The 72,089-nt window shown below is 36.2% G+C and overlaps 1 protein-coding gene, 1 long non-coding RNA gene and 1 other non-coding gene across 9 annotated transcripts; all 3 read left to right on the top strand.

The window, feature by feature from the left end:
* The first annotated feature begins 33,966 nt into the window (after positions 1-33,966).
* On the top strand, positions 33,967-47,816 carry LOC103496017 (protein NUCLEAR FUSION DEFECTIVE 6, mitochondrial-like). 7 transcript variants are annotated; one of them, XR_539038.3, is made up of 4 exons: positions 33,983-34,345; positions 34,540-34,661; positions 45,807-45,859; positions 47,459-47,816. XR_539038.3 is itself a non-coding variant. In XM_017046391.2 (3 exons), the coding sequence occupies exons 1-3, from the start codon at positions 34,197-34,199 to the stop codon at positions 46,938-46,940; spliced, it is 291 nt and encodes a 96-aa protein (XP_016901880.1). In that variant the 5' UTR covers positions 33,967-34,196; the 3' UTR covers positions 46,941-47,294. The 7 variants fall into 7 exon arrangements, 4 of the variants coding, with proteins under 4 accessions (XP_016901880.1, XP_016901881.1, XP_016901879.1 ...); XR_539037.3 differs by lacking the exon at positions 47,459-47,816 and adding an exon at positions 46,921-47,294 and having other exon boundaries at positions 34,006-34,345; XR_539036.3 differs by lacking the exon at positions 47,459-47,816 and adding an exon at positions 46,207-46,495 and having other exon boundaries at positions 34,006-34,345.
* Positions 42,435-42,536, top strand: LOC127144105 (U6 spliceosomal RNA). Its single transcript, XR_007815726.1, has one exon. It is a non-coding gene; the product is annotated as a U6 spliceosomal RNA (small nuclear RNA).
* Positions 47,817-62,750: 14,934 nt separating the features above from the next.
* LOC127144049 (uncharacterized) lies at positions 62,751-66,545 on the top strand. The gene is made up of 3 exons (XR_007815658.1): positions 62,751-62,818; positions 62,902-62,965; positions 66,462-66,545. It is a non-coding gene; the product is annotated as an uncharacterized LOC127144049 (long non-coding RNA).
* The last annotated feature ends 5,544 nt before the right edge of the window (positions 66,546-72,089 follow it).

Here is a 72,089-nt window from a genome sequence, read left to right as displayed (position 1 = left end):
CATAAAAAGGCCATAACAACTTATATTTCTACAAGTTACAACTTATCAGTTATCTTTTTAAATAATCACTTACCCCATACAACTAGGGGAAGAAAAGCTTAAAAAGTAAGTTTAGGACTTAGTGAGTGATGTTTTTGAAAACCTTTTGGGAATACAGTTTAATAAATCATTTTCTTTTCATAAACGAAAGCTCAACGCCTCATTTCAATAAACATAAATCATAAAAACACACATTAGTTTCATATATTCCTTTCTACCAAGTACATGAACCATTCCCTACGCCAAGACTCATCACTCACATTTAGACTATTGTGATGTTCTTTTAATCAACAGCATCCTGGAATAACCCTCGTTCACTTATCATTACTCAGACCGCTAAGCTCAACACACTCCTTTTATTTATTGGTCAGCTTCAATCCACCATGTAGTCCTTTTCTAAATGATTGCCTTTACTCATTATGTGAACATAATAGCTAGCTTATTGATAGGAATATGACTAATGGTTTACTCTCAATCAAAGTATACATCACAATCAATAAAACATGAATTTTAGCTTTGAAAAATAGCACTAAAACTTTCTTCATAAATCATGGTTTTCACAAACATAAACATACATAATAATACATTACACATGACACATTAGGTTAAGGAAAGAAAAGCTTTAGAAATCTGAAATTTCTTAATAAGAAAATCACTCACCGTTCTAGGGTTCCCTTTTCTTAAAAAGCCTTGTCTATCCCTTTCTTCTTTATCGAAAAGCTTCTCAACAGCACTCTTTACCAATTTCTCTTTCTTTTGTCGGAATTTAATTTCCAAATAATACCCCTTTCCTTTTTGTCTTCTTTCCTTATTTATATTAATCCTAAATTGGATTAATCATTCCTTGACTCCTATAATTTTGCAAGCTTCTACTTAATTAAGTTCTGAATCTTCACATGTCCTAACACCTCGAAATCGCCCCACTGATTTAGTAATTAACCATTAAGACTTCTTCAAATTTCTATATTATTATTTAGATTCCTACACAATCGTTTAACTATTTACATGATCGTTTAACCTTTTACACGATCATTTAACCCTTTACAGATCGTCTATCTTCTCATACCATTGTTCAACCACTTATACAATTGTTCTATCTCTTTTACATGATCTTTTATCCCCGTTTCTATTTTCCTATATGATCGTCTAGCTTGTCTTACACGATCGTTTATGTTCTTATACGATTGTTGAAACAAATCACTTTTTAATGAGGAACAGGTCTCATAGAAAATCCTTCAACAAAATGCCTATAGTAACCCACCAAACAAAGGAAACTTCATAAACTGTCTTAAGATGTCCTCAGCTTTCAATCACCTCAACCTTTTGCGAGTTAACTTTCCACCCTTCTGAAGATATAATGTGGCAGAATACAACTTGATTCAACCAAAATTCGTACTTACTAAACTTTGCAAACAACTTTTCTTTTGGTAGAGTTCGTAACACAGTCCTTAAGTGCTCCACCTGTCTTACAGGGTCTAGAAAGTAAATCAAAATGTTATCAATGAATACAATGACAAATTGGTCCAAATAGCGATGAAATACTCTATTCATCAAATCCATGAAGCAATTGGGGCATTGGTCAAATCAAACGGCGTTACTAAGAACTCATAATGCTCATAACATGTTTTAAAGGTTGTCTTTGGTATATCTGATTCTTTGATCCTTAAATGATGGTAGTCTAAATTCAAGTCTATCTTTAAGAAAACTCAGCTCCTTTCAGTTTATCAAAGAGATCATCTATTCGCAACAAAGGATACTTGTTCTTGATTGTCACTTTGTTCAATTGTCTGTAGTTAATACAAAGTCTCATTGATCCATATTTCTTCACAAACAAGACAGGTGCTTCCCTAGGTTAGGTACTAGGTCGAATATAACCTTTTTTCTAACAACTCTTCTATCTAGCTCTTTAGTTCTTTCAACTCACTTGGTGCCATACAATAAGGGATTTGAGAAATTAGGGTTTTTCTTGATACAACTTCAATTGTGAACTCAATTTTTCTTCTTGAGGGTAATTCATTCATTTCTTTTGAAAACATATCCAAGTATTCTCAAACTATTGGCACACTTCTAGGTCTTTTTCTTTCTGCCTAGGTATTGACTACGTGAGCAAGGTAGGCAGTATGCCCCTTCTTTAGCAATTTCCTTACTTTAAATACTGAAATTATCTTTGCTATCTTTGCCTTATTGTCACCTACAAATTTAACTTAACCTTCCAGCATCTTTCAATACTACCGCCTTATTAGAGCAATCCAATATTGCATGATATTCAGTGAGAAAATCAATCCCCCAGATTACATATAAGTCATCATGTTCAAATAGAATCAAATCTTCTCTCATCGTGACATTCTCAATTCTTATCTCATAATCCCTACATTTTGATACCACTATAAACACCTTGTCTGAAGGTGTGTCAATCAATATTCTACCTATTAAAGATTTTATCTTAAGATTTAGAAACTAAGCATATGATACAAAAGTAAAAGAATGTGTGGCTGCAGAATTAATTAACATAAAGGTAGGAGAGTTACAAATCAGTATCAAACCTATAATTACATGAGGATTGTTTCTGGCTTCACTCTGAGTCATGGCTTAAACCTTCCCCTAAGACTTTGGTCTCCCAGGTCCTTTGACTGTGCTTGGTCCTTTCTTCTTTTCCACTTAGGTAGTAGAGTTGGTTCACTAATTGTGATACAGCTCCTTGGATATTCTAGGCTCCCACGTTATGACAAAATTTTACAAAATGTTATGGTTGACCGCAATTGAAACAAACTTTTGGAAAAATAGGTCTTCTTCCAAGATTTAAGTTTAATCTAGTCATATGTCTTCTATAAGAGGCTTTTTTTGACCACATTGGAACATTTCCTCTCCCTGGGCTCTTGCTCCATCTCTGAAAGTTCCTACCGTAACTCGTATTAGATCCAGACAGAACATGAGAGCGAGATTTGGAATTTTCTCTTTAAACCCCCGTTACAAAATGCTTTTGATCACCACATTGCTTACCACCTCGCATGGCACCAGTACTTTGTCCGTATGGGTTTTCCTTCACATTCTTGTTTTTTTTATCCACCAAGCATCTCTCAACTCGAATGATAGCTTCAACTAATTTAGAAAAGTTAGACCAGTATGTGTCAATCGTCACCGCTGCTCTAATCTCTATCTTTAATCCATCTTCAAAATACTTACATTGGTTGATCTCATCAATTAAAAAGACTAATGCATACTTAGCCAATTCGGTAAACTTTTTCTATTATTCTACGACAGTTATGTTGCCTTGAACAAAACTCATAAATTTAAATTTCTCTTTACATCACAAAAAGAATGAGGATAGAACTTGTTCTGAAACGCCTTTCTGAACTCCTCTCATGAAACAAAGTCCATTCTACCTGCTCTAGATGCATAAAAGGTCCACCAGTCTTTAACACTTCTTTGCAACAGAAATGTTGCTAATTTCACTTTTCTTTCTTCGAGGCACTCCACACCCCAAAACACTTTTCAATCAAACTCAACCACTTCTTTGCATCAACTGGATTAGTGGTTCCTTCAAAGGTCATTGCTCTCAACGCCTTTAATCTCTTAATGCCAAACCTCTTATACATAGTGGAAGGTGTAGGCATAAAATGATCATTTAATTTTTTAGTGAAGCGGTCAAACATGCTTTCCAACACGTTTTGGCCAACAAGGTTATGTGCATTACAAGACATCTCGTCAGATTCTTGCACTCTATCAACGGTCCTTGTACCTTGAACACCAGTTATTACTTGACTGCCTCTTCTCGACCTTTCTTGCGGTGCCATAACTTCTGTAATGTATCAACGCATTAGACTTTCACAACTCTATGACTCTTTATATGCATGACTCTGAGACTTTTTCCAAGGACTTATGCTCTCGTACCAACTTCTCACGCCCCGTCCCAAAAATCACTCTACGCGACCAAGTGAAGATGTGACCACCTAGACATTTTATGAAATCTCTCCACGAGATAACATGGAGAAGCCTAGTAAGTGGGATAAACACAACTAAAAAACTTAACGCAAGATGAGAACTCAATTGAAAATACAAATACTTCATTGATAATGGTCAAAATAGAACATTTAACACAAGTACAAAGTTGCTTCAAACAAAACATATATAATCTCGAAACAATAGTTGGACTCTCCTCATCTAGCTACTGCATGTTCTGCAAGTTAACAATGGCCACTACCAAGATGATGCGACTCTTTTATGGTAAGGTAGGCGATCAAGACGGCAAGTCAAAAGTTAGATATCCTTTGCTATCTGGGGCAATGGAGATGAAACAAAACATTTGAAATATTAGACAAAAACGTCTAGTGAATGGGATCTTTTACCAACATATTCATTAAGCCAATTTCTCTCATAACGCATTGCAATTCATTTCGCCAAATCAGATGATGTAAATGCATTTTATTAATTAAACATTGAGTTCCAATAAAACATCTCAATCCAAATTTTATGAACATTTATAAATCATATGCAAAACATTTCTTTTCAAATCACATGATAACTCATATCTCATAAGCATGTATCTGGCATAGAACATCATTTAAATCGTATCACAAAATTGTTCTACGTGCTCAATTACATCTTTGTACCTTTTTCTTAACTCAAGTGTTTACCACACTCTTTTGTTGGGTTGCAATTATGTGGAATGATCTCAATGCAATAGAAATTCATAATCAATTCCATCACGCATCGAACACTTCAATGCTAGATCACACAGCAAGCAATGAGGATCCCATACCATATCACGCAATAAGTATGAGGCATCCTATTCCATATCACACAGCAAGAATAGGATATCTTATCCCATATCAAACAATAAGGATAAGGCATCATACACTAGGACACAAGAAATATGAGGCATCTCATCACATAGGATACCAAAGATAATTTCATCACATCATGTCGATTCATTTCAAATTCAATTCATGTATAAATCAAATATATTTTTAAGAGAGAAAACTTAAGAGAAATCATGCAATTCAAGGTTTTGCTAGAAATACATTTAAAGATTTAACACACAAGAAATCTTTTTATGTTTGAAAACATTTTTAGGAAAAATCACTCACAATCCATTAGCTTCCTCGTCTAACTCTTAAGCAAAAAATTTCCTTGTACTTCCTTGCAATTTCTTGTTGAACTCAAGCTCGTGATGGGTCTCTGAAGATCTTTGAAATCTCTCATTTCTTTCTTTCATGAGTAAAAGTGATAACATGTAGAAATACAAGTTACTATAGCCTTTCAGATAGAATAATAAGACTAAAACACATAAGAAACACGTAGCTTATGTTGTAAATTCATAAATATTCGAAAATACACTTTACATAAGCATCCAAGTCTGTTTCACCCTGTTTCTAGTGTCTTAATGCAAGATTATGAACAAAAAAAGAAGCAAGCGAATCATAGAGGAACTTGTGTGAAGACTAGGTAGGAAGACCATATTAGTACGCGAGAAGAGGTTCTCTAGAAGACAAAAGTGGTAGTGTTACCAGATTAAGATACCCAACCTTATCCCTATACTATAGACCCTTTAAGCTGATCTCGAATATTGATCCCTATATCTCTCTACAATACTGTCCAAGACGCATCAAATAGGTTAGGATGTTAGTTTATTGGCTTTAGGTTATTAAGACAAAACTAATAATATAAGCAATAACGCTTTATTGAAATTATAATAATAACACTTCATTAATAACAGTCAATGAATTACATTTATTATCTACGAGTTTTAGGACATAAAACCCAACATATACAATATCAATGGTTTTCTCACTAAGGGCACACTCAAGATCGAAGAGCTAAGCAAATACTTTTTTATGCTATTGAATTCATTTTGGCATGATTGATCTCATTCAAAGACCGCATCCTTCCCATCAATCTCTTAAATGGTTGACATCGAGCCGCGAGATTATATGTAAATATTCTGATGTAGGCTAAACAACCTTACAATCTTTTTAACTTGTGCAGCTTTTTGAACTTGACATCTTCTAGATAGCATCCTCGAACACTTTAGTGGTGAGAATCTTCGTAAACGGACCAACAATGTTATGCTCCGAAGCAATCTTGGTGACGATCACATCCCCTCGTTCCATAATCTCCGTATCAAGTAATACTTTCTCTCTAAGTATTTTCCTCATTTGTGGCTACAAGGTTCTTTAGAATTGGCTACTGCCCCACTGTTGTCACAATATAAAGTAATGAGCATGTTCATGTTTGGAATAACTTCCAAATCATGCAGGAACTTTCTAAGCCAAACTATTTCTTTTGCTGCTTCGCAAGTAGTGACTTACTCAGCCTCCATAGTAGATCTGCAATGCATCCTTGTTTAATGCTATAACATACCACAACTCCCTCGTTCAGGGTGAACACTAATCCCAACGTGGATTTCCTATAATCTTTATCGATTTGGAAATAAGAGTCAATGTACCTTATAAGGATCAAATCCTTAACTCCATACACAAGCATGTAGTCTCTCATTCTCTTAAGATGCTTGAGAATAATTTTAACCGTTGTTCAATGGTTTAACCCTAGGTTTGACTGATACCTACCGATTATTCCTACTACATAACAAATGTTTGGCCAAGTGCAGAACATAGCATACATTAAGCTACCCACATCTGAGGTATAAGAAATACGTCTCATATCCTCAACTTCTTAAGGTGTCTTAGAACATTGTTCTTTAGACAAGTGAACCTCATGTATGAAAGGTAATAAATCCTTTTTAGAGTTTTACATCGAATATTGAACCAACATTTTGTCGATTAGGTTGCTTGAGATAGTGCTAGCATTTTGTTCTTATGATTTCTTATGATTTGGATTCCACGAACGTATTGTGCCTCTCTCAAATCTTTCATTTGGAATTGAGCTGCCAGCCAAGTTTTAACGTCAGTTAGGTATCCCACATCATTTCCAATAAGAAGGATATCATCCGCATAAAGTACTAAGAAAACTACTTTACCTTTGTTTATTTTCTTGTATACACAAGGTTTATCAACATTTTAGTCAAAACCATAAGATTTGATCGCACTATCAAACCTAATGTTTCAAGATCTGGATGCTTGTTTCAATCCATAAATTGGTCAATTTAACTTAAACCTTTTGCTCCTCACCTTGGATTATGAACCCCTTAGGTTGTGACATAAAGATACCCTCTTCAAGATTGTCATTTAGAAAAGCAGTCTTGACATTCATTTTTCATATTTCATAATCATAAAATGTGGTTGTGGATAAGAGAATCCTTATAGACTTTAGCATAGCAACATAAGAAAAAGTTTCCTCATAGTCAACCCCTTCCCTTTGGGTATACCATTTTGCTACAAGCCGCTTTGAAGGTATGTACCTTCCCAGATGAATCTTTCTTTCTCTTATAGATCCATTTGCACCCTAAGGTTTCACCCCTTCAAGTAGATCTACAAGCTCCCACACTGAATTGAGTATATATACTTCATTTCAAGGTCCATGACTTTGATCCATTGGTTCTTATATACATTATTCATTGCATGTTTTATAGGACAATGGATCCTCGAGACCATCATCTAGTATAACAACTTAAGTTTTATTTAAACCCAAGTAACGGTTAGGTTGTGATATAATACTCTCACTGCATTGAGGCATTCTCAACGTTGAGAAGGACGAGACTGACCTGATGTGTTGGTTTCATCAACTCTTGATGAGGGACTAGCTTCATCAACAACTCTTGTTGATTCATTAGTAGCTTCATTTAATACTAATTTGCTTCGTGGTTTATAATCTCTCATATGGTATTCTTCTAAGAAAGTAGCATTTGTCAATACAAACACTCTGTTTTCTTGTAGATCAAAGAATAGACCACCTATCGTTTCTTTAGGGTAACCAACAAATTGGCATAAACTTGAACGAGGTTCTAATTTCTTGAGATTTGTCACTAACACGTGTGTTAGACAATCCCAAATTCTGAAGTGACTTGAACTAGGTTTACGTCTTCTCGATAACTCGAAAGGTGTTTCAGAAACATTCTTCAAGGGAACATTGTTTAAGATATGAACTGCAGTTTCTACTACATACCCCTAAAACGAGCTAGGCAATTAAGCATAGCTCATCATTAAACGAACCATGTCTAACAGGGTTCTATTTCTCCTTTCTGATACACCATTTTGTTGAGGTGTACCAGGCGCTGAGAGTTGAGATTGAATTTCATGTTCTATCATATAGTCCTGGAATTTAAAATACATGTACTCTCCACCTCGATTAGATTGAAGTATTTTAATTATTCTACTTAATAGATTTTCAACTTCAGCCTTATACTCCTTGAACTTTTCAAGAGCTTCAGACTTATGCTTCATTAAGTATAAATAATCATACCTTGAATAATCATCTACAAAAGAGATGAAGTATTCAAAACCTCCTTGAGCTTTAACGTTTATTGGACCACAAAGATCTAAATGTACAAATTCTAGGGGCTCTTTGGCTCTATAATCTTTTCCAGTAAAAGGTCTTTTAGTCATTGTTTCTTTAAGACAAGATTCACATTAAGGTAATGAATCATCTTCTAACTCATTTAGATGTCCATTATTTACTAATCTTCCGACCTGATCGCGATTAATGTGACCTAATCTTAAATGCCAAAGATAAGTATTGTTATTTGGAGAAATCTTTTGCCTTTTATTTTCGGTGTTAGCAGTTTTAAATATCTCATGATTTAAAATTGTTTTCACTTTGTTAGGTCTTAATATGTACAAGTTGTTTTCAAGCTTAGCCAAACAAATATGTACACCATTCTTAGAAATGAACGCTTCATTCAAAGAAAAAGTAATTGACTATAATTGTTCAATAAGTGAAGAAATAGAAATTAAGTTCCTCTTAATTTTAGGAACTATGTACAAGTTTTCTAAAAACAAGAATCTAGTTCTAAAAAACTTGGCATCTCCCATTGCACGAGCTGAGATGACATCTTCTATTTTAGCCTTTAGCATCATCTCACCCTTCTCCATATGCTTAAAGGAACTATTTTCCTATAAAGAAGAAAAAACATGGTTAGTGACTCCTGAATCAAGTATCCAAGCATTTTGGTCATTTTTCACTAAACATGTTTCTAAAACTAGTAAATCATATTTGCATTCCTTTTCCTTCTTCTTAGCAAAGTACTTGAGACAGTTTCTCTTCCAATGTCCATCTACATTGCAGTGGAAACATTTTCCCTTGATGGCTACCTTAGCATTCCTTTTGTCCTCAGTAGGACACTTCTCCTTCTCTCCTTTCTTCTTATGAATTCTCTTAATCTAGAAGATGAAGGTGTAAACTTGGTTCAGATGATGAACTCTTTTGAAATCTCCTGGAATGGGCAACATTTGCCTCTTCTTCTTTTTGTCTCTTAAGAGATTGAAAAGTCTGTGACTCATTTAGAAGGGTAGTCATGCTGTACTCTATCTTGTTCATTATCACATTGCTGCGAAATTGAAGAAAGCTCTTCGAAAGAGATTTCAAGATAAAGGGCACTTAACTCTTCTCATCAAAGACTACTCCATTTATTTCTGCTACGTTGAAGTAGACTATCATGTCGAGAACATGTTCTCTAACAGATTCGCCCCTATTCATACGTGCATTATAAACGTGTTTAATAACCTCTTACTTGATTTAAATGGACGATTGTCCAAACATCTCTCGAAGGGAGTCCATGATTTGATGTGTAATGACCATGGTCTTGTGTTTCATGCTCAGTATATCAGACATACTAGATAAGATGTAGGCTAAGGTCTTGTCATTGGCCTTTGTCCAATGGTCATATGCATCTCTAACAGATTGTGATGTATTTTGAGGAGAAAAAGGAGGACATCTCTACATTAAGATAAAGCATAAATCAACGATAACTAGAATCATATTCAATTTTGATTTCCAGTCTCATAATTTTTATCGGTTAGTTGTTCATTTTTAAGTAGTGAAATAATTTAGGAAGACATACTGTAATAACAAACAATTGACCGTATTAGTTATCTTTGTCTTAACTCATTACACAAAATAATCCAGTCAATTTAGCAAAAATAAAAAATCAAAGAACCATAATCAAACAAATGTGTAACGTCTCAACTTTCCGGACTAAGCTGAGGTCACTACTAAATACCAAAACTCGACTATACAACATAAAATTTAAAACGGACCGGTTACGATTCATTAAAAACGTTAGAAACATTACAAAAGACAGTTTTCGGGCCCTATTTTGAAACAATCATAAAAGTCTCAAATAAAAACTCAAGTCGTCAGTTCAAAATCACAAACCAAATATTCTAACAAAAATACATAGCGGAAGCAATAAGAAAACCAGACGCGTCCATATGGCCTTCACGCGTCCTTCCTGCCTCTCGTCGGTCTGCCCCTCGCTGTGCCCTTACCTGAAAAGTTAAAGAAGAGAAAAGGGTGAGTATAAACATACCCAGTAAGGGACCCACTACTGGGCCCGTTAGGGGACGACAGTTAACTTCCTATTCGGGGGTACCCTGCATAACAGTCTAGTGGTTCCGTAGAACGCACATATCAGTCTAGTGCTCCCGAAGGATGCACATACCAGTCTAGTGCTTCCGAAGGATGCACACATCAGTCTAGTGCTCCCGAAGGATGCACCTATCAGTCTAGTGCTCCCGAAGGATGCACATATCAGTCTAGTGCTCCCGAAGGATGCACACATCAGTCTAGTGCTCCCGAAGGATGCACATATTCGTAAGGCACACTACCCCATAGATGAAGCTAACCGTTACCCCTCAGTCCATACTAAACCGTCTACATCAGTCACACCCCAACGACATTCATATTACAGTTCCGCCATAGGCTTTGTCAGTCAGATAGTATAGGTTTAAACAACTACACCCTCAGTTGCTATATGCATCACCAATTCGCACACCATTAGGGAAAAACCCTAGACCCAATCAACTAACCAACCAAAACCGGACTCACTGTCCTTCCCCGTCCAAACTCCATGATCAACATCCAGACCAATGATTACTACATACTGAACCGTAACTTCAAGGTCCATCAACATAAAATCCCAATCTACAATTAGCAGTCACAGTACCTTTACATCAGACAAAATATAATAACAGTGCTTAACAGTCAACACACATACAGTTATTCAGTACAGTCACTAACGTGTAATCCCCTGTGGATTACAACGTTTTCAGCCTCGACCCGAGGTCCAGTAGTAGGAAAACCCTTACCTGATACTCGGTTATGCCCCTCGATCGAATCCACGCTCAACGGATCAACCTAAGCGAAAACACAAAGGTTTTAGTTGATGACTCTAGTAGAAGTCGTTTTAAAAGGTCCGAAACGACACCCGTTGACTTACCCAAGGAAAGGAAAGTTATCTCCAAACAAGCCTGCCGCGGGACCCGAGAACTTAAGCGTCAACTCCTTACTACCTTCAAGGGAGAAAAGTAGGGCCATATCTTATTACAATATTCAAACTCGAATCGGATGTAGCAACATTAGGGTATTCATCGAAAACAATCCTTACCGAAGACTCACCGTGGCCCGGAGTGAAGGAAGGGAGGCTTAGGTGGCTCAGTGAAACAAAGAGCTCGGCTTGGCTTGAAGGCATTCGGTTCGGCTCGGCTCGGCTCGACTCGGCTTTGGCTCGGCTCGGCTCGGCTTCGACTCAACTCGGCTCGCGGCTCGGCTCACGGCTCGGTCCTCGGCTCAGCTCGGCTCGGCTTCGACTCAACTCGGCTCGCGGCTCGGCTCGTGGCTCGGTCCTCGGCTCGGCTCGCGGCTCGCGGCTCAGCTCGGATCGCTACTCGGCTCGGCTCGCGGCTCGCGGCTTGGCTCGGATCGCTACTCGGCTCGGCTCGCGGCTCGCGGCTTGGGTTGGTTTGGTTTTCGGCTCAGGTAGCTCGCGGCTCGGCTCGAAATGGGTTCTCGGGTCGGGTTGGATGAGATCGAGCAGCCACGGTTGGTTTATTATCTTCCGGCAAACGAGGGCGGCGGCGATTCGCAGACGACGCACGAGGCACGACACTGAAAGGAGGGGATACCACCTGCGGTTGGGACAGAGGCGGCCGGCAGGTCTGTTGTTGTGTGAGGCCGAGGAGGGATCGGAAAAGGATGGGCGCAACAGACGAAGGCTGGGGCGGTGAGATTCCGACGACGGAGACGAAGGCGGCAGTGCTGGCGCTGTCGGAGAATAAGGAGAAGGTTGAAGAGGACAGTAGTGGCGTTGTCGAATGGAGAAGAGATGAAGAAGAAGGAGAAGGAGGAACGGAGATGGTGGCGGCGCGAACACAGCGAAGGAGAGAATGAACGGAAAAGAGAGGGGGGGCCTTCGCGCCTTAGGGTTTCCCTTTTAAAAAAAAATTATTATTTTATTATATATATATATATATATATTAAAACAAAATAAATATAATTAATATTAAAATATTAATATTAAATAATTAAAATAAATAATAAAATATATTAAATAAAAATAATAATAATAATAATTTATAATAAAACATTAATACTAATTAGTTATAATAATATTAAATAATAATATTAATATTTATATTAAGTAAATAGTAAAAGGAAAAATATTAACATTAAAATTGAAATGACAATAATACCCAATACTAATAATATAATTAATATTATATTATTAAAATTCACTTAAAATGCTAAAATTTTTACCTCGAGCTCGGGGCGTTACATTCTCCCCTCCTTAGGGAACTTTCGTCCTCGAAAGTTTTACCCCTCGAACAGCTCGGGATAACGAGACCTCATGTCATCTTCTCGCTCCCATGTAGCCTCTTCCACCCGGTGATTCCGCCATAAGACTTTAACCAAAGGAATTTCTTTACTCCTCAACGTTTTCACCTCTCTAGCCAGCACCTCAACAGGTTGTTCAGTATAGCTCAAGTTTTCATCAATCTCTAGTGGCTCGTAATCCACTACATGGGATGGATCTGGCACGTACTTCCTCAACATAGAGACATGAAACACATCATGAACTGTCGAGAGTGATGGTGGCAACGCCAAACGGTAAGCTACAGGGCCAATCCGCTCCAGAATCTCAAACGGCCCAACAAAATGGGAACTCAACTTTCCCCTCCTTTCAAATCGTAAGACACCTCTCATAGGTGCTACCTTTAAGAACACCTTGTCCCCTACCTCAAACTCAAGATCCTTCCGCCTCACATCTGCATAACTCTTCTGCCTACTCTGAGCGGTACGCATGCGTGATTTAATCTTCTGTATCGCTTCGTTAGTAGACTGAACTAATTCAGGGCCCATCAATCTCTGCTCACCCACCTCATCCCAACAAACCGGGGATCTGCAACATTTACCGTACAAGGCCTCAAATGGTGCCATGCCAATAGTAGCCTGATAACTGTTATTATAAGCAAATTCCATCAAATGTAAGTGGGAGTCCCAGCTACCTGGAAATTCCAATGCACACGCTCGCAACATATCCTCTAGAACTTGGTTCAGACGCTCAGTCTGACCGTCAGTCTGTGGATGGAAAGCTGTACTAAAGTCTAACCTCGTGCCCATAGCAGTCTGCAAACCCTTCCAGAATTTGGAAGTGGAACGGGCATCTCTATCAGAAACAATCGACACTGGCACTCCATGCAATCTCACTATCTCAGACATGTACAGCTGTGCCCACTTACTAGCAGTATAGGTGGATTTACCCGGAAGGAAGTGCGCTGATTTGGTAAGTCTGTCCACCACAACCCAAATCACTGTAAAACCCTTCAGAGTTCTCGGCAGTCCTGTAATGAAATCCATGGACACGTTTTCCCACTTCCATTCCGGTATGCTCAAGGGTTGTAATAAACCCGCTGGTTTCTGCCTTGGTGCCTTAACCTGCTGGCACACCAAGCATTTACTAACAAATTCTGCTACTTCCCTCTTCATGTTACGCCACCAATAAACCCGCTTCAGGTCCTGATACATCTTCGTACTACCTGGGTGCATGGAAAATGGGGAACTGTGAGCCTCAGATAGTAATTCTGTCTTAACCGCTCTATCTGACGGAACACAGAGGCGTCTCTCAAACAAAAGTCCACCATCAGAGGATAACGAGAACTCAACCGCTTGCCTTGTCTCTGCTAGGCCACGTTTCTCAACCAGATAAGGATCGTTACTCTGAGCATCGATGATCCTTTGCCTCAAAGTCGGCTGTACCGTCAACTGGGCTAACTGCATAGTGACTGCCCCACTGACACTGCAATCTCAGCCCGCTCGAGATCCCGATGCAATGGGGCCTGTCGGGTAATAAGTGCTGTCGAATGTGATACCTTTCTACTAAGAGCATCAGCTACCACATTTGCCTTGCCTGGATGATACAGTATCTCACAATCGTAATCCTTCACTAACTCAAGCCACCTTCGCTGTCTCATATTCAATTCTTTCTGAGTAAAGAAGTATTTCAAGCTCTTATGATCCGTGAATATCTGTATCTTTTCACCATATAAGTAATGCCTCCATATTTTCAGAGCAAAGACCACTGCTGCCAACTCTAAATCATGTGTAGGGTAGTTCTGCTCATGACTCTTCAACTGACGAGACGCATAAGCGACCACCTTACCCTGCTGCATCAAAACACAACCCAAACCCTTCTTGAAAGCATCACTATAAATCACAAAACTGCCAGAACCATTAGGTACAGTAAGAACCGGTGCGGTAACTAGCTTCTGTTTAAGGTTCTGGAAACTGTCCTCACATGCCTTGCTCCAAACAAAAGGAGCTCCCTTCCTGGTCAACTGAGTAAGAGGAGTAGCTATACGAGAAAAGTTCTCCACAAACCGTCGATAATAGCCTGCTAAACCCAGAAAGCTACGAACCTCACTGACTGTGGAGGGTCGGGTCCAACCGGTGACTGCCTCTATCTTAGCTGGATCCACAGAGACTCCAGCCTTAGAAACCACGTGGCCTAGAAAGGACACCTGTTTTAGCCAAAACTCGCATTTCGAGAACTTTGCATACAACTTATTATCCCGAAGTGTTTGCAAAACCATACGTAAATGCTCCTCGTGTTCGGCCTCCGTCTTGGAGTATATCAAGATATCGTCGATAAACACAATCACAAAAGTATCTAGGAACTCCCTAAATACTCTGTTCATCAAGTCCATAAACACTGCCGGAGCATTCGTCAAACCAAAAGACATCACAATAAACTCGTAGTGTCCATACCTGGAACGAAATGCTGTCTTTGGTACATCACCATCCTTAATCCTCAGCTGATGGTATCCCGACCGAAGATCAATCTTAGAGAACACTGTGGCTCCCTGTAACTGGTCAAATAGATCGTCGATCCTGGGCAAGGGATATCTGTTCTTTACGGTTACCTTGTTCAACTCCCTATTGTCAATGCATAGACGCATCGATCCATCCTTCTTCTTAACGAATAAAACTGGCGCACCCCAAGGTGACACGCTCGGTCGAATGAATCCCTTATCAAGCAATTCCTGTAACTGCACCTTCAGTTCTTTCAGTTCTGCGGGGGCCATTCTGTAAGGGGCTCTAGATATAGGAACTGTGCCCGACTCCAACTCTATGGCAAACTCAACCTCTCTGTGCGGAGGTAACCCCGGAAGTTCTTCAGGAAAGACATCCGAATAGTCCCTCACCACCGGTTCTGACGACAGGGATACATCGGCCTCTCTAGTATCCACCACGCTCGCTAAGATACCCCAAGTACCCTGACTGAGCAGTTTACTAGCCTTGATGGCTGAGATTACCTGAGGCAACGACTTTGACCCTCCTCCCTTAAATTTAAAACTGGCCATCGAGGGAGGGTTAAACGTTACCTCCTTACGTGAACAATCTATGCTGGCGTGGTTAGCGGCCAACCAATCCATACCCAGGATTACATCAAAGTCGAGCATATCCAGGACTAACAGCGTTACTTCAATCACATGGCCTGCTATCTCAATCTGGCATGCTTTCACCCTTTCCTTCGACAACATACACTCCCCGGAAGGAGTAGATACTGATAGAACATGGTGTAAGGGCTCTACCTCTAAGCGGGCGTGCAACACAAAAGCGGAAGAGATAAAAGAATGTGACGATCCCGAATCAAACAAAACAAGGCGTAATGCCCCAATACTGGAAGCGTACCTGTCACCACCGTGCCTGCCTTCTCAGCCTCAGTCTTGTTGGTAGCAAAGACCCTACCCTGATGTGGAGCACCTGCTCCCTGATTCGGCGCGTTCCCCGTAAGTCTCAACGGGCATCTATCAGCTGTATGACCCTCTTGCCTACACTTAAAGCAAGTCCTGGTCCCGAATAAGCAACGACCCAGATGGTGCTTCCCACAAGTGGTACACAGCGGCTTCCCTCTGGCCGCTTCCCCTGCCTCAAAAGGTTTCTGCTGGAAACGGCGAAACTCACCACCTGATCTGAAATTCCGCTGTGGCACTGGGACAGGCTGCTGCTCAGCCTTCCTCTTCTGTCCCGATGTTGAACCTCTACCAGCGGTCTTAGACGAGTTAGCCCTCTCCTGTAAACTGAGATCCACTGCCAGGCGCAGTGCATCGGCATGAGTAGGGGGTCGGAAAGCTCGGACCAAACCCTGAATGTCCAGCCAGAGGCCTCTAACAAACTTATCAGCTCTGGCCGCCTCGGTCGCTATCATCTCGGGAGCGAAGCGGGATAACATGTCAAACTCCGCATCATACTGCTCCACTGTCATGTCACCCTGCTCTAAGTTCAGGAACTCCTGCCGCTTGGCGTCTCTCAAACTAGCAGAGAAGAATTTCGCATAGAAACTCTCCTTAAACTGCTGCCATGTGATCTGACTCACATCACCACCTAGCATTCTCTCTGTAGTCTCCCACCATGCAGTACCTCTGTCGGTCAACATAAAAACAGCACACTGAACTTTTGGATCCTCAGGGCATTTCATGTATCGGAATATAGTCTCCAAAGACGATAACCACAGCTGAGCCCTGGTGGGGTCCTCCAAGGACCCATCGAATGTCGTGGGATTATACTTCCTGAAATCCCTCAGGTGCTTAGCCTCTGCTGACAACTGATCCGGCACAACCTGGGGCGCAACTGGTACTGGAGCCGGAGCTGGAGCAGGAGCTGGTACTGGAGCTGGCGCTGGAGCTGGCGCCGGAGCTGGCGAGGCAGGCTTCTGCTGCTCCCGCATCTGCATAATCAAATCTTTAAACCTCTGCTCCATGGCGGCTAGGTCCGCATGAGTAACTGGCGCAGCCGGGTCAGGGGCTTGGGCTACAGGCTGCACCTCAGGCTGAACGCGTCCTGCTCCCCTTCCTCGGCCTCCTCGGCCACCCCTACGTGCACCTCTCCTTGGCGGCATTTCCCTAACAACCACCAACGATCCCTTTAGTCATAAATGGTAATTGAATTTGCAGTTTAACTTAGGTAAGGTAATGCATGTAGAGTTATACATATACTTTCATGGGAGCGTACCTGACGAGCGGCAAGGATCATTTCAGCCATAAGGACACAAAACACAGACTCACATTATAAGCCAATCTACAAAACCTAAAACTTAGGCTCTGATACCAACTGTAACGTCTCAATTTTCCGGACGAAGCTGAGGTCACTACTAAATACCAAAACTCGACCATACAACATAAAATTTAAAACGGATCGGTTACGATTCATTAAAAACGTTAGAAACATTACAAAAGACACTTTTCGGGCCCTATTTTGAAACAATCATAAAAGTCTCAAATAAAAACTCAAGTCGTCAGTTCAAAATCACAAACCAAATATTCTAACAAAAATACATAGCGGAAGCAATAAGAAAACCAGACGCGTCCATATGGCCTTCACGCGTCCTTCCTGCCTCTCGTCGGTCTGCCCCTCGCTGTGCCCTTACCTGAAAAGTTAAAGAAGAGAAAAGGGTGAGTATAAACATACCCAGTAAGGGACCCACTACTGGGCCCGTTAGGGGACGACAGTTAACTTCCTATTCGGGGGTACCCTGCATAACAGTCTAGTGGTTCCGTAGAACGCACATATCAGTCTAGTGCTCCCGAAGGATGCACATACCAGTCTAGTGCTTCCGAAGGATGCACACATCAGTCTAGTGCTCCCGAAGGATGCACCTATCAGTCTAGTGCTCCCGAAGGATGCACATATCAGTCTAGTGCTCCCGAAGGATGCACATATTCGTAAGGCACACTACCCCATAGATGAAGCTAACCGTTACCCCTCAGTCCATACTAAACCGTCTACATCAGTCACACCCCAACGACATTCATATTACAGTTCCGCCATAGGCTTTGTCAGTCAGATAGTATAGGTTTAAACAACTACACCCTCAGTTGCTATATGCATCACCAATTCGCACACCATTAGGGAAAAACCCTAGACCCAATCAACTAACCAACCAAAACCGGACTCACTGTCCTTCCCCGTCCAAACTCCATGATCAACATCCAGACCAATGATTACTACATACTGAACCGTAACTTCAAGGTCCATCAACATAAAATCCCAATCTACAATTAGCAGTCACAGTACCTTTACATCAGACAAAATATAATAACAGTGCTTAACAGTCAACACACATACAGTTATTCAGTACAGTCACTAACGTGTAATCCCCTGTGGATTACAACGTTTTCAGCCTCGACCCGAGGTCCAGTAGTAGGAAAACCCTTACCTGATACTCGGTTATGCCCCTCGATCGAATCCACGCTCAACGGATCAACCTAAGCGAAAACACAAAGGTTTTAGTTGATGACTCTAGTAGAAGTCGTTTTAAAAGGTCCGAAACGACACCCGTTGACTTACCCAAGGAAAGGAAAGTTATCTCCAAACAAGCCTGCCGCGGGACCCGAGAACTTAAGCGTCAACTCCTTACTACCTTCAAGGGAGAAAAGTAAGGCCATATCTTATTACAATATTCAAACTCGAATCGGATGTAGCAACATTAGGGTATTCATCGAAAACAATCCTTACCGAAGACTCACCGTGGCCCGGAGTGAAGGAAGGGAGGCTTAGGTGGCTCAGTGAAACAAAGAGCTCGGCTTGGCTTGAAGGCATTCGGTTCGGCTCGGCTCGGCTCGACTCGGCTTTGGCTCGGCTCGGCTCGGCTTCGACTCAACTCGGCTCGCGGCTCGGCTCACGGCTCGGTCCTCGGCTCAGCTCGGCTCGGCTTCGACTCAACTCGGCTCGCGGCTCGGCTCGTGGCTCGGTCCTCGGCTCGGCTCGCGGCTCGCGGCTCAGCTCGGATCGCTACTCGAATGGTGCCATGCCAATAGTAGCCTGATAACTGTTATTATAAGCAAATTCCATCAAATGTAAGTGGGAGTCCCAGCTACCTGGAAATTCCAATGCACACGCTCGCAACATATCCTCTAGAACTTGGTTCAGACGCTCAGTCTGACCGTCAGTCTGTGGATGGAAAGCTGTACTAAAGTCTAACCTCGTGCCCATAGCAGTCTGCAAACCCTTCCAGAATTTGGAAGTGGAACGGGCATCTCTATCAGAAACAATCGACACTGGCACTCCATGCAATCTCACTATCTCAGACATGTACAGCTGTGCCCACTTACTAGCAGTATAGGTGGATTTACCCGGAAGGAAGTGCGCTGATTTGGTAAGTCTGTCCACCACAACCCAAATCACTGTAAAACCCTTCAGAGTTCTCGGCTCGCAGCTCGCGGCTCAGCTCGGATCGCTACTCGGCTCGGCTCGCGGCTCGCAGCTTGGCTCGGATCGCTACTCGGCTCGGCTCGCGGCTCGCAGCTTGGCTCGGATCGCTACTCGGCTCGGCTCGCAGCTCGCGGCTTGGGTTGGTTTGGTTTTCGGCTCGGGTAGCTCGCGGCTCGGCTCGAAATGGGTTCTCGGGTCGGGTTGGATGAGATCGAGCAGCCACGGTTGGTTTATTATCTTCCGGCAAACGAGGGCGGCGGCGATTCGCAGACGACGCACGAGGCACGACACTGAAAGGAGGGGATACCACCTGCGGTTGGGACAGAGGCGGCCGGCAGGTCTGTTGTTGTGTGAGGCCGAGGAGGGACCGGAAAAGGATGGGCGCGGCAGACGAAGGCTGGGGCGGTGAGATTCCGACGACGGAGACGAAGGCGGCAGTGCTGGCGCTGTCGGAGAATAAGGAGAAGGTTGAAGAGGACAGTGGTGGCGTTGTCGGATGGAGAAGAGATGAAGAAGAAGGAGAAGGAGGAACGGAGATGGTGGCGGCGCGAACACAGCGAAGGAGAGAATGAACGGAAAAGAGGGGGGGCCTTCGCGCCTTAGGGTTTCCCTTTTAAAAAAAATTATTATTTTATTATATATATATATATATATATATATATATATATTAAAACAAAATAAATATAATTAATATTAAAATATTAATATTAAATAATTAACATTAAAATTGAAATGACAATAATACCCAATACTAATAATATAATTAATATTATATTATTAAAATTCACTTAAAATGCTAAAATTTTTACCTCGAGCTTCGAGGCGTTACAAAATGATTTAGGTTTTGCAACGATACTTCATAAGTTTAGAGCAACAATCACCAATGGATAATCAACTACTCCTCTTCTAAATTGAGACAACCTCAGCTAATTACTAATACTAGAATAACTTTTATTCCTATAGTTCTTAGCTACCATTGTTCGGTCAAGAATTCATTAACTAACTTAGTTTATCCCATAAGTGGGATCCTACCATTTTCAGATCTCAGAGGTATGCTTCAACATGCTACTGTTAGGAAAGACAACTATTGAAGATTAACTTAAGAAACCCTACCGTTAGGAACCGTATGCGCTGCTCTGACTTCTATGATTATTCCAAAGTTTTATTCCTATAGTTCTTAGCTACTAGGTAGGAGGTGTTCCTTAAACCGTCAACTTAAATACATCAGCCTTAGATAGAAATAACCTTAAATACCATGAAGTTCCCTTATAACCTTAAATCCTATTTGCCATACTTAGTTTCATTAAACTAAAATAAGACAAAAATTCTAATATTATTAGAATTAATGTGATCTTAGGTCTATTTAATTTTAAACCATTTAAAATTTAATTAAATTTATCTTAAGATCCTATGTTTGCATGCAAGTCTTTTTTATAGGTTGACAGTTTCTAATTAGCAAATTTTATAATTATAATAGAATTAGTTAATTAGATCTATAAACATGCATATTATGGTTTAATTAATTAAAGTCAAATTATAATTAAATAAAAATTATGTTACATACAAAACATTACATTAATATAACAATTATATTAAACTATGGATCTAATATGCTCGATGCAAATTGATTCATTTTAATTAATCCAATACTTATAGTAAAAAAATACATGAAAATCAATCAAGCATACATAAAACATTAATTTAAATCTAACAAATTATATTTAACTAAGTAATGTCATGCATCATGCTTATCCAATTTCATACATTGGGTCCTTTAAAAAATATAACAAAGCGGCAAAATATTTACAATGTATAGAATAATTTCGAAAAAGGAAAAAGCCGACAGGCCCACAATGAAAAATACCAAAAATGCCCCATCAACCATGCCGTCTACAACGTGCGTAATATATTTGGTACTCGATCATTTAGATTTGGTCGTTTAGAGTTGGATAGTCGAATCTAAACGAGTTATTTTTTCAATTTTATTGTTTAATTTGGTTACACGATCATTTTGATTTGACCGTTTAGATTTAATCAACCAAATCTAAACGATATTTTTTCAAAATTTGATACACGATGGTTTAGATTTGGCTAAATGAATTCTTTCAAGATACTTTTGGTACGCGATCGTTTAGATTTGTTTACATGATCGTTTATTTTTTTAAGATTCTTTGGTATACAATCGTTTAGATTGGGCTAAATGGTTTTTTAGTTTTATTTTTTTGGTACATAATCGACGATCATTTAGATTTGACTACTGCAATCTAAATGATTCTTTTCAAGATTCTTTATACACGATCCTTTGGATTTTGTTAGTTTTTGTACACGGTCGTTTAGATTTGGAAAAGAAGAAAGACGACAGAAAAAAAACTCGTAACGAAGAGGAGAAGAAAGATGGAAGGGCAAACCTAGAATATTTAAAAAATGGCTAACTTCATAGGCTTTGTTACATGAGCCATAAATATTTTAGTGGTTTGTTATATTTATGAAAATTTCCCTTTAAAATATAAACAAACCTTAAATTACTCATGAAATTCACAATCATGCATTAATACCATACATTATAACAATTACAATATATAAAAATGCATAAACATGCTTAACCTAAGGCGGGATTTATCTTAATGACATCCATAAAGCGAAAATTATAATAATGAAGCTTTACAAATATCCTAAAATAGCTTCTAAACCTCCAAAATCAGTCTAAAAATCTTCAAATTAAAAGCTTCAAACCAGACCCAAAAACCTTGAACCAACCCAAAAAAGCTTCAATCGGCCTAAAACCAAGCTGAATCGACCTATTAGAGCTAAACCGCGCCTCCCAAACGTTGAAACGAGCCAAGCTGGAGCTGACATCGTGAACTAAGTCAACCGCACCAAAGTCAAATCTTAAACGCCTTCACAGTCTTCAACCTTCAATGATCACTTAACTTTCTACCTAATCGTCTGACTATCTATAACGATTACTTAGCCAGATGATCGGGTAGAAAGCTAAGCGATCGTTGAAGGTTGAAGACTGTGAAAATGTTTAGGATTTCTTATTTAAGTCTTGTATTAGGATCTTGTTCCATGTACTGTTGTAGAACGTATACATAAACACAATAGTAATATTTCATTTTGTATATACACATGTAAAAGAGAAATAATATAATTTCTAAAAAAATATCAATTTTATTGATTTTTTGGCGTAAGAAAGAGACATTTATCTTCACGAATCCATAATGTTGGTTTTTAACTATTTGGTGTCACAAAAAATGGACAATAATGCAACAATTTAATAAAAATAAATTTGTAAAAACGAACCCAGAAACAAGGCTTTAATGTCGGTTTTAAATTGACATTATATAACGTCAATTTTAAATTGATATTGTTGGCCTCTTTAATGTCGGTTTTAAATAGACATCAAAGCTCAACCGAGATTGAAGGACTTTAATAACACTATTAAAGATGTCAGTCGAAAATTGACGTTTAATGTCGGTTAAACCGTCATTAAAGGTCTCTTTAATTTCAGTTTTAAACCTACATCAAAACCCAACCGACAATAAAGGGCTTTAATAACACTATCAAAGATGTCAGTTGTCAACCAAAATTAAAGGCAACTGACATTAAAGCCCAGATTTGTACTAGTGATTGTAGAACATTGTCTTTTTCTTATCAGTACTGATAGTAGAGGAAAACTTAAAAGTTATTCTACAAATTTCAAATTTCTTACCAAATAAGGATGTAAATGTACAATAGCACATTTTTTTCTGCCGAAATTGTATTTTTTTTAACCATTTATGCATAGTATTTTTATATCTAAAAAGCTTTATTCTAAAATGTTCCGTGTGATTACTAAAAGAAAAAAAAAAAGTTGTGTAAAATGTTGTTTAGCATAATGATTTGTTTATTAACAAAAGTTATTTTTACAAAAATAAATATTCTTTAACTGATTGAGAATGAAGGGATAAAGTTTTTTTTTTATTTTAATTCTTCATAATCTATCAAATTATTTTGTTGATCACTAGATATTTTAAATTTGATGAGACAATATGTTATATAATTATACAATGAACAGAAGTTTGCAATAAATCATTAAATTTTTGTTTATTAAACAAAATAAAGGGGTAACACATTGATTACAAAAGTGAAAAAAACAACCTAGCCTACACATATATTTTCTCAAATAGATTCCCTACAACATTTGATAAGCAAAAACTCCTATTCAACCTTATCAAAGTTAATTGAGATATTACATACCACATTATGCACATCTTTTGTAATAGAAAATGACTAATAAACAGAATGTACCATCATCGATATTAGAGAAGTCTTGAACATTAAAAATAACCAATGAGAACAAAACATTGAAATGCACAAAAAAGTTAAGAATTAAGAAAGAATAAAGCATCAGATGGTGAAGAATGATATTCAACAACAGTCCTTTTACGGCGGTGGATATGTGAGAGTTACAAAATCTTTTCAATTCTATAACTTAAGTTTGATTTTTAATTAAATTGATGAAATAAAATCATTAAAATAATAGGATAATACGGTGTGTTGTTATTGATATTAATTTGAGATTATTATTATTATTATTATTACTAATACATTTAAAATGTAACTGCTTGATTTTTTCTTTGCAATATACAGTTGTGAAGAAAAAAGGACATTTCCACATTCATTTCATTAAATAATTAAATTAAATGATCAATTTTATAAATATAACAAACAGACAAAATATGTATGACTCGTGTAATAAAATATTTAAAATATTATAAATTTGTCATTCATTTTTATCGTTTTTCTTCTCTTTTTTTCTATGATTTTTTTCTTTTCATCATCTTTTTCTCTTTTTTTGCATTTTTTAAAAATATTTTCGTTTGCCCTTCCTTTCCATCTTCTTTCTTCTGCAATTTTTATTTTCTTTTCCATCGTCTTTTTCTCTTTTTCTGCAATTTTTTTAATTTTTTTCAAACTGTTGTTTGTTTCAAGATCGTGTACCAAATATAAAAGATCTATTTCTTTTTTATTTTTTCTAACTGTTATTTGGTTGTTTAAGATCGCGTGTTAAATATAAATGATCGTGAAAAAAATTGTTGAAATATTGGATAGACAAATCTAAACAATCATGTACGAAAAACAGTCAAATCTAAACGACCGCATACTAAAGAATCTTTAAAAAATCGTTTAGATTTGGATTGCCAAATTTAAACTATTAAATCTAAACATACCAAATATAAACGATCGTGTACCAAATCTAAAACAAAAAAGTCTTTGAAACAAAATCGTTGAGATTTGACTACCCAATTTTAAATGATCAAATTTAAATGATGGCTTACCAAATCTAAACGATTGTGTACCAAAAAATCTTGAAAAAAAATCGTTGAGATTTGGCTACCAAATTTAAATGATCGTGTACCAATTTTTTTTTTTTATAAAAATCATTTAGATTTTGCTACCCAAATCTTAACGATTGTGTAGCAAAAAATCTTGAAAAAAAATTATCCAAATCTAAACGATCATTCAGGAAAGAATAGTCAAATCTAAACAATCTATCAAATATGTTATGCGTTAGGTGCCACTTAATCCCAAGACATTTTTTGTATTTTTCATTGTGAGCCTGCAAGTTTTTTTCATTTTCGAAATTGTTCTATGCGGTGTAAATTTTATGCTGCTTTGTTATATTTTTTAAAAGACTCTAATTAAATAGAAATATATATATTCACTTTGAAACTATATGGAGATGGTAAAAAGAGTATTGCAGTCTGAAAAAAATGAATATTGTAGTCTGAAAATTGTTTTTTCAAAATCATGAAATTCTAGATATATATGAGATTTTATTTTAATATAAAAACCACTTGAATATATAATTAATTAGTAACTTTTTCATTAGCCTGTATTTTAGGATCGTTTAAGAAATAACAATAACTACATTAATAACAAATGGTTTTTATGGGATTAATTGGTATTTTTAAAAAAGGAAAACACAAATTAATTATAGTTAAATATTGATATTGAAAATGACAACTTTATTTAGTGGATGATTGATTGGTTTAATTTATTTTAATTTAAGAAAAGTTACTTCATTACTTTTATTCGTTTTTTTTCTCTCAAATAGTTTTTAAGTTATTAACTATAATATTGACATGTCATTAATTAAAATTTTTTTAAATCTTATTTATAAACTAATTAATAGATTTTATATTAGTTATTTAAGGTGGTTAAAATAAGGAAAACTTATATAAATGTAACAAAACTATAAACTATTTATGGCCTGTATAACAAGCCCTTTAAGACAAATTATTTTTTCATAATTTCTTATTTGCCCTTAATCTTTTATAATGATATTTCAAATCTGATTTTCTTCTTCTTCCTGATTTTTTTACGATCGTCGTTTTCGAGTTATTCATCTCATCCTTTATATATCTTTCATCTTTATCATTCTTTACTTTTTTTGTAACTTTCGACAACATTTGCTTTCATATCGATCATCTTCGATAACATTGTTTCTCTTCTTGTCATCTTAGACAATTAAGATCGTGTATATTGCTCAATGTTGTTTTTTATAGAGGTTAATGGAATGGCTGGAATGTTTATGAAAATTACTCAATATCCAGAATTTTGGTAGATATGCGAGTCTGCTTTAATTCTTTGGTTGCTTTGACATGTGAACAACTTGAATTGGATGAATCAGTAGAATTATCTGTTTTACTTGATTTTGGTAAAAGTAATGTTCAAACTGTGGTGCCGATAAAGAAGAACAATGATGTTGCTTGGTATTTAGCTTTTGCTAAAGATGCAACTAGTAGACATCCATTAGTTGCCCATGTAAGTGTTAATTGTTTGGGAGCGTCTTCTTCATCTAGTAGTGTACTGGAGAATGTTGATATGTCACTGAATGTAGGTTTTTCTTCTTCTCTTTCAAATGATGAAGTTATAAGAGACATCTCTTATTATTTTGATTTGAAGGAAAAAATGTTTATTTGAAAGTAAAGAAGTGCTTTTAAAGTGCTTTCAAAGTGTTTTTGCATAATAGCAGTGAAGAACAACTTTCAATTTAAGACTACAGTATCAAATTTGAGGTCTCTTGAATTTAGATGTCTGCAAGAAGGCTGCAAATGGTATGTAATAGCATCTCGTTATAAGAAGAGTGATTTGTGGATGCTACGAAAATACACTTCTGACCATGATTGTTCATTGAGTACTGCCCAAAGTTCTCATATGCAAGCTTTTTCAACAGTAATTGACAATTGTTTGATAGATGATTTTAGATTCATGTCTACTGATCGTTCCATTCCTAAAGAGATTGTGCATAAGGCTTGTACAAATCTTGGAGTTAATATAAGTTACCAAAAAGCTTGAATAGCAAAAGAACATATGGTAAAGATATTACATGGTGACACAGTTGAATCTTATGCCTTAATTCCAAGATTCTTTGATAAATTGTTGAATCTAACCCAGGTATGATCAGTTTTGTATATCAAATTTAAATTGATTTGTAGATAGATGTGGATAAACTAATATCACAACCTATCCAGATAGACCAATATTGGCATCTTCATATTCTTTCTGTTCTTTTTTAGTTGTGTTGATAGAAATGTGTTTTTAATTATTACAGGTACATACACTGCTTTAGAAATGGATGATAGTGGTCATTTCAAGTTTTTCTTTATGGCTTTTGGTGCATCAATTGAGGGGTGGAAATATTGTAGACCTATTGTTTCTGTTGATGGAACATATTTGAAGTGTAAGTTTGGTGTCATCTTATTAACTACCTCATCACAAGATGGTAACAATCAAATCTTCCCTCTTGTTTTTGCCATTGTAGATTCTGAAAATGATGTATCATGGACATGGTTTTTTGAGAAGATATGAGGTAGTTTTTCAGAGCGGGCTAATTTAGTCATTGTTTCTGATAGGCATCTTAGCATCCCCAAAGGAGTTTTAAGAGTGTTTCCTGATATTGAGTATTATGTGTGCACAAAACATTTTTTAAGTAACTTGAAACTCTATTTTAAGGATCCACTACTTGATAAGTATTTCTTTAGTTGTGTTTATGCCTATACTGTTGAAGAATTTGAGTACCACATGAGATGCATGGAGTCTGTTTGTTCAAATATTAGAGATTATCTTAGTAGTGTTGGTTTTGAGAAGTGGTCTCGGGCATATTCACGTAGACGAAGGTATAGAATGATGACATCAAATTGTGCAGAAAGTGTAAATTCAGTGCTTAAAGATCTTAGAGAACTACATGTGGCAACGATGTTTTGTTCAATTAGGGATGTATTGCAAAAGTGGTTTTATGAACAAAGTAAAGTTGCTTCTATAATGAAGAGTCATTTGACTTTTTCGGTTGATAACATTATGCGTTTAGAACATGAAAAGTCGAGAAGATTATTGGTAAGATTTTTTTATCTCAAACAGTTAGAGATATATTGCTATCTTTGTCTATCCAATAGATAAAGATAGCAATTTATCTGTTCCTGTCTCAGATAGGCACTGATAGATTGATATCTATATATATCTGATGTATATAGAGATTGAAATTTATTTGTTCTTATTTTATTAATTGTCCTTATTTGTTTTATTTATTAGGTTGATCCAATAAGTACAACTGAATACCAAGTAACGAATGGAAATCAGCAGTTTATTGTGAAGTTAAACGTGGGATGTTGTAGTTGCCGAGTATGGGATGTTAAAGAAATTCCTTGTGCACATGCTCTTGCTGTTCTACGAATGCTTAATTTTAGATACCTATTCTTATATATCTGAGTTTTATTATAAAGAAACACTATCAGCAACATACAATGGTTGTATTTAACCTGTTGAATCTCATTTTGGTTGAAGAGTTGTAGATTCTGTCATGAAAATATTACCTCCAGTCTTTAAACGGCAGACTGAATGACCAAGAAAACAAAGAATTTCATCTGTTGGCGAATTTAGTAGTTCAACCAGATGTTCCAATTGTAATCGTAAAGGACATAATAGTAGGACTTGTAAGCAAGACAAGGTTTGAACAATTAATGAAATGCGTACTCTCTCTTTCATTATTATGTATACACGTTTGATATTAAATTTGATGAAGAGTTGATATCGTTTAGACATTAGATATATAAATGATCGCTTAATATTTTTTATGTGTATTTAGTTGATCATTTAAACTTTACTAAATGATCTCTTAAAGATATATCCACGATCGTTTGCCTTAGTGTGATACATATAAACGATCACTTAATATTCTTCACATATATGTTTAGGAAACCACTTAATATTCTTTTAGATATTAGTGTGGTTTATATGAACGATCACTTAATATTTTTTATGTGTATTAAGAAGATTATTTAGACTTTACTAAACGATCGCTTAAAGATATATCCACGATGAGTATTTCCCTATACGAATTTTTTTTATATTTTTATATAATTGTTTTGTGATATCTATCTAAATGAATACAAAATTCACTTAAAAGTACAAGAACCAAATATATATTTATTTACCAAAAATATTTATTTTCCCAAAATTCCAGTACATACTATTGTCTAAATAGTTTCATGTTTTCCACAGTTAGACAATCATGGTCTGCATTTGTTACAAGACATTCAATAAATTTTGAACAGAAAATGCTATAATCAAATGAACGCCCTTTTTTTAATGTGGTATTCGATCTGACTACTGGCCAAGGGCTATATTTGAAACGTTTTGAATAGAGGTTCATTCCAATTGTAATTGCGAGTGATGGGATGCATCGTGCAGGCATTTGAAGAGCTTCATCAACAAGTTTGGGAAATTGCCAAAAATAGCTTAAAAAATGAGGGTTAAATGACTTTTGGGACAACTTTTCAAAAGGAAGAGTTTTATGACAATTTAGGTGTGAATGGACAAAAATGCCCTTCTTTTCCTTTCCCTCTTCCTCCTCTCCACGATCGATTTCCCTTCTCTTTCGCGTAGAGTTCCCTTTCCCTTCTCTTTTCTTTCGCGTAGAATACCTGAAGCTACTTCGGCCATCGTCGCTTGTCCTTCGTCGCTTGCCCTTCATCGGTCATCGTCCAGTGCATTTCGTCGCTCCTCTTCGAACCATTCAATCAACTTCGAGCGTTTTCTCTTATTTCAGTGAGTTTCATGTCTAACCCATTTTCAATTTATTTGTTGTAAATGTTTGGTTGGGGTATTTGTTGCTATTTTCATCTGTAATTATCTCGTTTTTAAAATGGACTTATTTGCTGTAAATTAGTTTAGTCAAAGTTTGGTTTTATGTTCTTAGAAAGTTCAATGGGTAGTGAAAAATGAATTGAACTAGAGGATGAGGATTTAGTTGGATCAAATAGAGGAGGAGTAGGCAATAGGAATAGAAGGAATATAGGTTTTTTTTTTATCTCGCACGTATCTCGCATGTATCTCCCACGTATCTCACACGCATCTCGCACGTTCCAAACTTTCACTATTTATTTGTAAATCAAATTGGTACACCTCCTAATCCATTTAGAGCTATTCTTTGCATGTTAGTAAGTCTCTTAGGCCATCATGCTTTATCTCACACGTATCTTGCACGCATCTCGCACGTTCCAAACTTTCATTATTTATTTCAAAATCAAATTGGTACACCTCTTAATCCATTTAGAGCTATTCTTTGCATGTTTAGTAAGTCTCTTAGGTCATCATGCTTTATCTCGCACGTAACTCGTACGTATCTCGCACGTATCTCGCACGCATCTCGCACGTTCCAAATATCGTAGACGGAACATTTCTTAAGAACAAATATCGTGGTCAGTTGATAGTGGCTGTTTGCTTAGATGGTAACAATCAGATTTATCCTCTAGCCTTTAGAGTAGTTGATAGAGAAACAGATGACTTCGTACAGTGGTTCTTAGAAAAATTGAAAGGTGCAATAGGGGAAGTGCCTAATCTAGGGTTCGTGACAAATCGGAAAACATGCTTTTCCAAGGGTATTTCATTAGTTTTCTCCTTTGCATTTCACGGCCTTTGTGTCCAACATTTGACTCAAAATTTGCATGATAAATATAAGAATGACACGGTTGCTACTTTGTTTTACAATGCATCGAGAACATATCGTGAATCAACGTTTCTAGAAGCGTGGAGACATCTTCTTGCATTTCCTAATGGTTCAGGAAAATATTTAAATGATGTTGGAATAGCACGATGGTCTCGTGTTCATTGCCCAGGAAGATGATATAACATGATGACAACAAATTTAGCAGAGTCCATGAATTCTATACTGAAAGAACCTAGAGATTTGCCTATTGCTTCATTCCTTGAACATGTTCGAGCTTTGCTACAACGTTGGTTTTGGGAGCGTCGAGAAGAAGGCATTAAAGTGACGTCTACATTAACCAAATGGGCAGAGTTATTCAAAAGAAACAAGAACGAGTTTTGACAATGAAGGTCAACCCAATTGACTGTTACCAATTTTATGTCAAAGATTTAGATAAGGAGGAGGTCGTAAATCTTCAGACTAAAGAATGCACTTGCAAGGAGTTTCAAGTGGAGCAACTACCATGCTCACATGCCATTGCTGCAGTACGGGATCGCAATATAAATGTTTATAGTTTATGTGCTAATTATTACACTAATGAATGTTTGTTGGCTGCATATGCGGAGGTCGTCTACCCAGTTGGGAATCAGTCAGATTGGAAGACAAGCGAAGACTACGTACATATGACTGTTTTACCTCCGAAAGTAGTCAAAAAAGTTGGTCGACTGAAGAAAAAGAGGATTCCGAGTGTTGGTGAAGCTCCGAAATGGCATAAGAGTGGTCGGTGTAAACAAATAGGTCACAACAGATTAATGTGTACCAATCCAATTTCATATACCGAGAAGTTGAGCATACAAGATTAGAAATTTCTCTACCAATGTACTAATTATTACACTAATTAATGAATGTTTGTTAATGATGTGTTTTCTTAATGATGTGTCCCAACATTCTTACTTTATGTGCTTCCAGATGGATGAAGAAGACGAAAATAACAACTGGCTTATTCATTTACGAACACAAGAAACTGGTTTCAGGATCGTTTAAAAATAAGTAAACGATCGTTTAAAAATAGCTAAATGATCGTTTAAAAATAACTAATTGATCGTTTAAAAATAACTAAACGGTCGTTTAAAAACAACCAAACCATCGTGTAAAAACAACCAAACGATCGGTTGAAAACAACTAAATGATCGATTATACAAAACTAAATGATCGTTTAAAATAACTAAACAATCGTTTAAAATAACTAAACGATCGTTTAATTTGATTAAATGATCGCTTTTATATTTCACACGACTGTTCGTTTAATTTGTAATTCTTTAATTTATATATTTTTTAATTATTTGCTACACAGTTGCTTTCATGATCGTATATACATATTTAAAAGATCGTTTTGAAATAATTACACGATCGTTTAAAAACAACCAAATGATCGTTTGAAATTAACTAAACGATCGGTTATAAAAAACTAAACGATCGTTTAAAATAACTAAACGATCGTTTTAGTTTTAAACGATCTTTTAAAACAAAGAAACACAACCGCGAATTTACAACCGCGATTCAGCATTTTAAAAAAGTATGCGAATTTACAATATTGCCCCTTTGGTAAAAACAACCAATATATATGTTCCTCCTTCTTCGTTTTCCGTCATTTTGCAATACACAACCGCATTGATCACTCAGCTTCATCTTCTCTCAGTCCATTTTTCTCTCAGACCATTTTTGTCTCAGTCCCTTTTTTTCGTCAACGTCAAAAGGTATTTTCCCAAACTTTTCGTACTATAACGTTACACTTTTCCTTTCTTTATATTTCAAACGTTTTGACTTCTGTCTTGAAAAACTATCGTTCTATTCTTAAATTCTTATTGTCAAGCGTTTAGGGTTTCAGATTCGTTTAAACTATATTCTCCAGATTGTTAAATTTATTACTTGCCGATTAACTATATTTTCAGGATGGCTGTATCTAACGACAAGTATTTCCCTGCCACTGTCTCATGCCAAGTGCACAAGATCGGCAGCCTTATTAAGGATAAACTGACCAAGGAACAACTGCAAATGTTCAACAAAACAATGATCTGTTGTTCATTGCATGATAAAGAGTATCTTGAATGGATTCATCGTCCTCAACTGTCACCACAAAGGGAACAAAGTCAAACAGTGGCTAATCAGTCTGAAATGCATCCAATCACCAACAAGAAACGTTGCAGATTAAAGAAGTCCAATGACAAATAACAACAAAGTCATTCAAAATCCTACAAGAAACTGAAGAAGGAAATAAAAGAAGTTCGTAAGGATTTATCCACACTGACTTCTATAGTCTGTAGGATGGATGACACAATCAGAAAGCAGCCATTGAAGCTGTCTGAAATGAAGCCGATGCTCTCTTATGTTGATACATCCAATCACGTAGTTGGCATCTCCCTACCCTTGTTTATCTTGGAAATCACCAAGAGTTGTATTGAAATAGTATTCCAAATCTTTTTCTGTCCATAGATTTAAGTGTGCTGTTGTATCTGTCTATTCAACTTTCTTATTGTCTCCTGTCAGCACATGAGTATCAAAAAGTCGTTGCCAAACTATGCAGTGTGGTTTTTTGATTCCAGTCTTGAAGAACAAGTAAAAAAATTTAGTCAAAATATAATTATGCAGTTTAATAATCGTTTATTAACATTAGTCGTGCACGCGTGGAGTGATTAATCGCACGTTTCTTGGGGTATTTTTGGTATTTCGCATTGTGGGCCTATGAGTTTTTTCCGTTTCTGAAATTGTTCTATAGAGTGTAAATAACTTGCCGCTTTGTTATGTTATTAAAAAGACCTCAAGTAGTTGCATAAATGTGATATTTTAAAAAGATTAAGGATAAATGTGTTTAATTTTTTTTTTTTTTTCAGATTCTGACTTTTTATATATTATAGATATAGATAGGATTATAAGGTTCCAAAAGTATTTTATGTTTGATTTTTTAAAATAATTATATGATATTTAAAAAGTTTAAAGAATAGTCTTAGAGAATAGATTCTTAGGAGTTATTTTTTAAATTAAAATGTCATATAACTATTTAAAATAAAAGTATAAAATTATTTGTGGGGCCTTTTAAACCTATTTTTTTAAAAAATGAGGGATTAAATAAGTACATTTAAACTCCGCACTAAATAAATCTATTTTTATAAATCTAAGATTTAAAAAGTTTTATTTTTAAAATTCTTTAATCAAACATAGCATATTTATCAAAACACTGGGACTCAATAATTAATCACAAGTGATTGGATTTGATTGAATTTTGAATCAAGACTGTTGTAAAAAAAAAAAAAAAAAAAATCTATACATATGGAAGTTCGGGTTAAAACATAAGAGAGAAATTGAAAACTACCTTAAAACCCTAATTAGTTTCAATCAAACATATTAGAACGTACAATATTCAATCCCAAGAAAACCATTGTAGAAAACCCCCCTTATACCCAAAGCAGGGTTTTAGCTTCTTCCCCTCAGCAGCCAGCCAAGAAGTAAGAGTTAGTTCTCTCTTGTTCATATTCCGAAACCAAGAAGAACAACCTTCAGAATCTATCATTTCTTCTCGTAATCAATGGCCTCAATTGGTGCTCGGTCTGCTTTCCGGTCATTCTCTGGTTCGGCACGCCGTGCTGCTGCTCACATCGGTTCTCAACCCAAGCCCTCATCAACCTCTCCCTTTCGCATGGCAACTAACAAACCCCTCTCTCATCCTACTTTCAGGTTCGTTGCTTAATGCTTTTGCAACCGTTTTAAGTGCGAAAAGCTTCTGAATCTAGAGCTTTTTGGGGTTTTTTTTTTGTTCTCACTAAAAGTAGAGCAACGAAAACAGTGTTCAATCTTCATCTTTATTTCTCTCTTCAGCGTTTTAGTCGTGAAACGTTTCAGTAAAATAACGTTATCTATTTTGCTTGAAGGTGTGCGCCTGTGATGAGCTTCTGTTTGGAGTCAATGATGCCATTTCACTCTGTGTCGTCCTCAGCTTTAATGACTTCCATGCTCTCTATCTCGCGCCATAGCTGCGGTTGGCTCCCCGAAGGTGCATAACTGATAATTTAATTCTTTACTTTCTTGACCTGTTGTGAGCTACATCGAAAGAGAGGACAATATGATGTATTTGTATAGTTTAGAATTTAGACCATATCCATAATTTCAGAATGACTTCTTCCGTGGACAAGAAAGAGTGGATAATTTTCTGGAAGTTGATTTTCTTTTTGCATTTGTTTTTCGTTGGATGAATTTTAGCTTTATAATTTTTTCATGAATCAGGAAAAATAAAGTTTGAGTGGGACTAATAATCAACTATATTTTGAAATAGTGATATCTATATTTAGGTTTAGGGGTCATATTAGCCACAGTGATCTGATGCTTTTGGCGGATGAAGTATCTATGCTTGTAATCTATGATTAGGGTAGTTAATGTGTTTGAATCATAAGAAACTACACCATGAAAAACTTTCTTTTGGCTTAATTTAAGTACTGATGTGTATAAATATTTCAGTAACTTATAAACTTTCATAAGCATTTTATGTGTACATAAATTTGAATGTATTGCGCTAGTTTTGTGATCCCTTTGTTAGACCCCAGTCCTCCAAACTTATAAAAGAAAGGGCAGGAAGGGAAATTCATAGAATAATTCAAAGGGAGAGCTGATGGGAGAGGAAAGAAGCACCGGACAGCCCGCCTTGTATGTGGGTATAATTATAAATAGGGAATGTATTGGGATTGAGGGATTAGGTCAGGATTTTGGTGAAAGTTGCTGTAGGCTTTTTAGGAGAGGTTTCCAGCCTTCTCGAAGGAGCTGGCTTTATTATTTCTTATTACTTTGTTGCATTTACTTTCTGTTCATCATGTGATCACAGTTGGTTTGTTGAACATTTTGGTTATTACATCAATATTACAGTAGAGTACTGTCTCTGTTTTGTCATTGTTGGGATTTTTCTAAGTTTTAGGTTGAGAATCTCAACAAATTGGTATTAGAGCTTCAACATCCTGGGGGAACACGATCTATAGATAAAAAAAACAACTCATCGAAAGAATGAAGTCTAGTGAAAGGGAAATTATGGATTCAAGGAAATCATACTCAGGCTGAAGAAGAGTGTGGATCAACTAGCGAAAGACATGAAAGAGAATACGGTTAGTCGGAGAAAAGAGGAATCAGGGACGTCCAATGTTTCAGTGCTCAAAATGAAAGGAAAAATGGAGGATATGGAAGTTGGTTCGACAGTCGAACATGGAACAATTGACAAGAGCAAGTATAAGATGTTAGAAATGCCGATCTTCAATGGTGTGAATACGGAATCGTAGGCATACAGGGCTAATCATTTTTTTGAGATAAATGACTTAGCGGATAACGAGAAGGTCAAGGTAGTGGTGATTAGCTTTGCTCAAGATGAAATAAATTGGTTTCACTCGAGTAACGATCGAAAGAAGGTAACATCATGGGAAGATTTGAAACAGAGGATGTTCAATCACTTTCAACCTACTGGCAAAGGGAGCATTGGGGCTTGGTTAATTTGGATCATGCAAGATTGCCGTATACAAATTAAAAACATTTCTGAACTATTCTGTACCCTTACCAAGTATGGTGGAGAGTGGTCTAATGGATGCTTTTGTGACAGCAAACGGAAGTGGTAAGTCTTCATGTGAAGAACTTGGATGAGTGTATGAAGGAAGCCCAACTGGTCAATGATCGTAATGTTCCCCTAAATTGGCCTTGAGTGAATGGGGAGCCAATAGACGATCAATTATTTTACAATATAGTATAAAGGGGAAGTGAGGAAAGGCATGTGTGAAGGAGAATAATACCATTACGTATGGGGACCACAGTGGGGCCATGGTAGTCAGAGGAAATGATACTGTTATAAGGGAATTTAAGGGAGAGAGAGTGGGGAGTTCATTTTGGTGTTGAAGTTCTGTTCCATCCTTGAGAGAAAGGACAAACAGACATTTCGTTTTCATTCCATTGTCTTTCTAAGAATTGATCACAAAATAAATTCTCCTTTGTATTTCTTTCTTACTAATATCAATTGAATAAGAACACACTACTTCGGTGTTCTATGACATTGGTATCAGAGCAGGGAAAATTAAAGAAAATGGCACAAAAACGCATCGGGGAGAAGCTGGAAATGTTCGATTGAGAAATTTCGGGAATATGAGCTGAATTACACAAGTTACTGGCGATTGAGGAGAATCTGATGTCGTTAGTGAAAAATATTGATAGGTTGGGATTAAAGCCCAAAAGCGACAACAATTGCTGTTGAAATAAGTTGAAGGTAACGCGAAGGAGAAATCCACGACGATCAAAGAAGTAATGGAATCGGCAAGGAAAGTACCAATGATGGAGAGCACGATCGAAGGAGGAAGTACTTCAATGAAGGAAATCGGAGCCGAAGGGAAAACGAGCAAAAGTGAAAGCGAAGAAAATCAAAATGATTGAAATAAGTTCAAGAAAGTTGAGATGTTGGTATTTAATGGCATTGACCCGGATTCATGGTTGTTTAGAGCCAATCGATATTTTCAAATACACAGACTAATCGATTCAGAGAAGTTGATTCTTTCACTAATCAATTTTCATGGACCAACACTAGACTTGTATCGATCGCAAGAAAACATGATGCGTTCAAAAACTAGGCAAACTTGAAGCAACGACTACCGGTGCTATTTCGATCAATCAAAGAAGGTTCCATTTGTGGACAATTTTTAGCGATCAAACAAGAAACGACAGTGGAACAATATTGGAACCTTTTCGATAAGTTAGTGGCGCCATTACCGTATTTACCAAATGAAGTGTTGGAAGAAACCTTCATGAATGGGCTCACACTGTGGATTAAGGCTGAGGTTGAATGTTGGGAACCAACTGGGCTGTCGCAGATGATGAAACTAGCCCAAAGAGTGGAGAATCGTGAAATTACGCGGAGAGAAGTAACCTTAAAGAATATCGAAGGTAAGGCCCAAACAACTTTTCCTATTCGAAATTATGTTATTCCGATAAGTGTGAATTAAAGCAAACCTGGAAATAGTTACCCTATGAGTAAAGTAACATTGAAAGGGGTGGCGTTGGAGAAAATTGACGAGAAGGACTGGCGAAGAGTCTATTTGACGCCGAATTCCAAGCAAGGAGAGATAAGAGATTGTGTTTTCGGTATGATGAACGATATCATGCTGGTCACCGTTGTAAAATCAAACAACAGAGGGAACTGAGAATGTTTGTGGTTGACGAGAACAATGAAGAAGTGGAGATTATAAAAGAAGACGAATATGAGAAGAATAAGGAAATGAAATCAATTGAAGTAGAAGAAGAAATAGGATCGGTCGTTGAACTGGCCATAAATTTAGTAGTTGGCCTATTTAATCTTAGAACTATGAAAGTAAAAGGGAAGATTAAGGAAGAAGAAGTTATAGTATCGATTGACTACGGAGCTACCCACAATTTTATATCAGAAAAATTGGTGTCATTGCTAAATTACCAACAAAGGATACTTCTCACTATGGAGTTGTATTGGGATCTGGAATAGCAATAAAAGGGAAGGGAATTTGTGAAGCAGTGGAGTTGATGTTGAATGGATGGGGAGTAGTTGAAAGCTTTTTACCATTAGAGCTTGGAGGGGTGGATATTATCATAGGAAGGCATTGGTTGCATTTGTCGGGAGTAGCTGAAATGGTCTGGAGGAACCTTACCATGACTTTTTATCATGAGAATAACAAGGTGGTAATAAGGGGTGACTCGAGTTTAACCAAGACTAGAGTATGCTTAAAGAGCATGATTAAGTCGTGGACAAATTCTTATCGGGGATTCTTGATTGAATATAGACCAATGGAGGAGGAATGACACTAGCGGAGTTTTGTGGAGTGGAAGAAGTGCCAATGATAAGGGAATCAATCCCAGCATTGTTAGACAAATACAAAGATGTTTTTGAATGGTTGGAAGAATTACCTCTAAGGAGGAGCATTGAGCACCATATACACTTAAAGAAGGGCACAGACTCGGTGAATGCAAGGTCATACAAATATGCTTATCAGCAGGAGGAAGTGGATGAAATATTAGCTTCGGGTGTAATTCGTCCAAGCACCTAAAGAAGGGCACAGACGTGGTGAATGCAAGGCCATACAGGTATGCTTATCAGCAGAAGGAGAAAGTGGATGAAATGTTAGCTTTTAGTGTAATTCGTCCAAGCACCAACCCTTATTCCGACCCAGTATTGCTCGCGAAAACGAAAGATGGAAGTTGGAGATTTTGTGTAGATTACTATGCCTTAAACAACGTGACTATCCCAGATAAGTTCCCTATTCCTATAATTGAAGAACTTTTTGACGAATTAAATGACACAACACTATTCTCAAAGATTGACCTGAAGGCAGGGTATCATCAAACTCGGATGTGTGCAGAAGACATAGAGAAGACTGCATTTAGAACTCATGAAGGCTGTTATGAGTTCCTAGTCATGCCCTTTGGGTTAACTAACGCTCCATCCACCTTCCAATCTTTAATGAATGCTGTTTTCAAACCTTACTTGTGGAAGTTTATATTAGTGTTCTTTGATGATATTTTAATCTACAGAAGAAGCCTAGAGGAGCATTTGTAGCATCTGGAACTAGCATTGGAAGGGATTATGAGTTGTATGCAAATAAGAAGAAATGCAACTTTGCCTGCACGAGTTGAGTACTTGGGGAATATCATATCTAGAAAGGGTGTTGAAGTTGATCCTGAGAAGATACGGGAAATCAAAGAGTGGCCTATACCTACTAATGTAAGAGAGATAAGGGGATTCCTAGGTTTGACCGGTTATTACAGATGCTTTGTGCAAAATTATGGAACCATGACGGTCCCTTTGACCCAATTACTTAAATTGGGAGCTTTTAAATGGACAGATGAAGCACAAAAGGCATTTAAGAAATTACAAAATGCTTGATGACACGACGCCTGATTTTAATCTACCCTTCGAAGTAGAGATAGATGCTTTAGGATATGGGGTGGGAGCAAAGAGTGATTCAACCACAACACAAAATGCTATAGGCCTCTTGGCTTGGTTTTATTGGAGCAAAGGGTGATCAACACCAAAAATGGATAGCAAAACTATTGGGCTATACATTTGAAGTTGTTTATAAACCAGGGTTGGAGAATAAGGTTGTTGACGCATTGTCAAGAATGCCACCAACAGTACATCTCTACCATCTAATTGCTCCAACATTATTAGCTCTAATTATCATAAAAGAGGAAGTGGAAAAAGATTCTCGTTTAAGGGAGATAATTGCTGAATTACAGGAGGGAGAGGTTACTGATTTTTCTTTACAGTAGGAATGCTAAGGTATAAAGGAAGATTAGTTATATCTAAATCTTCAACACTAATACCAACACTTCAGCACACGTATCATGACTGTTTTTGGAGGACACCTTGGATTTTTGAGAAGATACAAATGATTGACAGGCGAGCTGTATTGAGAAGGAATGAAACATGATATAAAGAAGTGCTGCAAAGAATGTTTGGTTTGTCAGTGCAATAAGGCTTTAACTCATCTCCAGTAGGATTGTTGTTACCTTTCAAGGTTCCAGACATTATTTGGAGCGGAATATCAATGGATTTCATTGATGGTCTTTCTTAGTCTGCAGGGTTTGATGTGATCTTAGTTGTGGTAGACAAGTTGAGCAAATATGCTCATTTTATAGCAATGAAGCACCCATACACATCCAAGACCGTGGCTGAAATATTTGTCAAAGAAATTGTGAGACTGCATGGTTTTCCTACATCTGTAGTGTCAGACAGAGATAAGGTGTTCCTTAGCCATTTCTGGAGGGAAATGTCACGTTTATCTGGAACAAAATTGAGTAGGAGTTCGGCTTATCATCTGCAGATTGATGGATAGATAGAGGTAGTAAATAGAGGGGTAGGAGTTTATCTGCGTTGTTTTCTTTTGTAAGAAACTGAAAGAATGGGTGAATTGGCTTCATTGGGCGGAATATTGGTATAATACCACATACCAAAGGTTAATTAGTTTCACTCCCTTCCAATCAGTTTATGGTCGTCTACCTCCACAACTTATCTATTATGGAGATGTGGAAACGTCAAATTCGACACTGGATCAGCAACTGAAAAAGAGATATTGCATTGGGAGCGTTGAAGGAACATCTCAGAGTTGCTCAAGATAAGATAAAAAGATATGCAGATTTGAAGAGGAGAAAGGTGGAGTTCCAGGTGGGAGAGATGGTATTTTTAACAATCTGCCCATATAGACAAGTATCCTTGAGGAAGAGAAGATTGGGCCAGTTGCTTACAAGCTCGAATTGCCATCCTCAACTGCTTAACATCCTGTGTTTCATGTGTCGCAGCTTAAGAATATGCTGGGGGAACATATTGAAGTGCACCAATTGATTCCATATCTTACTGAAACTCATAAGTGGAAGGCTATTCTAGGAGAGGTATTTGTGGGTATAGAAAGAATGCTTCAACGGATGGGAGGCGTTGATCAGTTGGAAGGGTTTACCAGCACACGAAGCTATATGGGAAGTGCGTGAAGATTTCCAGCAACAATTTTCAGATTTTCACCTCGAGGACAAGCTGGATTTGGAGGAGTGTAATGATAGACCACTGATTATTTTACAATATAGTAGAAAGGGGAAGAAAGGAAAGCCACGTGTGAAGGGGAATAATGCCATTGGGTATGGGGTCCACAGTGGGGCTAGGGTAGTTAGAGGAAATGATACTGTTATAAGGGAATTTGGGGGAGAGAGTGTGGAGTTCATTTTGGTGTTGAAGTTCCTTTCACATCCTTGAGAGAAAGGATAAATAGAAAGGGAGAGATAAACACATTTCGTTTTCATTCCATTGTCTTTTTAAGAATTGATCACAGAATCAATACTCCACTGTATTTCTTTCTTACTAATATCAATTGAATAAAAACACACTACTTCGGTATTCTATCAGGAGCCCATGGGCTGGGTAAGAAAAAAGCCTAACCCAATAGAACCCATTAGGCCCATGCAGAAAAAAATGGATAAAATGGGAATGAGACCCAGATGTGACAAATAACAGTACCTCTTCCAGGAACTACTAGAAGAAAGAGCAATCAGTCAAAGGTTGTCTGACAGTGAGCTCCAAGCATCTCTCAATAAGGGATTGTGTTTTGGGTGCAACGAAAAATGATCACATGGCCATCATTGTAAGGTGAGAGGGAATTGAGAGCTGATGCTTTTCATCATGAACGATGAAGATGAGTTTGAAGGAGTTGAGACAAGCTAGTGAGAATGAAACTGTAGAACTAAAAGTAATGGAAGTTGGGGATGGAACAAAATTTGCTCAACACCCCATTTATGGATTTTTGGAGAAAGGAACCATAAAGTTGAGGGGTAAGCGAGGCTAGAGGTGATTTTATTGATTGACAATGGAGCAATTCATAATTTTATACATCAAAAAATCGTGGATGAACCTAACCTACCAATCTTAGAGGGGACAAGATTTGAGGTTACTATAGGAGACAGATCAGTTGTCGAAATCTGCAAGAGTCAAAGTGAAACTTCTCGAGTTGATCATTCAGGCTGATTTCTCAGAAATTAATCTGGGAGAATGGATGTCATCTTAGGATTTCCTTGGTTGTGCTCCACTAGATTTATCAGGGTGCATTGGCCACCCCCCTTATTCTCAAGGGAGATTCGACCATGACTATTGCTGAATGTTCATTAAAAATCTTTATAAAGTCGGGGAAAAGGAGGATGAAGGGTTCTGGATTGAATTCTAGAATTTGGAGGTTGAGGAAGGTGAGAAAGCTAAAAATGAGATTAGTGAAAGGGGTGATGAAGAAGGGCTGTCGATGATCCAGCTCCTTCGGGGACATCCAATAAAATTGGAATGATATAGAGAAGATAGCATGACCCTTGTGCAAGGATGACACACACAAATCAAGAAGGGCTGTCGATGATCTAGGTTTTACTGAAACAATATGAATATATTTTTGCAATGCCCAGAAAGTTACCACCTCAAAGTGCAATAGATCACCAAATTCTAACAATGGAGGGTCGAAAACCTATAGATGTGAGAACCTATAAATACAGGTATGTACAATAGAAAAGCTAGTGACTGAAATGATGCAAGTTGAAATAATTAGACCAAGTTGAAGTGTGTACTCGAGTCAGGTGCTGTTGGCTAAGATGGATGAAGGGTGGGGTTTTTGCGTGGATTACCATAAGTTGAATTTAGTCAAAGTGTTGGATAAATTTCCCATTCTCGTGATCGAAGAGTTACTTGATGAACTACACGAGGTAGTTGTTTTTCTAAGCTTGACCTCAAATTCGGATATCACTTTTGCGTGGATTACCATAAGTTGCATGTTGGATGAAGGAAGAGGACTTCCATAAACAATATTTTGGATGCCTAAAGAGCACCATGAATTTTTGGTGATGCCATTTGGGCTAACTAATGCTCAAGCGACATTTCAATCGGTAATGAACCAAGTGTTTCGACCATTCCTATGCCGATTCGTGTTGGTTTTCTTCGATGACATACTAATCTATAGTTTGGATATTACAGAACATGAGAGGCATTTAGGGGTAGTTTTTAACATATTAAGATACAACGAACTATACGCCAACTGGAAGAAATGTTTCATTGGCCATTCAAGAATATAGTATTTGGGGCATTGGATCTTGAACAAGGGGTGGAGGCCAATAGGGAAAAGGCTAGAACAATGGTGAATTGGCCACAACCCAAGGATGTATCGGAACTCAGAGGATTCTTAGGGTTGACAGGATATCGTAGAAGATTTGTTAGAAAATATGGGGACATTGCAGGCCCCTTCACCAAGCTACTACGAAAAAATGTTTTTAATTTGAGTGAAGAAGCATCTACAGGATTTGAAGAACTTATAAGGGCCATGGTTTCAGTACCATTTATGGCTCCCTCCAACTTCACACTATCCTTTGTGATTGAAACTGTTTTGTTTGGGTTGTCCTATCGCAGAACTCAAGGCCAATAGCTTACTTTAGTCAGAAACTATCACCTCTGTGCTCAAACCAAGTTGATTTATGAAAGCGCACTCATGGTTGTGAGGAAGTTTACAGTTATTTCAGATAAAAAAAGCCCTCAAATTCTTGATTGAGCATAGAGTGGTACTATTCTAGTTTCAGAAATAGTTGATGAAACTTTTGGGATATGATTTTGAGATTTTATATCAGCCAATTCTCCAAAAATAAGGCAGCAGATGCCTAGTCTTGAGTCTACCGTCTAGCAGAACTCCTCGTGATGACGGCACTTGGGATAGAGGATGTGGAAGTGGTGATAAAAGAGGTTGAAGAGGATGAAGAACTACAGGAAATTATAGCCCTTTTGAAGACAAATCCCCAAGGAAAGCCGAGATATGAGTGGGTTAATGGCCAGTTACTGAAGGAAGGTTAGTCATACTATGCACTTCGTCCCTTATACCCTCCTTACTGCCCACCTTTCGTGATTCCATTATGGGAAGTCATTCTGGGTTCTTAAGAACTGACAAGCGAATGAGTGGAATGCTTCATTAGGTAGGAATGAAAAGTAATGTGAAGAAATATGTGGAAAAATGTGAAGTTCGCCAACAGAATAAATATGAATCAATCCATTTCTCTGACAACTCTGCCCGAATTGATTTTAAAAGATTGGACAATGGACTTCATTGGAGGGTTACCTAAAGTGGGAGGCTACCATTCCATTATGGTAGTGGTGGATTGTTTGAGCAAATTTGGTCATTTCATCATTCTCAAACACCCCTTTACAGAAAAGCAAGTGGTTGATGTGTTTATAGAAAGGGTTGTAAGTAAACACGAAATTCCAAAATCTATCGTCACTGACCGAGAAAGATCTTTTTAACTGGAAAGAGCTACTTACAGCCATCGGAACAGTTTTAAAGAGGAGTACGACATTCCACCCTCAAACTGATGGGCAAATAGAGAAAGTGAATCGGTGTCTAGAGACATTCTTGAGATGCATTTGCAATGAGAACAAATGCATGCCATGGGCAGAATTGTGGTACAACACAACATTCCATGCTTCTTCAAAGACCACACCATATCAAGTAGTGTATGATAGGCCCCCACCTCCCCTTATTTCATATGGTGAAAGGAAGGCAACCAACAACAGTGCTGATCAACTATTGAAAGAGAGGGATATGGTAATTAATGCCTTGAAGAACCTTCATCGGAGAGAGATGAACTTCCAAGTGGGAGAGGAGGTGTACCAGAAGTTGAGACATACCGGCAACGATCCTTAACAAAAAAAGGAAGCGAGAAAATCGCACCGAAGTTCTGTGGGCCCTACCTAATTATGGAGAGGATAGGAGAAGTGGCCTATCGCCTTGAGTTACTCCCGGAGGCAACCATCCATAATGTTTTTCATGTGTCACAACTGAAACTAAAGTTGGGACAAACTCAACCGGTCCAGCATATTCCCCCAACATTGATCGAAGAGTTCGAGTTGCACTTGAGGCCAAAATCAGTATTGGTGGTAAGATAGAATGGGGAAATCGCAGCAAACGAATGGTTGGTAAAATGAAAGGGATTGCAGGACAGTGAAGCCAACTAACAATCAGTGTACTTAATGAATCAACAATTTCTGTCCTTCCACCTTGAGGACAAGGTGCAATTCGAGCTGAGCAGTAACGTTAGACCCCCAATTCTCCACAGTTATAAAAGAAAGGGCTGGAAGGGGAATTCACAGAATAATTCAAAGGGAGAGCTGATGGGAGAGGAGAGAAGCATCGGAGGACCCACATTGTATATGGGTATAAATAGGAAATGTTCTGGGATCGAGGGATTAAGTCTTGATTTTGGTGAAAGCTGCTGTAGGTTTTTCAGCAGAGGTTTCCAGCCTTCTCGAAGGAGCTGGGTTTATTATTTCTTATTACTTCGTTTCATTTACTTTCTGTTCATTTGATCATAGTTGGTTTGTTGAACATTTTGGTTATTATATCAATATATTACAGCAGAGTATTGTCTCTCTGTTTTGACATTGTCGAGAATTTTTTGAGTTTCAGGTTGAGAATCTTAACACATTTCTCAAGCTTTTTTCTTATGAATGACTATTTCTTGTTTCTCCACTCGATATAAAACTTGTAAACATAGAGATACCTGATCCGGTTCCATAAGTTTCCTTATCTTTTTGTTTTGAAAGGAGAAATGGATCTGCTTCTAGGCCGTCTAACTAGTGGATTTTTTACTCTTGAATTAGGTAGCTAGCACACTTTATAGGCCATTGATGCTTCTTGCCTTCTTGTTGCTCTGGTGAGTTGGTGCCTGTAAACTCATAAAGAAATGATAAAGTTGAACGAAATTGTATAATAACATGCGTGCACAACAAACTCGATCATATGCCCCCTATTGTACAGGTTGTTACATCAAGTAGATAGTCTTCAAACTAGGATGCAAACGAGCTTAACAGACAAGATTGATTCATTCTCTTTCCTCCACCTCTCATTATCATTTGTCGATCAGAGTTCAAGTCCTTTTGCTGAACTCGGATGTTTTAAATTTTGTTGTTATGTTACTGAAATGAGTCATTTAAGCAAAAACCTTCCATTTCTGATTCAAATTGTTAATTAAAAAAGCACATTCCCCTGTTTTCAATGTAGGCAAAGACAAGACTAGATGAGGATCGAGAGGCAGGAAGGAATGACTTGATTTGTTTTTTGAATTTCCCCTTTTAAGTCCTAGCGATGCTACCTACCCCCCTTGGCCCATCCCCAAGACAAAGTAAAGAAAGAAAAAGAAAACATCTCGAGAGGATTCCATCAATAGGTTAAAAGAGATGATTGTATTTGGAATGAAATAATAAACTATGATACTCTATTTCGTTCACTTCGTTTGTAGATGATTGTTTTTAACATGTTGAAAGATTATATATTCAATTTTATCCTGCAACTATATTGGACTACAGATTACTAGATCGTAGTAGAATAAATTTGGCTTCTACGTAGTTTAAATATTTGGGTTCTGTTGATTAGCTGTTATCTTTTCATTTCCACAACTTCATAGAGATGGAAGTTGCAAATTCATATATTACTGTCCATAAGTAGCATGGAAAGAAGTCTGAAGTAGTCCGTGGAAAGATGAAGTCTTCTTTATGAATATACATTGAAACATCCTCTGCTTCCAACTAGAATGAATGTTTTGTAGTTTCCATGACCCAAAATTAGGTTCTAAATTTCCATTTTTCAAGTTTGAACTTGGAAAATGTCAAATCTACACATCTCTTTAAGCATGCTCATCATCTACCTAATTATTTCTTGTTTTGATTAAAATATCAAACTGTCATTAGTAACACACTGGTCACTTGTGTTCATCAGCATGCAATGATGATAAGTGACAAGAGGATCTATACGGACGGTGACTTCTATTTAGTAGAGGCTTCCATGCTACAAATGAAGAAGAGCTTCCGATAATGGCAATGGATTGTTGCTATTTGAAGACTGATTTAATTTTAATATTTGGTCTTGATTCTCTATTTCATACTCATTGATTGTTAACAATTGTATGTGATCATGTTAATTTTTTCATTGAATATTCGTTGGGCAATTGATAATTTCGCTGGAAAAGTGGGTTTGTATTTTGTAGCAGCTTCGATATAAGTAATTTGAAATACGTGCTAGTGATGCCTGGTTGAATACCAGTGTCTTGAAACTTGGTTAAAATATCAAAGCGAAGATTTTCAATCCAGAAAGCTCAGTCTTTTCTATTGTTGCATCATTGATCATTGTAGCCTATATATATACTGCTAGCCAACTTTGCTTTTCAGTTGAGGCCTCGAGTCCATTGGGAAACTTGTCTTTAAATTGTTGAGTTCTTGTTGTGTCTGACTGCCTCTTGTTTTGTTTTGTTTTCTAGGGCGGTGATGTTTTCTAGCATGAAGGTTTGCAACTATGTTGAATTTGCCAGTGTCATTGCTTATCTGTACCTCAAATTCAGATTCTTCATTAGAAATATCCTAGTTTTGCCTAGATTATCTGAAACTCTATTTCGTGGCTTTCAATTGGATTATTGATATAATAACCAAAATCAGAATCTAGATGTGAGAACGTCTAGTTAGTGATTTGCTAAGTTTAAACCATGAGAAAAAAATATTGTTTATTTGGTTTTTTTGCTCAACCATGTTCTAATTTTGTAATGTAGGAAGTTTAATGCTGAAATTGGCCTTCACGAACATTGAACGAACTAAAGAAATTGCTCGACAATTTTATTGAAATTAGTTGAATAATCTATGAAGTCAAGGTGAACTACTAGTGCAAAACAAAATGCACTAAATTAACTCATACAGTAAAAGTGAAATTACTATTGCAAATCAAAATGCACTAAATTAACTTAAATGAAATTGGTTCATATATGTTTTGTCATACGATGGATAGATGATATGGTTTGGTTAGTCCGCATGATTTTCCTGGTGTCTTTTCTTAACTTCCATTTGTACTTGGATGTAGAGTTAGTTGTGTAGGAAGAAAAGTTTGATACAAGTGTGTTGAGAGAGATGTGGAGCAATTCTTTAAAGTTTATTTTAGAAATTGTAATTTAAATTTGTATACAATGGTTAGTAAGAAACTATTAAAATTTAGACTTAGTAATATTGACAAATAAAAAGGTCATTATCATTCTTTTGACAATATATGAGGTGAATGGAATCAATTTTTTTATTTTGAAATTAATTGTACAAATATTTTGACAAACATGGTCAATCCAGCTGTGTATTTTTGACAAATGATTTTTATCATTGATTGTACAATATGGATAAATTACATTGTTCAAAATACACTAAAAGATCTGAGTCACATCATTCCTCCTTTAATAATTAATCTAATATTTTCCGTTCCCATATTCTCTCTAACTTCCTAAAGAGGAGGGGGATGTTGGTACGCAAAAAGAGATAGAGCTGTTTTTGGAACTTTGCTTTTGCATATTCTCTCATAAAAAGAAGTTTTTTTTACGAAATTCCCCTTCAACTTTTGGTTTCCACAAACCAAAATCTCAAGCTTAGAGAATAGAAAGGTTTTTAAGTGGTGGTGTCACAATTTGGTGATTGGTAGATATAGAGTCGTCAACTAGAGTGAGTACTTCTTTCTTCTTCTTTGTAGTTTTTTTTATATAGCATGCTTAGCCATAGAAATTTGTTTTTGTACTATTTCCAATGTACTGGTATTTTTAGTTTTCAATTAATTTGAGTTAAGGTATCTGTTAAATCTTTCACTACGTAGGGCTCTTATCCCTTTAGTATATTACCGCCAAGAAGGTTCGCTTGGAGCATTACTCGCACAAGAAAATGATAAGGGTAAGGAATGTGCACTCTACTATCTAAGTAGAACTCTGACCGGAGCTGAATTGAATTATTCTCCAATTGAGAAAATGTGTCTCGCTCTTTTCTTTGCAAGAGATAAATTGAGACATTATATACAAACTTTCACTATACATTTGGTGGCAAAAGCCAACCCTGTCAAATATATCTTACCAAAGCAGCCATCTCAAGATGTTTCGATAAATGGACAATTATACTTCAATAATATGATATTGTATATATACCCTCAAAGGCAGTAAAGGGTCAAACATCAACAGATTTTCTGGTTCATCCAATTCCACCAACTTGGAATTATGTGAAGACTTATCTGATGAAGAAGTATTGTTTCTTGAAAGCATGGAACTTTGGACTATGTTCTTTGATGGTGCGGCATAAAGAAGTGAAGTTGGTGTCGACATTGTCTTCATCTCTCTAGAGAAACATATGTTGCTATATAGCTTCACACTTAGTGAGTTGTGTCAAATAATGTTGCCGAGTACTAGATACTCATCATTGGCCTACAAATGGCTTCAAATTTGGGATTAAATACATAAAAGTATTTAGCGATTCAAACACGAGAAGAAATCTGGCATTTAATATCGGTTTAAAACCAATATCTTTGTTAGTGTTATTAAAGGCTTTTGATGCCGGTTGGGCTTTGATGTTGGTTTAAAAATGACATTAAAGACCTTTAATGTTGGTTTTCAACCAACATCTTTGCTAGTATTATTGAAGCCCTTTAATGTCAATTGGGGTTTGATATCGGTTTAGAACCGACATTAACGATGCTAACAATGTCGCTTTATAACCGATATTATAGATCCCCAATAATGTCAGTTTAAAATAGATATTAAAGCGTTGTAATTGACCTTTAATGTATACTATTATAATGGCAGAAGGGTTGTATTGGCCAATGTTTGTGGTGGTAGTATCAACATCAATCATAGCAAGCCAAGCAATGATCTCAGGAACATTCTCAATAATTCAACAATCACTTTCACTTGGATGCTTCCCAAGAGTAAAAGTGGTTCATACATCAGATAAGTACGAAGGGCAAGTTTATGTTCCAGAGATAAATTACCTTCTAATGTTGGCTTGTGTTGGTGTTACTCTAGGGTTCAAAAACACTACACAGATTGGGAATGCATATGGAATAGCTGTGGTTTTTGTGATGACACTCACATCCTCTTTCCTAGTACTCATAATGGTAATGATATGGAAAACTCACATCCTTTTCATAATCACTTACATTCTCACCATTGGTACTGTGGAATTGGTATAATTGAGTTCTATCCTTTACAAGTTTGACCAAGGAGGCTAGATCCCTCTAGCTTTTGCTGCTGCTTTGATGACAATCATGTATGACTTGTGAACTTTAGAAGTTATTTATAGTCACTTTCAATTCTGCTTTAGTTTCCCTTTTTAACATCACAACTTAGTATTATTTTTGTACTTCCCTTGATTTAAACGTTATTTCTATAGTTTGTAATTACGACGTTATTTCTATAGTTTGTAATTATGGGCCTAACCCAATATTATTGATTTCTTTTTTTTTTTCTCTTAAAAGAAGAATCCAATATTTAAAATTCATTTATAAGTGATATCCGACAGAGAATGGCTGGGGGTATGAATATTAAAAGATTAACTTGTGTGTTTTTGTGGATTACATTAACTCGCAACTTTTCAGACCCATCTAGAGTGGACAAAGCATGGAGTTAAGGTATTTATTGTTTATAACAAATCGATATTATCAATAACACAACCCTCTTATAAATACTAAAGGTCTATTTTTTGACGTGTATATATTTATGAAGTTCGATCATATTATACTTTAATATTGTGTCGTTCACATTTATATTTTATGTAAGTAAACTTCTGGTATCTTCTATAGCATAAGAAGTTCTATTCATTCTGATTTTAATATTAGGTTAACCTTTATTCTCTATGCAACTTAGTATTATACGAGTCTCTGTTGCATAATAATTTTGTGAAAAAGATGGTGTGGCACTCAAATTTTCATCTCTACTGGCTATACATGTTTGTAATTATGCAAAGCCCATTTTTAGCTTTGAGTTTTGTTATTTGTTGTTGGTTTTGGACTTTGTGTGAAGTTTTGTAATTAATTTAACTGAGTATGTGGGCTGAATTTGGTATTTGCGATTTTGTTTTTCTTCTTTTTCATATGGATGAATTTTAGATTTCATTTTTAGAGATGAAATTGTGCATTGTGTACTTAAACAGTAGGGTAATTATGTGACCCGTATATGTAAGGCTTTCCATTTGAATACCCTCTACATTTCTAATACCAAGCTTAGAAGTTATAGAAAAGAATAATTTACTGCCAAGCTTAGAAATTACTATTGTTGAAGTATGTATGTGCTGTGTTGTTGAAGTGAATGTGTATTGTGTTGTTGAAGTGAATGTGCTGTATTGTTGAATCAATTTTATTTCCTTTTATTTTCTTACTAGGTTTTGCTAGAATCCATTGGAGCAACGAAGCCATATTTGCGACAATTCATTGATGTATATTTTTGTAGGTTTGGTAGGAAAATTTCTGGTTTAAATGTAGTTATTTAAATAGCTTGTTCGTAACAAACCATATATGTACCAACACTTAAAGCAATATTATAAAGTGTATGTTTCTTTATATTAAAGCATTCACCATTTCTTTCCATATGTGATTGTATTGGTTTGTGTAATGATATGTGTAATGGCAGGGCAACATGAAAAACAGGATTGAATAAAAAATAATGCAAGAAAAGCAGTGACTAAAAACAAAATTATGACATTTAAATGTAAAAAAAAAAACTGTCATCGAAAAAGTTTTATTGACAGTTAATTAATGTCATGAAAAGTGAAATGATGACAGTTACTAAGTGTCATAAAAGATAAATAATGACATTTAATATTTGTCATACAATGTTAACAATGACAGTTATTCGCTATCATGAAATGTAAACAATGACAGTTATCCGATGTCATAAAATATAAACAATGATAGTTACTAACTGTCATAAAAAATAAATAATGACAGTTACAATCTGTCATAAGATATTGAATTCATGACATTTATTCTATGTCATAAAAAATCACATTTCGTGACAGTTTTGAGAACTGTCATAAAATACTTTCCATAAATGCCGCATCAATGACTACAAAAAACTATCACAAAAGCTTTTAATGACAACATTTAGCTTTTGTTGCTGCTGGCATGAAAAGTGCTAGTAAAGCAATGTCAGCTATGAACAAAGTAAGTAAAATATGGATAATGACAACTCTTGCACATCCTTGCATTGTTGTGATTAACAGGCAAAATATAGTAGCCATGTTTTCAAAGGACATGACCTTTAGACCAGAGGCAATACGAAGGTGTTGTTTGGGTGGAGCAAGTCTAACATAAATAAGTACATGAAAAAAAAAATATAATAGTAATCTAATGTTGTTTGTTAAATTTATTAATCAACGTAAGATTTAAACCCACAAATATATGAAGAAGATAGATGTTTTCTTAAACATAAAGTCTATGCGCCTAGAACTAATAATAATCCTATGTTTGAGTTCATAAATAACGAAGATTAAGAAAACTTTTAAATATACAAATTTTCTCAAACATGATAGTCGTTAATAAAAATTTAGCATGACATTAAATACGCAATCTAATATTTACATTCACAAATTATTACTTTCAACTTTAAAATCAGTAGTCTACAAATTACCACAATTTAAGAATTTTTTGTTCTGCGCCACACAGTAAGCTCTATTTTTTTTTATCTTAACAATTCATTGCATTATTTATAGATTTTGATTACAAAATTGATGGGATCTTTCCAAAAATAGCGGCAAAATAACTATTGTATAGAACAATTCAAAAAACAGAAAAAATACATAGGCCCACAATAAAAATACCAAAAATGCTCCGTTAACAACATCGTAATATATTTCGTACACAATCGTTTAGATTTAGCAATTGTTTGACACATAATCGTTTAAATTTGGTCGTTTAGATTTAGATAGCCAAATGGTTTATTTTTTCAATTTTATCTTTTACTTTGGTTACACGATCATTTACATTTGGTTACACGATCGTTTAAATACTAAACTTATAGTTGATGTATTGAATTTGATATTAAACTTACAATTTTATTTTTTATGATTCGTAAATACATGAATTTTAAAATATGTCAATTTTATATATATGTTATTCTAGGTTTTCTAGTATTATATCTTTTTTGTTGAAGAAATTATCCTAGGTTTAATTTTGTCAATTTCATCCATTAATATTTGATAGGTTCACATTTGTTGATATACTTTGTTAAATATAATTTACTAATTAATTTTTAAAAATTGAGAAATTTCATGTATTGGAATTTTAACCATAAAATTCATAAATGAACGTCGCGACGTGATCGCAAGGGAGCGGCTGACGTCCTCATTCATTTAATCTTTAATAAATAAAAGGTTTGAAGTCGCCACCAATTATATTAAGGTGTGATTGGTCGCCAAAAAAAAAAACATTGGTCTACGTCAATTTAGATTTAAAGTTTGGGAGTCAGTTGTGTGTAGGGAAAGTGTTAGCACCCTACAACACCCATAAAAATAGTTACCAAAAATTATCTTTTAAACTAAATTAAGGAGGTTCACGAGAAAAAAAAAAGCTAAGCATGTATTGATGATTATATGGGTGATATGAGAGCCATTAGAAAAATGGAATTTGTTTTTCTGTTTAAAAAGATGATTTTTTTTATTTATCTCAAGAATATCAAAATATTGATCTTCATCATAGGCCTTTAATGGAAAATTTCATGTATCTAAAGAATTAATGAATTCTAAAGAAAACACTACTCAGTCCCATTTTAAAATATAAAATCGTTAATATATTTTGTTTAATAATAATTTCCTAATTAATTTTTAAAAATCGAGAAATTTCATGCATTTATGGAATTTTAACCATAAAATCCATAAATGAGCATTACTCTTTCCTATCTCAAATTTATAATAGTAAGAATAATAGGAAATAGGAGAATTACATATGGGGAAATAAGGCAATTGGCAAATGTGGCAAATGTGGCAAATAATACAACAAACAATATAGGTTACCAAATAATACAGATTGGAAATAATATATACATGTTGGGAAATAAAATATTGGAAATACTATATTATATTATAAATATATATAGCTTGAGAAATAATGTTGGGAAACTTATATAAATGTAACAAAATTATAAATTATTTACGGCCTGTGTAACAAAGCCCATAAAGTTAGCCATTTTTTAAATATTTCAGGTCTACTCTTCCATCTTTCTTTTCTTCCTCGCGATTCGTCTTCCTCTTGTTATTTCGTCTTTCCCGTGTTCCCTTACAATTTCGTCTTTCTTCTTTTCTCTTTTCCTTTTCTGCGATTTCTTTCCATCATCTTTCTTATTTTTCAATTCTTTATTTATGCCGTTTCATCTTTCCATCATTTTTCGCTTCGATTTCTTTCCATCGTCTTTCTACTTTTCCTCTTTTTTTTTTCGCTGTGATTTCTTTTCCTCGTCTTTCTTCTTTCTTTTTTTTTTTACGTATTTATATTTGAGTTACCAAATCTAAACGACTGTGTATAAGGCTGTGTATAACAAAATAGCAAAATCAAAAAGATCGTGTATAAGGAATAAAAGATTTAGATTGGAGTAGCCAAATATAAATGATCGTGTAAAAAAAAATAAAAGATTGATTATAAAGAATCTTGAAAAAAATAATTTAGATTGGAGTAACCAAATGTAAACGATCGTGTAAAAAAAAATAAAAGATTGATTATAAAGAATCTTGAAAAAAAATGATTTAGATTGGACTAGCCAAATGTAAACGATGGTTTAAAAAAGTAAATGATCGTGTAAAAAATAATCGTGTATAAAAAAATCTTGAAAAAAATCATTTGGATTGGAGTAGCCAAACGTAAACGATCGTGTAAAAAAAGTAAACGATCGTGTAAATAAATATAAACGATCGTGTAAAGAAATCTAAACGATCATGTACCAAAAGAATTAAAAAAATCGTGTACCAAATTTAAAAAAAAAAATCATTTAGATTTGGGTCCCCAAATCTAAACAATCGTGTAACAAAATTAAATGATGGAATTGAAAAGATAAATTGTAGCCACTAAACGATCGCGTATAAATTGTAGTTATATCTAAACGATCGCGTTGTAGCCATATCTAAATGATCGCGTTGTAGTCATATCTAAACGATCGCGTATATATTGAATCATATCTAAACGATCGCGTATAAATTGTAACCATATCTAAACGATCGCGTATCAAACAATAACCAAATCTAAACGATCGCAAATATATGACGCTCGCGTTATTGACGGCGTGGTTGGTGGGGCATTTTTAGTATTTTACATGGTGGGCCTCTGGGTTTTTTCTGTTTTTGGAATTGTTCTATAGAGTGTAAATATTTTGCCGCTTTTTTATATTTTTGAAAAGACCTCAATAATGTTTGGAAAATAAATAATATGTAAGTGGTGAAATAAGTATTCTACCATTCAACAAATCTAATAAATTAATATCAACATATTTAATAAACTGTAAAACAATCAAATTAAACCCTAAATCTAAAAAATTTAAATGAAATGGCTTAAACCTAAAAAGAACCTAACAAAATTAAAACACAGAGACATAATTTGATCAACAATATTCAATCGACCTAAATCTAACAAAAATTGGTGCAACAATATTCAAATGGTCTAAACCTAACAAAATTAAAACACAAGACAAAGGCATAATTTCATGAAAGAATAGATTCAATTGGCCTAAACCTAACAAAATTAAAATATAGTAAAGTAAAACATAGGTAAAAATTTGATGAAAAAATAGATTCAATTGGCCTACCCTAACAAAATTAAAGGCACTGTAAAATCAATTAAACGAATTAAAAACAAAACAAATTTGAAAAAAGAAAAAAAAATCTACGTTATAATCAAAAGGGAAAAGAACGAAAGAGGAAAAAAAAATTAACTTGCAGAATAGTTTCTTCACTTTTTTTTAACCCTTTTAATTGATCTCCCTTTCTTCCAAGAAAATCTCCTTTTTTTTGTCCTTTTTCTCCAAAGGAAATCTCCACCTTTTTTTTATAGGGCACTGAGATGGTAGGTTTTTTAGACTACTGAGAAGAAAGCAGGATCATGTATGTGAGAGTGGAGAATGTAGGAAGAATCGTGAGAGGGAGCGAGAAAAAATCGTGGGAGTTATGGAGGGAGTGGTTGAGGGAAAATAGGGAGGAGATGTGAGATTTACTTTCTGTTTTCTTGTGTTTTCCTTTAAAAAAAATAAATTCAAATTCAAATCAACTTAATTTAATAAAAAAATTAAGTGATAAAATAAAATAAAATAAAATAATGGTAAATATAAAAAATAAAAATAAATGGCCAAAATATGGTATCTACAGCTTCCCCCTTTGTTCATCCTAAGAATATTTAAAGGTGGACAAAGGAAATAGATAAAGTATTTGAGCCAAATTTTTTTTTAGAGAGAGAACTAAAAAAGACTATCAACCTTAGAAAAGGACTATTAACCTTAACTCTAGAACCAGGTTTGATAAATAAAGGACCTGATAGATAGGCTTCGGCCTCAGCTTCATATCTGGGCTCAATTTAACCAAATTCGAAAAGTCATCAACCTTAGCTCTAGGACTAGGTTTGATAAATAAAGGACTTGATAGACATGCTTTGGCCTCAGCTTCAGATCTGGGCTCTATTTAACAAAATTTGAAAAGTTATCAACCTTAGCTCTAAGACTAGGTTTGATAAATAAAGGACTTGATAGACAGACTTTGGCCTCAGCTTCATATCTGGGCTCGATTTAACCAAATTCAAAAAGACATCAACCTTAGCTCCAAGACTAGGTTTGATAAATAAAGACCTGATAGATAGGCTTCGACCTCAACTTCAGATCTGAGCTCGATTTAACCAAATTTGAAAAGTCATCAACCTTAGCTCTAGAACTAGGTTTGATAAAAAAGGACCCGATAGATAGACTTCGACCTCAGCTTCAGATCTGTGCTTGATTTACCAAATTAAAAAACTCATCAACCTTAGCTCTGGGACTATGTTTGATAAAAAAGGACCTGATAGACAAGCTTCGGCCTCAGCTTTAGATCTGGGCTTGATTTAACAAAATTTGAAAAGTCATCGACCTTAGCTCTAGGACTAGGTTTGATAAATAAATGACCTGATAGATAGGCTTCGACATCAGCTTCATATCTGGGCTCGATTTAACCAAATTCGAAAAAACATCAACCTTAGCTGCAGGACTAGGTTTGTTAAAAAAAGACCTGATAGACAGGCTTCAGCCTCAACTTCAGATCTGGGCTCAATTTAACCAAATTCGAAAAGTCGTCAACCTTAGCTCTAGGACTAGGTTTGATAAATAAGAACATGATAGACAGGCTTTGGCCTCAACTTCAGATCTGGGCTCGATTTAGATAAATTCGAAAAGTCATCAACCTTAGCTCTAGGGCTAGGTTTGATAAAAAAGGACCTGATGACAAGCTTCAGTCTCGACTTCAGATCTGGGCTCGATTTAACCAAATTCAAAAAGTCTTCAACCTTAGCTCCAGGACTAGGTTTGATAAAAAAAGACCTGATAGACAAGATTCATCCTCAGCTTTAGATTTTGGCTCGATTTAACCAAATTCGAAAAGTCATCAACCTTAGCTCTAGGACTAGGTTTGATAAAAAAGGACCTGATAGATAGGCTTCAGCGTCAGCTTCAGGTCTGGGATCGATTTAACCAAAATTGAAAAGTCATCAACCTTAGCTCCAGGGCTAGGTTTGATAAAAATTGGACTTGTCCTACTTTTGGACTGGGTAAAGATTTAATTTGAAAATAAAATATTGTGATTTTCAAAGAAATAAATAGCTCACTGCTCCATTTATCAATCCCATTAACAATTGATCAGCATGGCTTCCGTATAGATTAAAACACTTATATCATGAAAGCTTTTTAAGTTGCCAAATTTACCACTCTTCGAATCAAAACTACGAAAGACTACATTATGTTGTAAAGACCTAATGTTATTTTAGTCATTGGAAATCACAAAACGTTAATCCCTTTAGGATGTAGACTTCCAATTACGATAACTCCTATCATGGAAAAATTTGTTTGGACTTGTAGACACCTATATTTCCTTAAGTCTTATAAAAAGAAAATCATAGCTTTTACTTGGTTTGCAAATACAATAAGTTGTACTGGATTCTTACTAATTAACAAAATCTAGAATACTAGACTGATGAATCATGAATGTTTACTATAATTTGATAATCTTTTAGAAAGGATAAAAGTAAAGATTAAAAACAAACATATATTCGATAAATATTATAAGAAATGAAAAACAAATGTGACAACGGTGCTTGGAATAAGAGTACAAAGAGAAGGGTGAGTGAAAGTATACACATCTGGAAATAACATTCTAAGAATTAAATGTAAGTTTCCTAGAAATACCCCTGACTTCTTTCTACATTACGAAACCCTATAAGAAAAAGTCTCATGCATAATATCTTCGAACATAATCTGAATTCACAGAATTTTTTAACTCAAAACCGTCCATATTAGTCAAAATTAAAGCTCCTCTTGAAAAAGTATTTTTCACTACAAATGGACCTTCACAATTAGGATTCCATTTTCCTCGATGATCCTTTTGAAATGGAAGTATTCCTTTTATTACCAAATCTCCCTCTCGAAAGCTTCAAGGGTGTACTTTCTTATTGTATGCTCGCATTAGTCTTCTTTGGTAAAGTTGCGCATGATTTAATGCTGCCAACCGTTTTTCTTCAATGAAATTCAATTGCTCATAACGACCTCGTAATCATTCAGCTTCATCTAACTTAGCTTCCATGAGAACTCACAATGAAGGTATCTCAACTTCTAAAGGTAAGACAACTTTAAACTAAAGAAAATGGTGTTGCCTCTGTTGAAGTACGAACTGACGTGCGATATCCATGCAGCGCAAACAGTAGCATTTCATGCCAATCTTTGTATGTTATTGTCAATTTCTCAATGATTCTTTTAATATTTTTGTTAGCTGCCTCAATTGCCCCATTCATCTTTGGGCGATATTGAGTCCAATTTCGGTGGTTGATCTTAAACTGCTCACAAAGTTCGTCAATCATTTTGTTATTAAGGTTCTTGGCATTATCTGTAATTGTAACGCCCCAAAAATTTGAGGAATTTAATTTTATTATATTAAGTGTAATTTTGAAATTTTGGGTGTTATTTAAATGTTGAAGTATTTTACTTTATGGAGATTTGATTCTATTGGATATTTGAAAAATATCTAATTGTTGTTAAGTTGGAATTTATGTTTGTTTTGGTTATTTATGTTTAGGTGTCTTATTGGATTTAAGGACATAATAATTGTATTATGAAAATAATATAATTATTTATGAAAAGATATTTGGAGAAGATAAAGGTGATTTGATTGGTTAATGAGAGAGAATATTTGATTTTAACAAGGAAATAAATAAAATAAAATAAAATGAAAAGAATATCAACACTAAAATCTGACACATGACGTAAGCAGAAGCAAACGTGTCCCTTTGGCTCAACATGATCACTTCTGGTCATTCGCCAGCTTGCCTTTTCTCTTACCTTTACCTCTACTTGAAAAATAAAAATAGACAGAGTGAGAATAAAAATATACTCAGTAAGGGACCCACTACTAGTCTCGCTAGATGTCTGTTAACTTCCTATTAGAGTCTTGAAGAGTGGTACCCATGAACTGGCACGTTCCCAAACACGTGCGATCTGTGATCCCGTAGGAACAAGCTGGTCTTTGGTGAACCCAAAGGAACACTTAAGACGATCGGGCTGTGAGTGATTCCGTCGAATCACTCAAATCATGTCTATGTCAATGTCAATGTCAGACTGGTGGTCCCGTCGGATTACGCAGTTATAAGTGTGAGCGATTTCGTCGGATCTCTCAAATCATGTCTATGTTAATGTCAATGTCAATGTTAGACTTGTGATCCCGTCGGACTACATAGTCATAAAAAAGAGTGGTGATCCCAGAGGACACTCATGTGGGTACGACTCTGATAGGTAAAGTTAACATACACCCTATCCATAACATGCACATAACACATCATCAAATCATATCATAACATATCATGCCATAACATGTCATACCATACATATCCTATCATATCCTATCATATCCTATCATATCATGTTATATCATCCTCAATCACAATACTGTATCATTAAAACGTAGGTGATAACATCAATACATTATTTGCTCTAACCACAAAGTCATCCAGCAGTCATATTTACAATATCAGTTCCTATCTATAACCTCAAGTTCTATAGGTAGCATGATCAGTACATAACCATTCATACATGCGGTCTCTTTAAATTAAACTCGAGAGTCTAATAGTAGAATCTCTTACCTGGAGATTAGTTTACAGCAAAAATATCCTAACAGTCACGATCAAGCTCCCCAACAATCAAGCCCTAAGCACAAATGAATCCAATAACTAAAATTAATAAACTAATTACTAATTGCCTAGGGTCTAATTCCAATTATCTCAACTTACCCAAAGTTGAAGATAATTCCAAATTTATCTTTGGTTTAGGAAAATTCCTCGGTTCAGCTCCCAATTGACCTATCAAGAAAATAATTCAATTAAATCCATAATTAAATTATTTAAGGTCTAAAGTTGATTTTTGTTGGGAAACAACCAAAATCCAAACCAAACTTACCAAAATAAGTGGAAAAAGACCAAAAATAGGTTAGGTGGCTCAAATGGCTTGGAAACCAGAGGTGGCTCGGCTAAGGCTTTGAAAATGGCTCGGGTCGGGGCGGCTGGCGCAGGCGTACGACTCGGACGCAGGAGGGTGGCTCGGCTAAGGTACACGTGACTCGAACTTCACCTAGCGCAATTCAGCAAAGGGCGGGAAAAAGCGGGTCCAGGCGCGCATGACTTGACTAGGCCCAGCTCGATTGAAGTGGCTGGGATGCGGGCTTGACGAAGGCAACCCGGCTTGAACGTGCGTGCAGAGCTCGACTTGGCGTCTGGCTTCATGGACTTCAATGGACGGCGCCCGACTTGCGACGGTGTGGCTATACAAGCGGTTGGAGTTCACGGACGACACGACTGAACTTGCGACGGCGTGGCTGTGCGAGCAGTTGGAGTTCACATACGACGCTCCTTTACTTAGAGATTTTGAGAGAGTTGAGATTGCAGTTTCTGTGGGAGAGGTTACCTCACAGCTAGCTTAGTTGTCTGTACGGCCGACCTTGAGGCAGAGGATTATTGTTGCTCAGCTAAATGATCCTTATTTGGTCGAGAAGCATCGATTGGTAGAGGCAGGAAAAGGTGAGGATTTCTCCATATCCTCTAATGATGGACTTATGTTTGATAGGCGTCTGTGCGTGCTAAAAGACAGTGCAGTCAAGACAGAGCTTTTGACTGAGGCTCTCAGTTCTCCATTTACTATGCAGCCTGGAAGTACGAAGATGTACCAAAACTTGAGACGTGTCTATTGGTGGAGAAACATGAAGAGAGAAATGGCAGACTTCATCAATAGAGATTTTCGCAAGAGAGGTCAAGATGCTCCGTAATCGAGGAATTGCACTGGTCAAAGTTCTTTGGCGAAACTACGGAGTTGAAGAGGCCACATGGGAGAGAGAAGAGGATATGAGAGCCCAGTACTCTGAGCTGTTCGAGGATGAAAGTTTTTCAAAGGAGGGAAGATTGTAACGCCCCAAAAATTTGAGGAGTTTAATTTTATTATCTTAATGGTAATTTTGAAATTTTTGGTGTTATTTAAATGTTGAAGTATTTTACTTTATGGAGATTTGATTCTATTGGATATTTGAAAAATATCTAATTGTTGTTAAGTTGGAATTTATGTTTGTTTTGGTTATTTATGTTTAGGTGTATTATTGGATTTAAGGACTTAATAATTGTATTATGAAAATAATATAATTATTTATGAAAAGATATTTGGAGGAGATAAAGGTAATTGGATTTGTTGAGGAGATAAAATATTTGATTTTATTTGGGAAAAGATAAAAGAAGATAAAAAGGAGACTTGGTGGGTTTAAATGAAGAGAGAGAAGTTTTGTTTTTGTTGGTTTAAAATAAGAAAAAGGAAAGGGAAAATAATATTTATTTTGTTAAATATTCCTTGGCATCCGCGAATTTATTTTCCTTATCTTCTTCTTCATCACAAAGAAAGAGAAAACAAAAAAAGAGAAGAAAGAAACCCTACCTTGCCATCGCCCTTTGTCGACCGTCGAAAACCACCATTCGTCGTAGCCGTCCCAGCCACGTTGTTTATGAACTCTAGTCGCTCGTACAGCCACGCCGTCGCAAGTCCAGCTGCATCGTCCTTGAACTCCAGCCGCTCGCACAGCCACGCCGTCGCAAGTTGGGCGTCGTCCATCGAACTCTATGAAGCCAGATGCCAAGTCGAGTCGTGCACGCGCATCCAAGCTGGATCGCCTTCGCCAAGCTTGCTTCCCAACCGCTTCAACCTAGTCGAGCCTAGTCAAGCTGTGCACGCCTGGACCCACCTTTTCCCGCCTTTCACTGAGTCGCCCAGGTGAAGTCCGAGCCGCATGCACCTTAGCCGACCCGCCCTCCTGCGTCCGAGTCGCACGCTTGCGCCAGTTGCCCCTACCCGAGCCATTTTCAAAGCCTTAGCCGAGCCACCTCTGGTTTCCAAGCCGCTTGAGCCATATAACCTATTTTGGTCTTTTTCTACCTATTTTGGTAAGTTTGGTTTGGATTTTGGTTGTTTCCCAACAAAGATCAATTTTAGACCTTAAATAATTTAATTATGGATTTAATTGAATTATTTTCTTGATAGGTCAATTGGGGGCTGAACCGAGGAATTTTCCTAAACCAAACATAAATTTGCAATTATCTTCAACTTTGGGTAAGTTGAGATAATTGAAATTGGACCCTAGGTAATTAGTAATTAGTTTATTAGTTTTAATTATTGGGTTCATTTGTGCTTAGGGCTTGACTGTTGGGGAGCTTGATCGTGACTGTTAGGTTATTTTTGCTGTGAACTAATCTCCAGGTAAGAGATTCTACTACTAGACCCTCGAGTTTAATTTAAAGAGACCGCATGTATGAATGGTTATGTACTGATGATGGCTAGCTATAGAACTTGAGGTTACAGATAGGAACTAATATTGTAAATATGACTGCTGGATGACTTTGTGGTTAGAGCTGATAATGCATTGATGTTATGACATGATATGATGCGATATGATAGGATATGTATGGTATGACATGTTATGGCATAATATGTTATGATATGATTTAATGATGTGTTATGTGCATGCTATGGATAGGGTGTATGTTAGCTTTACCTATTAGAGTCGTACCCACATGATGCCCTTCGGGATCACCATTCTTTTTTATGACTGTGTAGTTTGACAGGATCGCCAGTCTGACATTGACATTGACATAGACATGATTTGAGAGATCCGACGAGATCGCTCACACTTAGACTGCGTAGTCCGACGGGACCACCAATCTGACATTGACATTGTCATAAACATGATTTGAGTGATTCGACGGGATCACTCACAACCCGATCGTCTTAGGTGTTCCTTAAGTTCACCAAAGACCAGCTTGTTCCTATAGGATCATAGATTACATGTGTTCGAAAACGTGCCAGTTCAGGAGTACCACTCTTCAGGACTCTAATAGGAAGTTAACAGACACCTAGCGGAACTAGTAATGGGTCCCTTACTGAGTATATTTTTATAATCACTCTTTCTATTTCTATTTTTTAGGCAGGCAGAGGTAAGAGCAAAGGCAAGCTGGCGAATGACCAGAAGTGACCGTGCCGAGTCATAGAGACACGTTTGCTTACGCTTACGTCATGTGTCAGATTTCAGTGTCGATATTCTTTTAATTTAATTTAATTTTATTTATTTCCTTGTTTTTTTCCCTTTAAAACTAGTAGGGCCCGAGATAGGATTATGTTTTAATTTATTTCCATACATTCTATTTATGATTTTAACAACAATTTGCAGTTTTGTTTTATTTTTTATTTACTTTAAATAAATTTTAATTCTTTTCTTTTAAAGTAAAGTTCGTAACTTAGTATAAGAAGTTGAGTCGTTACAGTAATAATACCCTTTGGGAGACCATAACGACATATCAGCTCTTTCTTGATAAACTTGAGCACTACTCCCCTTGTAACATTGCAATAAGATGCAACCGCTATCCATTTAGTGAAGTAATCAATGGCCACAAGAATAAAACGATGGCCATTTAAGGCTTTAGGATCAATGTGTCTAATAACATCCATTCCCCACAAAGAAAATGACCAGGGTGCTGATAAGACATGCAATGGTGATGCTTCTACATGGATTTTATCCATATAAATTTGACACTTTTTACATTCCCTTGCATATTTTATGCAGTTTGATTCTATTGTTGTCTGATAATAACCAGATTTAAGTATTTGTCTAGTCACCATATGTCCATTAGCATGTGTTTCATATATTTCTAATGTCTGTCATAATTTGTTTTTCTTCCTCCTCATCAACACACCGACGGAGCACCATGTCGTGGTTTCTTTTATAAAGAACTTCACCACTTAAGAAAAAGTTCATAGCCAACCTTCTTATTGTGCGTTTTTCATTCTGTTAAGCTTCATATGGATATTCTCTACACTTTATGAATTACTTAATGTCAAAATACCATGGCTTGTTATCATTTCCAACATTCATGCAATATGCTGGCACATCTCGATTTGTAATTTGGATTGGATAAAGTTCAAATTCAAGATTAAGATCAAATATCATTGCTAGGGTGGCTAATGCATCTGCCATTCGATTATCTTCCCTATGAACATGGTCAAATGAAATATTCTCAAAATTTTGAAATAATTTTATAACGTATTGGCTCTAAGGCACCAATTTAGCATCTCTTGTTTCTCATTCTTCCTCGACTCGATGTATCATTAACATTGAGTCACCCAAAACTTTCAACTTTTTTAATACTCATATCACATGCAACTTGAAGTTCCATAATGCAAGCTTCACATTCAGCGATATTGTGAGTGCATTCAAAACATAACTTGGTTGTTAGGGGAAAACTCTTTCCTTTTGGAGAAATTAGTACAACTCCAATCCCATGTCCCAACTCATTTGAGGCACCATCGAAAAGCATAGTCCATGTCCCATGATTTATAGCATTCTTTTCAACTAGAAATATGTTTTCATCCGAAAAATCAACCCTCATAGGCTCGTAATCTGCTACTGATTGGGCAGCTAAATGATCAGTAAGTGCGCTTCTCTTTATTGTTTCTTTAGTAACATAAACAATATCATACTCTAACAACAAAACTTTCCATTTTGCAATCCTTCTAGATAATGATGGTTTCTCAAAAATGTATTTTATTGGATCCATTTTTTAAATAAGCCATGTCGTATGGTATAACATATATTGCCTCAAACGATGAGCGGTCCATAGCAAAGCACAACAAGTTCGCTCAAACTTTGAGTATCTAGACTCATAATCGACGAACTTTTATAATTGGTGAACTTTTTGCTCAAATAATAAATGGCATGCTCTTTCTTCCTTGATGAATCATATTGTCCTAAAACACCACCTTTGAAACTTTCTAATACTGTTAAATATAGGATTAACGGTTGCCCTGGAACTGGAGGTATCAGTACTACTGGGCTGTGCAAATACTGCTTAATTTTGTTGAAAGCTTCTTCGTAATCCTCATTCCATTTCTCTGAGTTGCTTTTACGTAATAGCTTGAAGATTGGTTCACATATTGGTGTTAAATGCAAGATAAATCTAGATATGTAGTTCAATCTTCCAAGAAAACCTCGAATTTCATTTTCTGTTTTAAGGGATGTGTAACGAACCAACTCTTTATACTAAGCTGAGGTCATTACTAAAAAAAAAACAATAACAACAGACACTTTCTTGAAAAGAGGGAAACTAAATTTTCATTTAAAAATAGAATGCTAAAACACTGATACATATACGCAGAAGCAAAGCTGAGTCCCCATATGGCATGTCACGGATCCTTCTTTGTCGCTCGCCAGCTTTTCTCTACCTTTACCTTCGTCTGAAATATTAAACATAGAAAGAGTGAGTATAAACAAATACTGAGTAAGGGACCTATTACTAGTCCCGCTAGGTGTCTGTTAACTTCCCATTATAGTCTTGTAAAGAAGTACCCCTGAACTGGAATGTTTCTGAACACGTGCATCTGTGTTCCCGTAGGAACAAATCTGGTCTTCGGTGAACCCTGAACACCTAGGACAATCTAGTCTTTAGTGTACCCGAAGGAAACACTAAGACAATTGAGATGCGAGTGATCCCGTCGAATCACTTGAATCATGTCTATGTCAATGTCAATGCCAGACTGGTGGTCCCATCAGACTACACAGTCCTAAAAAGGTGGTGATCCCGAAGGACACCCGTGCGGGTACGACTCTAATAGACAAAGTTAGCAGAACACCCTAGCGGGACTAGTAGTAGGTCCCTTACTAAGTATTTGTTTATACTCACTCTTTCTATGTTTAATATTTCAGGCGAAGGTAAAGGTAGAGGAAAGCTGGTGAGCGACAGAGAAGGATCCGTGACATGCCATATGGGGACTCAGTTTTGCTTCCGTGTTTCAACATTCTGTTTTTAAATGAAAATTTAGTTTTCTTCTTTTCAAGAAAGTGTCTGTTGTTATTGTTTTTTTTAGTAATGACCTCAGCTTAGTATAAAGAGTTGGATCGTTACAGTTGGTATCAGAGCGTCAGCTTTTAGGTTCTATAGACTAACTTACGATGACAGTCTTTGATTTTGTCCCTATATAGGGCTATTACGGTCCTTCGTCACTCGTCAGGTAAAGGTAAAAGTAGTGGAAAGCTGGCGAGCGACGAAGAAGGATCCGTGACATGCCATATGGGGACTCAGTTTTGTTTTCGTGTCTATGTATTAGTGTTTTAGCATTCTGTTTTTAATGAAAATTTAGTCTTTCCTCTTTTCAAGAAAGTGTCTGTTGTTATTGTTTCTTTTTAGTAATGACCTCAGCTTAGTATAAAAAGTTAGGTCGTTGCCGAATGTCATTTCTACGGTAGTCCTTTCTTTATCTGGATCTACTTTGATCCCTTCTTCATTGACAATGAATCCCAATAGTTTTACCGAGTTATCCCAGATGTACATTTGGATGGATTTAATTTCAATTGATATTTTCTCGACCGATCAATTAATTTTTGGAGTGTGGTTGCATGATTTTCATTTTCTTTGATTTTTGCATCATATCATGAAAAAGTGTAACCATTGCTTGCCGATATGTTTCCCTAGCATTTTTCAAACCAAATGGCATTACTTTGTAGCAGAATGTTCCCTAAAGGGTAATGAATATCGTTTCTCTATCTTCTGCAGCCATTTTGATCTGATTATATCCTGAAAAACCATCTATGAAGGAGAAAGTTGAGTATCCTACAGTGTTATCCACTATCATGTCGATATTAGGTAAAAGGAAGTTATCTTCTGGATTGGCTCGATTTAGATCTCTATAATCTACGCATATTCTCACTTTTCCGTCTTTTTTGGGCACTACAACAATGTTTGCCACCCATTCAGGATATTTGGAAACTGTGAGAAACTCTGCTTCGATTTTCTTCTGTACTTCCTCCTTTATTTTAATCAGTACACCAGACTTCATTTTACGTAGCTTTTGTCTCATTGGGTTGCATTTTGGCTTTAAAGGAACTCGATGTACTACAATATCCATATTTAATCTCGACATATCTTGATAACTCAAAGTAAAAATATTTGAGTACTCACGTAATAAATTGATCAGTTTTTTCGAGATTCACTGGTCAATGTGTGCCAATTTTTACTGCTTTTGATTCCTCTTGAGAACCCAAATTGATTACTTCAACTGGTTCTTGGTGACGACCTAGAACTTTACCTTCTTTTTTTTACCATTCTTAACTATTCTGAGGATATTCCCACATCATCTTTATTGTCACTTTCCTTGTTAGATTCCATAGTGTACATTAAGGCATCAAGGGTAAAACTAGAATTACAAACATCTTCATTCTTATGAATATTGTCTATGAAAGAGTTTAGACTTTCCTGTTTAATTTGCAAATGCAAGAAATAAATCAGAGAGAAGAAGAAATTAGAATGAATGAAATGAAAATGCGAAAATTTTATTAAATAACAAGAAAACAATACATCAATGTTGTAAAGAAAATAAATACTATGGCCTTGGATAGACCCATTCGAAAAATAAAAATTTAAACAAATAAAAGCTTAATCATTACTCTTGAAAATCTCTTGAAAATGTATGTAGATCTACAATATCCCAATTGTTAAGCTCAAAATCAGGTGGACATGCATAAACTGTGTTGCCTTCAAATGATGTTTCTTGTGCCACTACTGCAATCGATAAACTCTCCATCTTCGTTAACAAACCATCCTTCAAGTAGAGTAGTGTGATGAGTAACTTATACCAGCACTCTTGAAAGTATCATATAATTCTGGTATAAGTTTTACACTTAGATCAAACTCCCTCATCTCCAGCTTTGTCAAACGCTTTTTCTTCTTTTCCTCCTGAAGCCTAATCTTGTAATATATGGATGACTTATAGCCCAAACCAAACCTCCCATCATTGCTCGGTGTTTATAAAAGTGTCTCTAAGTTTTTATTCAAAGAATATCCTCCACCTTCCATTATCCTAGTGGTCATAACTTCAACTTTAGACTTGTGTGGCTTTATCACTTCATCTACAATTGCTTCCATCATAGTTGCATGAGCAATTTTAAAAGAGTGAAAAAAACACTAATGCTTCCTCTGTCACCTCAACATATGAGGTTGAGACCAGTTTTGTTATTAAGAAATCTTCCTATCCCATCATGCAAATCGACTTACTCCCAACAATAAATTTTAATTTTTGATGCAACGTGGTTACACCATTCCTGCAAAGTGAATCTAAAGACGTCCTAATAAAAATTTGTATGTGGGTGTTATCTCTATGACTTGAAAGACTATATTGAAAATACATGGGCCAATTTTAATTGGTAGTTCAATGTCACCCATTACTTCTCTACGTGACCCATCAAAAGCTATCACAACCATAGTACTTGATTTTATGTATGACATGAACACTAGAAGCTTTAATAGTGTAGATTTAGGCATTATATTAAGAGCAGATCCATTATCTACTAAAACTCTTACAATGACGTAGTCTTTGCACTTCACTTGAATATGCAGTGCTTGTGTATGGCCTAAGCCTTCAGGAGGAATTTCGTCATCTGTGAAGACTATGGAATTTGAAGATGTAATGTTTCCAATAATTCCATTGAAATTTTCCACTAAAATGTCATGTCTGACATGTGCCTTGTTCAAAATATCTAATAACGCTTTAGAATGATGCTCTGAATTAAAAAACAGCGATAATAAAGAAATTCGAGTTGAAGTATGATGGATTTGGTCTATGATCTTATACTCACTTTGTTTTACAATTTTCAAGAATTCATTTGCTTCCTCATCTGTGACAAGTTTTTTGTATTATATATCTTTTGCAATAATAGGCATCTCCACATCTTGCTCTTTGCAATGCTCTTTCACATTTCTTTTCTCATTTTTCCTCCTTTTCTCTAGTATTAGGCCATCTGAAGGGACTGTTAAATTATCAGGTTTATAGCATCTTCCACTTCGGGTTATCCTACTGATTCATGTAACGTTATCAACTGAAGAACCTATTATGATCTGACAATCATACCGCCATGGAACTGCTTTTAGATCCTTAAATTTGAAAGGACTTGGCACTTAGATCGTGAGTTTTTTAGGATTGCAGAAGGTTGACTCATTACGACTTTCTTGATAAAAGACTGTCAAAGGTCTTGGTAAAAAGGAATCTTCATTTTTTAAAACTTCATCCATTAAAGCACATATTTTACTATCTTTCATATCGTCTTTTCTTGTCCTCTATATATCATGAGTATCTTTGAATCCATAAGTTGTTGTACTTTGGATCTAATTTTTTGGCACTGTTGGACAACGTGGCCTGCAACTCCTTGATGGAATATACAATGTCTGCTTTCATCATATCCTTCATATCTTATGTTGGGGTCTAGATATTTCTGACTAACATATTCTGCTTTAAAAAGACCTTCAAAAAGTGCTTCGATAGGCATCATTATCTCATGGATCTCATTTTTGCACTTTTCAACAAGACCATCAACAGTGTTCACTTTTGGATTTTCATTATTAGGCAGTGGATTTTTATTGACATTCAACTTCTCACCAGATTTTTTTTAAGCATAACCATCCAGCATTAATTAGAGATTGCACATTTCTTTTCAAAGTCAAACAATTTTCAGTTGAATGTCCTGCTCCTCCAGCATGTTAATCACATCGAGCATTTGAATCATACCATTTTGGGTAAGGAGGTTGTATAGGAATCATGCGAATAGGAGCTAACTGTCGATTTTGAATTAGCTGAGGTAAAAGCTCTATATAAGTCATGGGAATTAGATCAAACCGCTGTGTATCTGAATTGGTCTTGCTACATTGACCCTGTACAAATGGTCGAGGAGAATTTGAGTTAACGGGTTGTGAAGTTTCAAAGAAGGTATGGGCTAGTACATAGATATTATAAGGGATATGAGAAACATTGCTTATATACGATAGAAAGTTTTGCTCATATTTTCTCTGACCAAAAACTTGATTTATGCTTCTTTGAATTAGGAAAACCAATTGCATGAACCTCTCCTTCTTTCTTCTTAGATACTGTTCCTTTCTTTATTCCACCATATTCAATTATAGCATCTGCTAACCTTCCGTGCTTTATGCCATATTCAATTCTTTCACCAATAACAATAATGTCAGAAACATTGGTTGATGCATTACCAATCATTCGATCATAGAATGGAGCCCGCAAAGTATTCATAAACATAGATGTCATTTCTTGGTCTGTTAACGATGGCTGAGCCTCGGTGGCCATATCTCTTCATCGTTGAGCATATTCTTTGAAGTTTTTCGAACACTTCTTCTCCATCCGTTGCAAGTTTAAACGGTTTGGAGCCATATCGATGTTGTGTTTGTATTGCTTTAGAAATGCATCAGCTAAGTCTTTCCAAACATGAATGTGTGCATTATCTAATTGAATATACCATCGACTAGTTGGACCAATCAAGCTATCCTAGAAGCAATGGACTAGAAATTTATCATTATCAATATGCGCTGTCATCTTTCTACAATACATTATAAGATGACTCCTTGGACACGATGATCCATCATATTTATCAAATGCATAAACTTTAAACTTTGCTGGAATGATTAAGCCTGGCACCAAGCACAATTTTGTTGCATCTATATTTCCATAAACATCAGTCCCTTCAATTGCTCGTAACCTTTCTTCTAAAACATCTAGTTTTTGCTTAGGTGGAGTGCTCTCGTTTTGTCCCATGTCTTGAATTCTAGCATGAGCTTCCAAATGTTCTATACCTGGGACAGGAGGTGGAACAACATACAACGGATTCATAGCAATATAGTGTTGAATGGTTTGAGACTGCAGAACATTTATGTGGCATGGAGTGAATCCTGAAGGATAAATAGGATCATCGATGTCTTGAACTGGATTGCTTTATTATGCTGCATCTACAACGAATTTTCCTTTTCCCATTGAAAGAAATTCTAGTATTTTTTAAACTTGTTCCCCAAGATTATTAATCTCTTGTCTCATTTTATCCATGTCCTTATCTTGTTCTTCCATGATTTGACTTTTATATCTAGTATTGTAAGGATGGCGAATTGGAGTAGGACAAGCTATATTTTCCTTTCTAAAAGATAAAAAATTAAAAATAAAAAAATTGAAGCAAAAGGGAAGGGGAAAAAGAGAGAGAGAGAGAGAGAGAGAAAGAAGCAAATTTAGTATATAAAATTTAAATACATTAATAAAATCAAACAAACATAATGTAAACTTGACAAAATAAAAGAAATCAAACTAAAACTAGAAACAAACAAAATGTAATGAACACTGCTCCTGTTGTCAATAGCAAAATGAACAATTAATGAAAACGACCAAAATGTCCGAGTTCTCTACATATCATCTTCAAGAATCTATTTAGATCATCTGCATGAGGTTGCATTGAGAAAAACTTAACCCTCAAATCAGCTACCCATTCTGCAAAACCATTTGCTCTTTTGGA

This window comes from Cucumis melo, chromosome 11 (genome assembly GCF_025177605.1).
Source record: "Cucumis melo cultivar AY chromosome 11, USDA_Cmelo_AY_1.0, whole genome shotgun sequence".
In the NCBI taxonomy this organism is placed as follows: Eukaryota; Viridiplantae; Streptophyta; class Magnoliopsida; order Cucurbitales; family Cucurbitaceae; genus Cucumis; species Cucumis melo.
The sequence above is the reverse complement of the archived record's forward strand: the minus strand, read 5'-3'. Positions and strand labels throughout refer to the sequence as shown.

Bases quoted from the DNA above. Each gene is read 5' to 3' on its own strand.
- LOC103496017 (XM_017046391.2), top strand. From the start codon at position 34,197: ATGGCCTCAATTGGTGCTCGGTCTGCTTTCCGGTCATTCTCTGGTTCG. The intron at 34,346-34,539 runs GTTCGTTGCTTA...TTTTGCTTGAAG, and splicing joins CTCTCTCATCCTACTTTCAG to GTGTGCGCCTGTGATGAGCT. The intron at 34,662-46,920 runs GTGCATAACTGA...TGTGTTCATCAG, and splicing joins CTGCGGTTGGCTCCCCGAAG to CATGCAATGATGATAAGTGA.